Below are 72,089 nucleotides of genomic sequence, written 5' to 3'. Positions count from 1 at the left end.
TCTGACACCTCCGTGACAACCATCACATTCTGCACTCACCTGCAGTAATAAGCAGTTTCTGTGGGTTCAGTGTGTTTCATTATCCCTCTGCTCAACGACACAAAGCATAATCACCACTTTACCACACTGTCCTGTTGGAAATTGAGGCTGATGACCTCCATATTGGAGCTAATTTAAAACTTCAAGCAGGTGAAAACTGTATCGAAATTCACTCTTGTGATCAGCCTAAATCTGAAAGTCGGTCTGCAATGGAGAAGAGCATCCAATTCCCCCTTAAAGAAGATCTATTTTGCTTATTTTCAGGTGCATACTTGTATTTTGGGTTTCTACTAGAACATGTTTACATGCTTTAATGTTCAAAAACGCTTTATTTTATTTTCATAGCGGCTGTGCTGTAGCACCTCCTTTCACCCGCTTTCTGAAACGCTCTGTTTGAGCTCCGCCCCTTCCCGAAAAGCCCAGTCTGCTCTGATTGGTCAGCTGGCCCACTCTGTTGTGATTGGTTAACCATACCAGGCTCTTTGGACTCCGTACCAGCTCCACTCTAACCAGCTTTGTTTGAGGGTGTGCCAAACTAGCTGCTAGACAGGTATTATGCAAATGTGTTCCTCGGTGACATCACCACGTTACGGAAGAAAAGGCGGGACTTCAAGTGAGGCGTTTCAGGCACTGTAACTCCCTTTGGCGTTGACGTTGGGCTTTGTAACTTTGCAGACTTTTTACATGCACAAAAAACTATACAACACACTAAAGGAACGTGAAAAAGCACAAAAGCATAATGAAAAGCCAAATGAAATTCTGACACGAGAGTATTGTGAGTGAGTGAAATACAAACTGCAAATACAACAACAGATCTGTTGCCTCTCATTTCTTTTGAATCCTGTAATGAAAAGTGCTCACAGCCAGGCTCTTAAACATGAGTTTAAACCTCCCTCCAGCCTCCACTCACAAAAGTGTTCTGCTTATTACTATGTCACTTGGATGTTTGAGGTGTAGAATGATGCATGTGCAGAGTTTGACACTCAGGCTGTTCGCTCATTTGTCTGCTGAAAGAGAAAAATGACTCTGTGCTCACCTTAAATCTGGGTTTAACACAAGCAGGTACAAACAGGACTTTGCAGTGTTGGAAAGTAACAAATTACATTTACTCAAGTACTTAAGTACAATTTTAAGGTACTTGTACTTTACTTGAGTATATATATTTTATGCTAGTTTATACTTCTACTCCTATACATCTCAGAGGTTAATATTGGGCTTTTCACTCCGCTACATTTATTAGTTACTTTGCTGATTCAGGTTCTTAATACAAAATATAATTGACAAATTAATTATGATGTATTATTATAGAATAAGCTACCAGAAGTAGATACATTTGTTGAAATGAGCTCCACCTTTACCAGCTGCAACATTAAAGTGCACATTAATGCATCAATAATTATACTCCATTAATATAAATAAATTATTCTGAAATGGACCACTCGGCATAATGAGTACTTTTACTTTTGGTAGTATATTTTGATACTTTTGTACCCTTACTTCAGATGTGATTGCAGGACTTTTACTTGTAACAGTATTTTTACACTGTGGTATTACTACTATTACTTAAGCAATAGTAAATCATTGTACAGTTGCCTCTCAGAGCTAATCACATAGGATATGTGTCTATAATGCCTCCACAGTAAGAGTAAATCCCATACCTGTTACATATTAAGGAGTAAACCCTACATATAGGAGAGATTGTTTCCTGGGAAACAGGCGATAAATGCATAATGTTTACATTTTTATTCCCGACAACCGCACCTCTTCCTGCTGAACAATCCCATATGAAGCAACTTCCATGGAAACCACACACGCCTACATGTACGCACAGTATCTGTCTGTCTCACGCTGATGACACCATACATAGCACTCTGTGTACAGTTGTATTACACATCAAGCGTCCACGCTGTACAGAAACCTGCGGGGCTAAACACAGTAGTTCTTGTTGGTTAATGTTACACAACCCAGTGTCCTAATAGCCTGAGTCAGCCCAAATGGTGTAATAGTGGAGAGCATGGCATGCATCATGTCTCCAACAGGAAGAGGGTGTTGGCCTGCATTTACAGGTAGATGATAAGTCCCCTCCCTCCCGGAGAGCTGCCTGGGTTCAAAGGTCAACATGTAAATGCACAATGTAATCTGCAGACAAACAGCCCAGCCCTCTCTGTACAGTCATCAAGGTAAATATTACGGAGCGTCTGACGGCCGGCGCTGTTTGAACGCACACATTTCATAAATGCTGATGACCTGCCAGTCGATGACTAACTACACCAGCAGTTATTGCTGCGTTTCATGTCTGGGCCTATTGTTTGCGATGGGAACACCCGTGATTAATTCAGCCACACATCGGGCTACTTGGAAACACCACGCGGGGGGGGGATTACAGTCAAGGTTGTCGGCCCGGTGGCTGGAGGCCAGGAGTGGGAGACAGATAGAGAAATGCAGGGGGAAAAGGGTAAAAAAAAGCGAGAGAGAGAGAGATGTATAAGACCCCCGTAGTGAATGAGACTGCCTACTTATCAGCCGTGAGCGTGATGTGCAAACAGAGGCCTTTCAGGGCTGCCAGGCACACAATAGCTTTGTTTGCTATGCAATAGAAACCAGTTGTTCGCTGCTGAGTCAATATTTACTGCCTAATGGAATGTGTGCTCTGCTACTAGCCCTGCTCGACAACACCAGATTGGAAGAGGGACTTATTACCTCCCCTCTTCTGTCTTTCACCCTCTGTCCCTCTTCGTCCTTCCCTCCCTCTTCTTTATCTTCCTATTGTCTCATCCTTTACTTCCTTTACTTCCTTTACCCCCCCTTCCCTCCCCTGCGCTCTCACAGTTTTGCTACTCCCTATTCCCCCTCATCATTCCCTCCCCTATCCTGTCGATCCCGTATCATATCTCTTGCATCTGCACCTCCCCGTATGGCAAACAGAGTAGTGGAAACTCCATATAAGGCAATGGGAGAAATCAGTGTTAAAACAAAACAGATAAAAGTCTGCAAGTTGGACGAATTAAATTGGCAGTAGGCAGAATGTTATTGGCATCATTGGGCAAAAAATGCCATAATACCCTTTCAGCATATTGTAATTCATGTGTTCTGAGAGAAAACTAGATTACTGCACTTCCTCATGGCTCTGTTTTCAGGCTTTCAAAAATCTAAACATCAATCACAGGTCATGTCAGGGAGAGAGCGTTCCTATTGGCTGTGCTCCAGCTGGTGGGCGGTGCTTGGTATTTCCTCAACTGATCTCAACATGGCTGTATACAGTACACTACAAGATGTTTCTGACAACATTTTATGCAAGAAATAGGCATTAACGTAACAGAACATTGATTCATATTTGATCAGCGCTGCCTAGTTTGACTGTTTGATCGGAGTTTATAAGTGATTGACAGCTGCTCAGAGACGGCAAGGCTCCAGCTCGGCTCTGATTGGTTGTTTTCCTTCGGTCAGTGTAATCTTGTAGATGCCATTATAGGAGCACCGGAGGACACAGGACACACATGATTTTTATTCAGATGACCTGTCTCATGCACTACTGTCAGGATATAGTGACCGTTTTATAAAAATAACTTCTTTTATTTACTGCTGCTTTAACTCCAAAATCCTGAGCATTCTTATTGAAGTAGTAAAAAAAAAACAAGAGTTGGAAAAAAAAATAGTAGGAGTGGACAATCTTCTGTTTATAGAGGCCAATATCCTACCAAGGCCGTGGCTCTAACAGAGAGAGAGAGAGAGAGAGATAGCTCAGCGATGAGATCACTCTGCTGACAGAATGATCCCTTTGTGCTCCGGCCCGATGGTAGGCACTGAATGCATTACATGTGGTATTTACACCATGGCTGCTGATAAACTGCAGCTGATCACAATTTTCTTAAAGGTGCACACAGGCAGGCAATCATGCGCAAAAAAACACCAGGGTGCTTCCCCCCCCCCCCCACCCACCCACCCACCCACCTGGTTGACAGTATTTCTGCTCACGCTGAGTATTGATCCTAACACACACACACACACACCTTTTGCCCAGGTGTGGAGGGATAACTGGAGGCATGACACACTTGTCCGAGTCCTTCTAAAGGTTTTTTTTTTTTTTTTCCACCAGCCGCCCCGACAATCCATTCCTTTCAGTCATGCTTCAGTATCGTTTCCTTACAGCCCAGAGGATTACTGAGGAGAGGACAGTTGTGGGAGTGATGGTGCCGGTGTGTGTGTGTGTGTGTGTGTAGGAGGGGAGGGTTGGGGAGGGGGGGTTTCCATAGTGACACCAAGGCAATGAAAAGATTGGACCAGTGGAGTGTGCAGTGGGTGCCAGTGTGTGTGTGTGTGTGTGTGTGTGTGTGTGAGTCCAGCTCTAGGTTGAGACACAGTGGAACCATTCATGATCTACTATCTGGCCTCCAATGGCCTTCACTCTTAAATCAGAGCCAGCTTGCAGAGCTCAGATCCCTGCAGGTTTTTCTTTGCACCCAAATCCATGTGGTATAAAAAGAAAAAAAAATATTATTCTAATGATGCTTTCTGTCATCTTTCCCCTCCCTCTCATTATAGGCTTTTCATTTGTGTCCAACAACTTTCCCAAAGCGACGGGGTCGCATTTAATATCCCTGTCATGCTGAAGAGGAATTGATGGCTCTGAGTTGTGTTTGTTAATGGTTTCATGCTGGCCGATGGGATAAACAATTAGTCGGAGACGTATTCATTGTCTCTAATTATCCTTTCTGAGCGCAGATTAAATGTTTTAATAAGTTTGGCTCCTAACAAGCCAAATCCTCTCCATATACGGGCATTACATCTGTCCACATCCCCCAAACTAAACTGTTACCAACTCGCAATGCACTGCTGTGAGCGGGATTCATCAATATTATTTAACCGGGGCAGTTAGTCCCTCGCCTAATCGCCTTTTACAGCTATTTTCCAGTGAACCTGACCTTCCGCTCTGTCCATTGACGGGGCGCTGATTGTGGTTCGGTGCGGTCAAAGTGCATTTAACGGTAATTTGTCAGTGAAATGGCTCAAAACGTGTGCAGTTTGTGTAAAGATCCCCTCCCGTCTGCCCTGAGCATACATTACAAGGGGAATAATTTTCAAAGGGGCCTTGATTGTGCGGAGCCTATGTTAATGAAATCGGCGGTCTTTCATAGAATTGACAGTTAATGAAGACTATAATGTGGGCGCAGACGGCTTGAAAGAACCGCCTTCAAATTAGAGCTGGAATTCCAAATCTGGTATAATACCTTGAAGAGTAATTTAAAGATAAGACAATTTCTCATTTGGCATATGAAATAATTAATTATCTCTTTGGTGGAAATATCTTAACAAGGCTACTTAGTATGCATATAAAATTTAAAATCAAATTAGCATTATTAACTTATAGTGCGTTAGATTGCATCTATTCTCTTTCAAAAAGGTCCCGCAGAGTTGGATTGATAATTAAGTAATGAAATGAAAATGTATGATCCAATCAATGGCAGTCCATATTAGCGCAGCAGCAGTCGTTCTAAGGAGGGGCTCGAACCCCTGGAAATGACACAAGCCCTGAAGAATTGAGTTACAATGGTGATTTATTCGCATGGAGTCCCGTAGTAATGAGCTCAAAGCAGCTCAAAGAAAGCTGGTCTGAACCTCACGGCTTCTTTTGATGGTCAGTTTTCATTATAGTGGACGTCAATACATAGGGAACTTACTCAGGCACTGCGGTGCTCTGAGCTAAATGCAAACACCTGCATGCTCACAATGACGATTCTAACATGCTGATGCTAAGCTGGTATAATGTTTACCATCTTACTTTAGCGTCTTAGCATGCTATCATTTGTAAATTACAGGGTTCCTACGCAGTATGGAATATGATTTTAGTCAGGTCTGGATAAGTAAGGAAAAAAGAAAAGAGAGCATGGAAAAAAGATTTGTGTTTCCAGACTATTGCCCCAGCAAACATTTGAACCACTGTGTGTGAGAGAGTGCACACCAGACATGATAAAGAGAACTGGAGCCAAAGTGAGCTTGATGACGTCGAAAGCAAGGCAAGAAGTTTGGCATGCGACTGAACACACACTCCTACACAGAGCTGTGTCTTCAGCTGTAATGTCTGTTACAGCCTGCAAAACAGCTCTGCACCGAGTGCAAGATGTTTGACCGTGGAACGGCCACAGTTGGTAAATGCAAGTTTTCCGAGGGGCTGGCTTGACAATCCTACGAGGCCTAGTTGGCTAAGGATTACGATAAGAAAGCTAAACATCTCGACATCTCCAACATGGGGGAGGCAGCAATTGTAAGCCATATGCAAGAGCAAAAGCAGTCGTCACAGCATCCTCTGCCCCCCCGAGTCGCAAAGTCACTAAGTCAAATATGGTCTGAAAACTCTACTGAGAAGAAATTTGAGTCAGGAAAAGTATGGAATTTTGGAATGGAAAATATTTAGGAACTAGGGTTGTCAAAGTTAACATGTTAATGCAAATTATTTTGAACGCAACTAATTTCTTTAAGGTATTAAGGCAATCAGTTTTTCAGAGGTTGTAGTGGGCTCAGATTTAAATCTAGAGTGAAGATACTGGTATCGTATGAAACTAAAAAAGGTAATCGATAAGGAATCAATTGGTACCAACCATGTCATACTACTTGTCAAAAAATAAACTAAATAACGCTCCAAAGTTCTGCCAAATTTTGCAGAGAAAAAACTGTCATGGTCATTTTTCAAAGGGGTCCCTTGACTTCTGACCTCAAGATATGTGAATGAAAATGGGTTCTATGGGTACCCACGAGTCTCCCCTTTACAGACATGCCCACTTTATGATGAACTCATGCAGTTTTGGGCAAGTCATAGTCAAGTCAGCACACTGACACACTGACAGCTGTTGTTGCCTGTTGGGCTGCAGTTTGCCATGTTATGATTTGAGCATATTTTTTATACTAAATGCAGTACCTGTGAGGGTTTCTGGACAATAATTGTCATTGTTTTGTGTTGTTAATTGATTTCCAATAATAAATATATTCATACATTTGCACAAAGCAAGCATATTTGAGTATTAAATACTGGACAAAATGTCCCTTTAAGATACATTTTGAACAGATAAAAAATGTGTGATTCATTTGTGATTAATTGCAATTCAATATTTGAATCGATTGACAGCCCTAGTAGGAACCCTTTCATTAGCATTAAACCCAAAGTACAGCTGAGGCTGATGGCAATGTCATAATCCAAAGTAGAGGCCAGAACGAATTTTTGACCTGATGGTGGCACCAGATGGAAAGTCAGGGGCTCACCAAAGTCAGTAGGATTCATCCTCTGGGAACCATGAATGTCTGTGCAAAATGAGGGGCCTATACATCTAGTAGATCTTGAGATATTTCACTGGACAAGGGAGAACTTTGACTGCTGGTGGCGCTAGAGGAAAAAGTCAGGGCATCACCAAAGTCAACAGGATTCATCCTCTAGGCACCACAGATATGTGTACCAAATTTCATGGCAATCCATCCAATAGTTGTTGGGATATTTCAGTCTGGTGCACTGACAGATGCCATCCATTCAGCTGTTGGTATGGCTAAAAACAACTTGACCATCATAAACAAAAGATTTGTAATGCAAAGATTATTTATAAGCGTTTGTTTTATTGTAAAACAAAGATGAATTGCTTCCCGCAGGTAGTTTCGGTCTTAATGGTTTTGTCCATATATTTTAATATTTGGCCTGATGCAAGCGGACACAATGACATAAAAAAAAAGCGGCGCTTCGGCTCCGCTGCCTCATAGCGGGTTAAATGGAGCGGAGGGCAATGAGCAATTCTCCAGCAATCCCTCTCCTCGGTGCTGCAGGTTGTTCTCCCCCCACCCCCCTCTAAACCCATCGCTTCCTGGTGTTCCGGCTTAAAGCTTTACCCTGTGGGGTCCCAACAGGCTGGAATAAAACACAAGTGGATGCGGCAAGTTGCCATGGAAACTTAATAAGCCGGCAGTCGTAGTGAGAGAGGGAGTCAACTACAGTACCCAGTGAAGCGTGCGTCTGAAGGCAATAAATTGAATGCTTTGGAGGGGAAGAAGACAGAGGAAAAAGAGGCAAGGGGGACCGTGTGTTATTGTGAAATAACCTTTTAAGGCGGAATTAAATATTTTGTCAGGAGGCTCTGAGCCGCCAACCCCTCTCCGGCGTGCCTGCCGGGGGGGCTAGAGGTTAAACGGCTGTCTGCATTGTCACAAGGATGCTCTCGGGCCGCCTGGGCCGCCTTCTGCTGCGTGTCACAACTGGTGACCGAGAGACGCCTGGCTGATTTTTTTTCTTTTTTTACATTTTTTCCTTCAACCTCACCTACAACTGTCATTGCTTTGACTGCCGGGCCGTTACGCGCCCTCGTCTCCAGGGCGCAATTGATGTGCGGTTGGCTGTCAGAGCCCCAAAAGCCTCCAACACGCCGCCTGATTGCCGAGCATCCTTTACGCCGCGTAAATCTTTCATTAACCGGCAATCTATCATTAATTATCGGCTCCTGGCGCTTATGGATAGGTGGGGAGATTGATAGCGGGGGGGTGGCGTGGGGGGGGAGGATGGGTTCGGAGGCGGTGTTGACTGTTTAGGGAGCCAATCTATAATGACTCACAACAAGGAGGAGCCCTCTTAACTTTTATTTATAAGGGGGGGACCCTGCTCGCCACTCGCCAGAGGTGTTGTTCATCTGTCTAGCTAACCCGATAACATTAGTCCTCACGGCGGCTGGAAAACAGCTTTATCTTCATTCTGCGTGTCTCTCAGGGTCCGTCTCCATATGGTTTTGGACAGCTCGATGATCATCTCTCTTTAACTCCATGGGCTCTTCGTTTTTTTTCCCCCAGCAGCCCCCTTAAAAGAAACAAATTAATTCCCCTCTGAGGCTTAAGCCCTGTACCAACCAATATGTGCCTGGATGTGTGTGTGTCGGTGTGTGTGTGTGTGTGTGTGTGTGTGTGTGTGTTCGCCGTCGACTTAAAGGTTGAGGCATCTGCTTTTGACTCAGGAGCAGTTGACAGCTCTGTGGCCCAGAAAGCCTTCTGTTATCTGGCTTTGCATAGGATTAGCTGTCAGCTACCTGCTGCAGTAAACAAACAAATAGAATGAGCCCAATTATAAGGGCAGCGTCCGCGACATCCCTACGTCGCCGCAGCGCTCAATAAAACTAGGCCCCGCGTGGGTCTATAAATCATCAGGAAGCCTTGGCCTAAATGTGCCAGCAAAAGCACTGAAACATCTTCTTTCTCCCTTTACACCCTAATTCTCTTTCCCCCTCCCCGGACCTAACACTATTTACAGCTTCTCAGATGCTTAAGCCACCAAAATATAGCGTTGTTTTATCTTTAGACAAGTCGATAAGGCAGCATATTGGTTTTCTGCTAAAAGCTACGGATTGTGCTGCATGTATTGACTCATCAGTTGGGCAGTTCAGACTACAGCCCAGGGAGGCATATCCACACACACAGACACACACACACACACACAGACAGAGTCCTTGGTTTGCACACAGTGTTTCATTTTCTGACATTCACCTGCTGGAGAGAAAGATATTAAAACTAAGAACAGGGATCAGACCTTGGATAACACAATGTAACAGGGAAGGGAGAGGGAACTGAGACATGGAAAGAGAGAGAGAGAGAGGGTAAGACAGGGGAACAGGAATAGACATGGAATGAACACCCCTCCAGAGTGCTTTATCCTGCATTGTCACGCTCTGTTATCCCGGCAGTCTACTTGATATTTAGTGACAAAGACTAGATTAGGGCCGCCTCCCTATCGCTGCTGCAACCCTGCAATGCACAAGCAGTCACACAGAAATCCTCCGTCTTCCGCTACGGGCTGATGAAAGTGAGCCGCGTCAGGTGAAATTTGCATCGCTTGGGGTTTCAAAGTCGAGCCGAGGTCAAAGTCAAGGCCAGACGAGGAGGAAGGGAACCGATTGGTTCAAGGGCCCGCAGACAGAGCGACTCGTTACACTGGTCATTATTCCAGCTCATGTCACAGTGGAATGGGAGAACTCAGCAGGTTCCATTAAAACCCCCACAGTCGGCCGCTCCGCCGCGCGGTTAGTTGTTCAGTCTGCTGGTTGCTCTGTGGATTGTGGGAAGAGCTGAATGGAGGGTTATTGGAGGTGGTTGACAGAAAATGCCCTCTGTGTGTTTTGGCCCATAGAGGTTATTATGTGTTGTTGTTGTTGCATAGAGGGCTCATGAAGGGCCAGTCTGGACTGCTGCTCAGTCTATCCGTTTATTATGAACTGGGCTGATGTAAACAGAGCCACTGGTCGGGGGGGCGGGTGGGGGGGTGACCACCCCCCTTGGTGACCCCATGGTCAAAAGAAACACAGCAAAAGTGCCTTGTTGGATGCCCCTGTGATAGATAATACATGATAAAGTGCCCTCTAGAGTGCCCCTCCAGTGGAGAATACAAGATAAAGTGCCCTCTAGGGGTGCCCTTCCAATAGGGAGAAATGGTATAAAGTGTCCTCTTTGTTGCCCCTGTGGTACATACAAAACAAATGCTGGGTTAAAAAATAACCCCTTAACCCAACTGCTGATAATCTATGGGACAGAACAAGCGCTGGGTTGGTTTGACCCGAGTGATGAGTTCTTTCCATATAACCCAAATGCTGGTTTATTTAATTTGACACAATCTGGTGATTGAAATTAACTCTATTGCTTGGTTAAATATTACCTATACACTGGGTTATTTCATTCGACCCAACCTAGTGAGTGAAATTAACTTTATCCCAAAGAGGATCAGAAAAATATATATATTTTTTTTAATCTATAGATAAAACATGATAAAATGCCCTCTTGGGTGCCCTTCCAATGGAGAAAACAATATAAAGTGCCTTCTTGGATGCCACTATATGGTAGATAAAACATGATAAAGTGCCCTTTTGGATGCCCTTCCAGTGGAGAAAGTGGTATAAAGTGCCCTCTTCGATGCCTCTATATATAGAATATGATAAAGTTGCCTCTAGGGTGTCCTTCCATTGGAAAAAAAACAAGATAAAGTGCCCTCTATGGTTCCTTTCCAGTGGAGAAAACAAGATAAAGTCTCCTCTTTGATGCCCCTATGGTAGATAAAACATGATAAAGTGCCCTCTAGGGTGTCGTTCCAGTGGAGAAAACAAGATAAAGTCCCCTCTTTGATACCCCTATGGTAGATAAAACAAGATAAAGTTCCCTCTAGGGTGTCCTTCCAGTAGAGAAATGGTAGAAGGTGTCGTCTTCGATGCCCCTATGGTAGATAAAACATGATAAAGTGCCCTCTTGGTTGCCTTTCCAGTGGAGAAAACAAGATCTAATGCACTAATTGGTTCCCTTAAATAGAGAAAACATGATAAATTGATCTCTAGGGTGGCCTTAAAATGGTCCTGGTGCCCCACCACTTGCAGCTGGTGCCCTTTTTTATTTATTTTTTTTACCCTGCCCCTCAGACAGTCTGAGTCCACCACTAAACAGAGCCATCCAGACACTCATGAAACCAGTGGACAACTGCCAGTCTAAATAATAATGCTTGTCAGTGACTGTCATTGGAAACAATACTATGGAACAAGTGGATGCTTTGCTTCTGGGTCTTGATTTTAGTTACTAACTCATTCCGAATGTCTTACAAAAGATGATCAGCCTCCAAAGACTTTTCTCCGTGTCACTCTGCAGGCAGCACACCCCCGTGGAGAGCTCCTGTGTTAACCGAGGGGAGACAAGTATTGAGCTTTCAGCAGAAAGACACAATAGCAGAATTAGGATTCATGTAGCGTGGCTTTACAGGTACTCTTCCAAATGACTCCATGGAGCCCTTCAGGCTACTGTCAGCTGAAACCCTCACTGGAGACATACAGCTAATATGCCCTTGGTGTTTCACAGCACTGGAGCAGATGGTTATGATATGGATTACACTGACAGTAAGTCAATAAGACCCAGATCCTGGGTTTGCACCGGATTAGTCAATTGTCTCTGGGCTCCCTTTTATGATTTTGTTTTGTGATTGCTCATGCTTCTCTGCTCTTCAGCTCAGTTTGATGCTGCATTGCATTCTCCTCTTTGGTGTAGAGGTAGTGAAACAGAACTTTGGAAATAATAAAAAGAGACAGTGAAATGGTGCTCTGAGGCTTTTGCCTCATGGTGGCTGCAGTTGTCAAGTCCGGGTAAACAGAGGATGCTCATTCTGATGCTGGAACCCAGTGGCCGTGCACGCTGCAGCGCCCCTGCACAAATCTTGTTTATTGCTCCCATGCCATATGCTGCACGTCCACATGCTTTTACTCTGATATATGATATATGCGCCCAGCCCGCAGACCAGCTTTGGTTACAATTAACCAATGCACCATCCAACCAGAGTGCAGCAATTAAACACCATCCAATCAAATTTGTGTGACAAGCAGACGCCTTTCATCCCAGCAGGGATCCAGACGGCTCCTTACAGCCCACCTGCCCCGAGCGCTGTCTCAGAGATGGTCTTGAATAGCTAATTAGGCAGCGCCCGCTGCAGCGCATCCAGCATGGGACACTCACGCCAAACCAAATACAGTAAAAATTCCACTTGATCTCGTCATCAAGCCCTCGCTGTTTTTTTATGTGTCAGCATTCTCGCTTTTGATCCCTCGTCAGCGTAGACAGAGGAGCATTTTTGGTTTGTTTAACAGAGTTTCAGTGGAGTTTGGAGGCACCTGCTGTGCACATCGCACGGCATGCTTTTCAACTGCAGTCCCACTCAGGGAGCAGGGGGGGGGGGGTACATCAAAATGTTTTTTTTTTGTAAACGGTGGACTCGTCTGCGCTCATCTGTTGTCATGTCGTTGAGAGAATATTCAGGAGGTGATCGGCTGAGCAGCTACACGGCTTTGAGCTGCAGGAAGTACACTTCAAAGAATGTGTCTCAGCTGCAAGGCTCTTTGGTTACACTTTTGTTAAAAGCAATCCATTTTTAGCTATTATTCCAGCTTTTGTTCATGCAAAAACAGCGCGGGGGGGTCGTTATTTTACAACAGCAATGATGGAAATATATAAATAAATAAAACAAAAGCAGCGAGTTAAGTTGCCCCTCACCAAGCTGCAAAACAGCCAAAACTCCTCTCCGTCCTGATGTGAGAGGAGAGGAGAAGTGTTGAGTACTCTCACAGCTGGAAAACAATACCACAACAAATAATGTATGAGGGGCCAGCAGAGGGGGAGCACACCGCAGCCAACACAAATAGGAATTATTCATTATACATGCTCTGCTCAACGAGTATGTGTGAGCAAGCGAGCGAGCTCAAGCCGGTTAATATGCATTGTTTTCCATAAGTCAGGCAGGGCACCTCACCTTTGGTGCCTAAGAAACCCGTCCACCTCTCTTTAGGTTTCCTTTTCTGTCTTTCTTTCACCCCCCCCCTACGTTCCATTCTCACAATAAATAGATAGAAACAATATTTTACTATGAGGCCCATGATATATTGAGGAATGTGCTCTCAGTCGGCAAGGTGAAACTCTCTTGAATTAAAAACTAAAATCTGGTCCTCTCTCTAGGTTCCATGGTGGAGAGGAGGTTGTGTTGCTCTGGCTCTATCTATTTGGCGTGGAGAGGAGGTTGTGTTGCTCTGGCTCTATCTATTTGGCGTGGAGAGGAGGTTGCGTTGCTCTGGCTCTATCTATTTGGCGTGGAGAGGACGTTGTGTTGCTCTGGCTCTATCTATTTGGCGTGGAGAGGAGGTTGTGTTGCTCTAGCTCTATCTATTTGGCATGGAGAGGAGGTGGTGTTGCTCTAACTCTATCTATTTGGCGTGGAGAGGAGGTTGTGTTGCTCTAACTATCCATTTGGCATGGAGAGGAGGTTGTGTTGCTCTGGCTCTATCTATTTGGCGTGGATAGGAGGTTGTGTTGCTCTGGCTTTATCTATTTGGCGTGGAGAGGAGGTTGTGTTGCTCTGGCTCTATCTGTTTCGGGACGCCGGGAAGCTGCTTAACATGACATCCTCCTGGATCCACCTTCTCACATACGTTCACATTATATATAATAATTTTTGTCATATGGATCATGTATGTTGTATTTTCATTATGTTGTTACTCTGAACACACATCTATTGCACGTCCGTCCATCCTGGAAGGGGGATCCCTCCTCTGTTGCTCTTCCTGAGGTTCCTTCCATGTTTTCTTTTTTCCCTGTTAAAAGGGGGTTTTTTTGGGTAGAGTTTTTCCATCATCCAATGAGGCACATTTGTGATTTGTGATTTTGGGCTATACAAATAAAATTGACTTGACTTGACTCTTTCCCTGTCTTCTTTCTTTAATGTCTTGCCTTGATGGGCAAAAAGCATACGTTGGGCCTCAAACTGAAGAGCTCATCAGTCATGACATACCATTAGTGTTCAAAAGGCCAATTACAAAAACCTACAAGGCACTCAGAGTCACTAAACGGCAGACTTCGATTAGAGCTTGACCTCACTGCGATTTGCGTGCACAGCTAAGCACCAAATAATAGATAGAAGATCTTTAACATAATTACGCCTTAATGGACGGCGAAGCCACGTTGTCAAAAATTGATATGCAGGCCTCGGCAGCGTTTAAGGGGAGATGGCAGAGCACATTTATCTCCCCGTCAAAGAGAGACAGAGAGAGACTGATGGAGGAGTGACATGCTGGGATGGCACCACCCTCTCTGTAAGATCATCTCCCATCAAGCAATTCTGTGCTATCTAGTCTAATTGCAGTGACTACCCCTACCCCTCCACCCCCAGACCCTTTTATATTTAATCATACCCCTGCTACTCTGTTGACAAAGCCAGATGAAGTTCTACCAGCCATATTAGCAGCAATATTGACCAACTCCTCCAAGGTGACCGCCAATAACCGTGGTCAGCTCCAGTCCGCTGCATTTAGCAAAGACTTTTTTCTTTTTTTGTGAAGTCAGCCCCATTAAGTCAGGGATAATTGTGTGTGTGTTCTCCATGGTGAATATTTGATCCGCTGTTTGCCCTTTGCCGGCCACACACTGCAGAATAATGGCTCTCTTTGAGCGGCGCGAGGCAAAACCTTGGGCTCCTTCGGCCCAGTAAGAGGCCAACCCAATTACTCTATCAATTATTAATTCATCATAAAGGTCGACCCTTTGCTCCATTATCCACACCAGTCTGAGCATGCCAATGTCATGAGTGTTAACGGGGCCTTCAGGTCAAGAACCGCCCAGACACAGACGAACACTATAGTACACACTGCAGAGGACTCAGTAGACTCCTCTTATTCTGTCAGAAACGTAAGGAATCATATATGTGTATAATTAATGAGGGCTGTGAAATTTTAATATTTCAGAATGGGGTAGTATTGTATTATAAGTGGTAAAAAATTAGCATTTCATTGACCTTATTCTTCCGGCTATTTTGAAACCTCATCGCACTCTTTAGAGAGAGCAATTACCGAATTCGCTAGCAATCGTAGAGCTATAGAGCAGTGAGCTAGCTTAGACCTATTACTTAGCGAGTCACTAGCAATAGTGGACAAAATATTCAACATTAAATGTGAACCAACGTCTCTCTGAATTCTCAACATATTTGTTTCTAATACTGTATTTGGGAGATGGAGCTGTGAAGTCATAAATATGAGTATTTGTGATGTTTGTATGATATGTATGTTAGCTGCATACGTTAGCTGCATTCACGAAATGTTGGCAGAATGGTAAAAAAACAGAAAACCTCTTGTTATTCCAACAATAAGTTATTCTTGTTCACTCATTATTCCAAGATGGTTAGCCCCACTGCTGGCCTTGTAGCAGTGGCTAGACTACTGCTAGCCCTGTCATAGTGGCTAGCGTACTGCTAGCCTTGGACTTGGTTAAGCGCCTTGTAGTGACTACTTTGTTATGTTACGTATTTGCGCTGGTTTGTTAAGTCAAACCAAAACAAACTGTGTATAGCTCACAATTTTATTTAGATGAAACTCCCAGTGATGATTAAATTGCAGCCATTTTGTCACAGGTTTGTTGACACGTCTGCAGTTTTTTTCACTAATTAGCAGATGTCGAAGCTGTTAGAAATTCCTATGGATGTATTAAGAGAACTGGACACAGTGTTGGAGGCGGGGCCCCGTTCATTCCTATGAGAGTTGCTCATTGGCGCATGAAGCCAAAATGGCTCGACTTCTGACTGGAAAAGTACCCGGATCTTCCGTCGATCTTCCGCATCCATTAGGCCCACGGAGAAGGCGCAGTAGCGTCCGCTCAGTCACATGGCTCGGTCACGGGGTCACAGCCATCACGTTGTCGTCACGGCTCGCTAACTCCGCCTCCCAGCCCTCGCTCCAGCTTCGGTCTGGGTCCATTCACATGAACAGAGGAAGGGAAATAACTCAATTTGGCTACTAGTGCATTTTACAACTTTTAGGACCTAATGATTTAAATAAGGGCTATTCAAGTGTTCATACTGGGAAGTTGATTCACCTCAAAAAGAATTATCCGCTGAGTTTGGGACATTTTCCCTATGTAAGTCTATGGGAAAAAGTCTTTTTGGGCCCAATGGCATCATGTGACGGACACGGAAGTTGTAGTGCCGCCGTTAGGCAACTACGAAAATTGGCATCAACGACCGGCGCTCTTCCTGGGGGCTTGGAAATTCCCAGTATCTCCAAAACAGAAATACAACTAAGCTAACATGAAGTTTCTCCTACTTGGCGGTTGCTTTTGATAACCGTCTGAATGACGAACGCTGCACAAGGTCAAACCAAGAGAGTACAGTCATGAGTTCAACAGCCACAACAGGCTTTCATAATAGATTCCTATTCACTATAGTTCTATGACTATATGCCTCTCATGTAATACATGCACAGAGGAAACAGTCCATCATTGTCAGCGTCCCGTATCGAAGTGAACTACATGGGCTCCAAAAGCAGATCAATCCACTTGAACCATGACCGGCGGTGGGTTTGCGGTCCTGTGTGGTTACATGTCACTGCCGGCGGAGAGGTGGCTAATGTTGAATCTGTCGTCTGGTTTGACCTTTTAGCTAATGGTGCTGGTACTCCTTAGCAAAGGTCACACTCTACATTCCAACCAATCACTGCTCACCGCATTCACTGTCAGCGTACTGGTGACTGAACGAAACAAACCACAGAGGATGAAAATACACTCTGTAGTATTTGGGCCATTCCACAAAATAATAATGTGGTCAGTGATGGTGATAATCAGTTTCATGCTGGATTTGATAGCATGGCGTGACATGACCTTTATAGGCCCTGAAAATGTACGAGCGCTAGGTCTAGGTTATATTACAACATCAATATTTATGATAATAACATCTAAGTATGTTATTACCCTCTCCATTTGAAACACCACCTGTATTTTTAATGGGCTGTCAACAACTACACTGGTGCATTTTGGGGATTTTGGACGGCGTGAAAGATTAAACCGACAGTTTTTCACACATTTAGTGCAAAAGCCGATTTTCAATTACGATGCAAAGCAGTCTACTTTGCTGAATTATAAATCGTCGAGGCTGTCTTCATTAAATTGCATTATTTGTCATATTAGCATTAAGTGCATAATTGAATATGATTATCTGTAATTATTCCCATAAATTACATTTAGGCCACTGATCACCGAGGACATAAATACAAGGAAGTGTCTGGTGTATTTTTTCCTGCTTTCCAAATTGACTGTCCCGTTTAGAAATACATCCCCCGAACACAGCGAGCATTAATATTCTATTCCCACAAATCCCATCTGTTGAAGAGTTCACAAAAACTCTTCACAAACTTTATTTTTTTTTTTCATCTATTGACAATGCATTATTATGTTGCTGCAGAAAATGTGGAGCTTGGGCAATTATGAGGAAGTGTGAGCACAAAGCTGTTAGGATTTGACAGCTTAAGAACCAAATGTTATTTTTATTATTATTCCTTCTCATGCGATGTAAAAACGAGGATGTAAGTAGCATTAATGGTATCATAATTCAACAACGAGCGCACTTGTGCGTCGTATTGATGGTGAAGATAGTGCCGGTAACAAGGGGTGGCAAGGATATGTAGAATAATAACGGCTTTTACAACAGAAACGGAGACCTAAACATCTCTTTCAAGTCGTGTCTGCTCATTTGGAAACAGGCGATGGGGCATTTTCACGCAGTGTGTCAGATCGTCATGGCAACATGGGAAAAGAAAAAGGCAACATGTTTCGAATAAAAAAAATGTGCCAAATCTTTTTGTGGACTTGGTGAGGTAGTGGAAGAGCCTGCCAGCCACCGATGGAGGAAACAAAGTGTGAGCGTGAGTGCGAGCGTGAGCGTGATTGTGCATGTGAGCGTGCACGTGCGTTTGCATGCACTAGTGTGTGAGTGTGTGCTTGAAACTGCTGACTGGAAAAATGTGGGTTCCTTCAAGAGCTCACAAAGCCATGAAAGCATGTGATGACAGAGTCTGGTGAACACACTCAATCACTCATGTGGGCACACATGCCCGCACACACACACACACACACACACACACACACACACACAGAGAGACACATTCACATTCACAAATGCATACTCACTGAAGGCTGTCACAGCAGATGGAGCCACTTAAATTTTGTTACAAGTACCTGCCTGGAATATGAGAACATTTTGAAATCTGTGATACGATCTTGTAGCCAACGTAGGTGTTCTGTAGCGTAACTGATTCTCTGATTATATTGCAGTTAATATAAAAACGGATGTATTGCTTTTTACAGGAATACAAAAGCTATAAAAAGTATACAGACGTGTTTCTGTACAACGTATCCTCATACCACGGTTCATACAAATTCTTAGGAAAAGTTATTCCTTATTTTTCGTGTGATGCACGTGTCAATTTCCGCCCCAGTCTTTTCAAAATAAACTAGAAAACCTAAGAAATCTAATCATGCCATACTAGCTTGTCGCGAAGGAGGCTATATAACGCTCCAAACTCCAAATGCAAAATTTTGTTGACGAAAAACTGCCATGGCCATTTTCAAAGGGGTCCCTTGACCTCTGACCTCCAGATATGTGAATGAAAATGTGTTCTATGGGTACCCACGAGTCTCCCCTTTACAGACATGCCAACTTTATGATAATCACATGCAGTTTGTCAGCGAACTGACACACTGACAGCGGTTGTTGCTTGTTGGGCTTGAGTTTGCCATGTTATGATTTGAGCATATATCGTTATGCTAAATGTAGTACCTGTGAGGGTTTCTGGACAATATTTGTCATTGTGTTGTGTTGTTTATTGATTTCCAGTAATAAATATATACATACATTTGCATAAAGCAGCATATTTGCCCACTTCCATGTTGATAAGAGTATTAAATACTTGACAAATCTCCCTTTAAGGTACATTTTGAACAGATAAAAAGTGTGCGATTAATTTTCGATTAATCACGATTAACTATTTTAATGTATTGACAGCTATAGTTAGTATATGAACAGTGTATGAGAACAGCCTGTTCTGTACATGTCATTAATTACTCGGTTTCTCTCGTCTATATATATATTCATCAGCACCTTTTGTAGCTATTACTTTAATTTAGACCCCTCCAAAAAAATAAAAGTACCATCTTGTGTTTATATTTAGACACCCTGGGCTGTCGACTGCATATTCCTCTGTGATGGGTGGGCTGAGAGAACCACTTTACATAAAAGCCCTGAGAATCCAGTGACTGGCATGTTGCTGCACAAGAACCATTTTTAATAATCAAATTCCCCCGTGGCTTGAGGAAGAAATATGTGTGCCTCTATGTGTGTGTCTGTTGGTTCCCGTTCTCATTAGGATCTACACTACAGGGCCCTGCTTCAATGTTGTTTCCTGTATAGCCCATTACTGCTACCTGCCCCGGGGTTGGAAGTCGGAGCCCGAGACAAACAGCGAGCCGTGTGCAGTAAAATGCACCCGGGAGATTAGCGTGGCGAGGAAATCGGGGCGTGTAAGAGGGGTGAACTTAAGGTTGAGTCAACCTGAGGCCACAATGGGCTGTTGTGGAAAGACGATTTCCAGCCGGGCTTTTAGTGTGGAGGGCAGGGGACAAAAAGGAAGAGGAGGAAGAGGAGGAGGAGGAGGAGGAGGAGGGGGGACACAGAACATTTCATGTAATTTAATTCAGAAAGTATAGAAATACATTATTTTTAACAAATCATATAACTTACTCCAGAGGACAGCACAGCATGGCGTCTTATTTGTACTCTTGTCACACATGAAGGATCCCAAAGTGCAAACACAGCACCGTTTCTTTAATAGTGCCAGATCAATATTGTACCTTTTTAACAAGAAAGGGACAATAATTGAAGGTGTGTAATCAGGCTGAATACAAAGTCACTTTTCACCTTGTGTTTTATTCATTCAAATGTGACCTTGTGTTCGGCACCAAATGTACAGATGTTAGCTGCAGCTGGCTGGTAACTTACTGCACACAATGATCATGTGTAGGCGGTAGGGGTGTTGCAATATACCAGGATTGATGCTAACCGTGATATTTAAAAAATGAAATCTTTATATCTTGTTAATACACATTATGATAATATTATGTTAATAAATAATCCAGCACCCCTTTAATCCGGCTTTTGTACAGTCATGGTTACAGACTCTCTCTCCTTCTCCCTACATTTAATTAATTTGCCAATTAGGAGACAAAATACACAATAAACTAATTTAAAGATGAATTTGACTGATCAGCATTATTATATATTTTTTTTATTTTTTATAGATAATATAGCAATAATATCATTAACATGAATTCTTTTGGCCACAATAATGGTGTGAAAATCTGATATTGTGACAATCCTGTGCGGAGTGAGTCTGTGTGTTTATATTTATATCTTACAATTACCAATAAGTCTACTTCTTCCTGTTGTTTTTATCCAATTTCTCTCATTCTCAGGTTACGTGTCTTTGCGTCTACTAGTGTCTTTGCATTGACTTTATATGCGATTACACCTCCTGTAAAATTCAGCTCACACAGGTTTCTGTAGGGGGACTTTCATTCTCTGACCTGCCTGACCCTTTAAGGAGGAGTTCGCTTCCCCTTTAAATTGTCTTTGTGGGTCATTTTTCCTTCTGTAATGTTAGTCAGTTCCAAAGAAGGGAACTTGTTTTTCTGCCTCACTAACACTATTTCTGTTTTGCTGATGCTTCTTGAGGGTACATTTGATAAATATATTTTGTCAAAGTGCATTTGACTCCCATTTGGCTCCAAACGAGAGGAAATTGTTCCCACCTGGGTTACTAATTCCAGAGCTCAGGTGACAGGGTAGAAAAGGTCACAGAAGACAGCAAACTGGTTGGTCTGTGTTTCACTCTCCAGGAAAATGGAGGAAGGCCATTTTTTTTGTGTACCAGAAGTTTTTTTTCCTTATTAGTTGTGTGCAGAGGAGCCAGTGATAAACCTAATGAACTGGTTTATGTTTCTCCTTTTTTTTTGTGGCCAGTCTGAAAACATTTAGTTTTTCTGGAAAATCAACGCCTGCATGCTGGTCCATTCTTTCCTCTCACACTACCAACTATCCTCAAGTAAATCACAGTTTTAGGTAAAAAAACAAAACAATATCTCCTGGTATCTTTCATTCACTTAAGAAATTCAGAATGTAGTGGTGATTGCTGATACCACACGCCAACATGTGAATAAGGAGAGTACTGGCTCTTACTTTTTTCCACTTCAAGGACTTGTCCCATGAAGACGAAAATGCAGAAACGTAAAAAAATAACAGTTTTGTAAAAAGTAGCTGTTGCAATGTGTTATACTGGTTGGAATGGCTTTGTTCCGAACATGATTGTGCACTTGTTACAGCCAACTTGGTCAGACAGCAGCGGTTCACAAGGTGTTGCAAAATGACTTCATACCACTGTGTGAAACCTCAGAGTGGGCAAAACTTTAAAGAGCTTTATTAAAGGAATGAAGCCAGGTTTAGCTCCCAGTTAAAACTCTGCTATGACAAGTATCTGCTCTGTCCTATTCTTCTATGGTCATTATGAGTTCCCCGTGGGTGCTCACAATTCCCTGTGTGTGCCGGAGCACCCGCGGAATCTGCACCTATGTCAGTCCAACACAGTCTCACGGCAGTTCGAGCAACACGTGACGCACATATCAATTTATGCTCCAGTCTTTTAAAAATAAAACTACTTTGTTGGGTTTAGATATAGATCAACTTGGTTAGGCTTAGGCAACAAACTACTTAGTTAGGTTTAGGAAACGATCGCGGTTTGGGTTAAAATAACACCGGAAGTTACGTGACAAATAAATCAACATTGACTTCTGGTTTCACACGGAACATGAACACCAGTCCCCTTACCAAAAGGAGTTTATTGAAGTGTACTATTAGTATACTTCTTTTAAACTTACAATAAGAGAGTATACTTTCAGTGTACTTTTTATGTACTTATCAGAGATATACTTAACAAAAGTAAACATAAGTATACTTGGCTCAAACTGACAAGTATGCAGAAAAGTCTAAGTAAACTTGGCTAATTCTGACAAGTATAAAAGTCTAAGCATACTTGGTTCATACTGACAAGTATACAGAAAAGTCTAAGTATTCTTGCCTTATAGGCCTACAGAACTGTATACTTGGCTTGTAGTTGTGCTTACTTTTTGATTGAGTAGCCTATTAAAGTGTGTGAGGGCGCAAGTCCTGTGTTTTTTTGACCCACCCATCCACCCCGACCTCCTTCCTATGTGGCATTCGGCGCTTTTTATACTTCTTAGTTCACAATTATGTGTATTACATACGAATTGATTTCGTGCTGACCATCACGAAAAAAATGTGAAATTCGTACATGAAACAATACATTCAATTTCGGGACTATATTACGAACTGCTGTGTGACTGGGCTGGTCTGTCAGACAACTTAGATTTGCAGGGAAGAGAAGGCTAATTTAGAAATACAGAAAATCAGCATGTGTCTGAACTGACCAATCTGCCCCACGTTTTTTTTTTTTCCCTGTCCACACTCAGTACTTTCCATCCATGTGATTATGAAAAGGCCGGTCTGTCTGCCTCGCGTGACTCGACTCGCACCACGTCTGTGTTGTGCCAATTGCAATGTAGCAGGTGTTGGTGGGGACGGCTCACACTGATACTGTCAGTCACCATGTTTTCCAATTACCATAGCCTGCACACCAACATGATTGCCTGATTGGCAGCGTTATTTCCGTGGCAATTATTATGATTCTGATTATGTCAATCATTTCACTCTCTGCTCCATGTGGCATCACATAGCAGCAGCTCGAGCCGCTCGCTTTTTTATTTCCCCTCATGTGTCTGATGGCTGTTTGAGGTATATTCTCTCTTCTTACAGTAGAAAAACTTTTTAAAAATTCATGTTCTGCTCGCCTCTAGCGCTATTACCTTTGAGCTTGGTAGCTCATTCTAAATTACTAACGGCCTGTATATGGTCCCCATAATGATCATTTTCGCTCTCTGTCAGTAATAATTGCAAGGTTAGTTCTATTTTAGTGCAAGCTCAGGGCTTCTAGTTTTATCTTGCTACTTCTTGTATTATTCATGTCATCCTCGTGTCTTTGACTTTTCCTACAGCGCCCTCCATTTAAACCACAATTACTACTATTACCACCTCTACACTCCTCCGGTAAAAAAAAAAAGGCCATTTTCTTCATTATCATCGTCATCGCCACCGTCGCCATCATCATCTATTTACTACATGATTCAATTAGTGAGCCATCAGATAAAAGGTCACGGCTGTAATCAGTCCTTTGAGAACCTGTTTTCCCCCCGTCTCTCTCTCTCTCTTTCTTTGCACCTTTCCACTGTGCACGACGTTACATCTAAGGCTGGCTAATGACCTTGCACTTTTGAACTAGCGCAGTATCCACAGCAACAAATGTGTTTGGCTGCGAGGCCTTGGAGCGACGAGCAGTTCGTACAGAATTAGTGGGAATGCAGGGATTGCCAAGGCTTCATTTACTTCTGATTTATCAGAACCGTGTTTTACAATAAAATAGATTGGACTGACTCAAATGATGCGCAATATTCCAGCTCGCATCAGGACTCCAGACTGCAGTGGATCCAGGTGTACATGCTAATGTGCTCACTGACGGCTGTTTTATCTGCTGAACTGCATTGTGGTTTAATATTTGCTGTGCACAGGTACTGTATGTTCAGATTGCTTTTAAACCATAAGTATTCCAATCCTGGCCACATCATTCACCTCCAAATACAGTAGCATGCTGCATTGTAGCTTAAGCCTATAGGACAGACGACACTACACAAACTATTTGCGTGATTCGCCTGCCCCCCCGCATACATTTTGGTAGACAATTGGAATCTGCGCTTATGTTGTTGACTTTGAGCAGAACAGTTTTCCAACAAATTTGAATTTCATAGAGCTCAACAATGAGGTTCTGGAAGTGAAAATCCCATTCATATTCTGAATCAGGATTTTGATTATTAGCCATAATATGGTAACCATCCAAGGCAGACTTACCACGAGCTATGAGATCGTGAAACGATGGAATATGCTCCAAACAAAAAATAAAACAAACAAACAAAGACATAAACGAAGAATATGTTCCTGTAGAATTTGCTCCACAAGTTTGTATATCAACCTTGTTTTAATAAAACACGTTTTACACTACCCACAATTCTATATGTAACCGCGACTTCTCCATGAAGTTGCTGAATCTGTCTTCATTTTAGATCATCAACGCTTAGTTTAAACGTTTTTCGTGAGTTTCCAGAGGCGGCGAGTCACCGTTTGCAATGGTTTATGGGATGAGTAGTTCCTTTTCTCTTAAAATAATAATGTACACAGTCTTGCTTTGACTCTTTTTTCTGTTTTCCAATGTTTTTTTTGCTCCGAATCAAATGTTTTATGGCCATAATTCATCTCATAGCTGGTTGGCTTGGTTCCATGCTTAAAACTCTTTATAGAAGGATTTTCTGAAACGTCACTCCACTTTTTGAATGGGAATTTCACTCCCGGAACCGGAGACGCTCAAAAACTTGGCGGTCACTGTTTGAGCTCTATTGTAGACTAATTACATTTTAGCCATTACCAGCAACGTGGCTGCATGGATGGCTACCACTTTGGTCTAGACTGAAATATCTCAACAACTATTGAATGGATTTCCTTGGAACATTTTGTTTAGAAGTTTGTGTTCCCCAGAAGATGAAGCCAAAAGACTTTGGAGAGACCTGACTTTTTCCTTTAAAGCGTCACAATGAGTTTGATATGTTTGATTTTTTAGTGAAATGTCTCGACATCTCTTGGATGAATATGGTGTCTGGTGGATGAATCCTAACATCTGTGATGCTCTGGCTTTCATCTATAGTGTCGTCGGCGGGTCAAACGTTTTTATTTATCCAGTAAAATGTCTCAACATCTACAAGATGGATTGGCCCAACATTTTGTACAGACATTCGCTGTTTCCCTGATGGTGTATCCTAATGACTCTGGTGATCCCCTGTGGTTCTGAGTGAAATGTCATGTCACAACTATTGGATGAATGTCCATAACATTTGGCACAGACGGCCACGTCTGGCAATAGATACGAGCTTCAGTACACGGACGATAAATATACTTCTAATTAGCTATTTATACGACGCATTTGACTCCGAGACTTTCTCACACATTAAAAACACAACCTTAGGTAAAGTTTTGAGGCTAACACGCTGATTTGAAGTGTAATGCATCTGACGCACTCGCCAACAATGACCTATATGTGAATGAAAGCAGACAGACTGACAGACCTCACACACACGCCCACATGGGCACACACACACTCGTAATCACCTTAAACATCAACGTCTTATCTTTCCTGAACTCGCATCCCGTACGCCTGGCTGATCAAAGAGGAAAACAGCAGACATCAGTGTGCGTGTGTGTGTGTGTGTGTGTGTGTGTGTGTGTGAGTCCATCTCAGCAGCTGCTCTGTCAGCATACTCTCAGTCCGAGGGGTGGTGGTGGTGATGGTGGGTGGGGGGGTCCACACAGCATGGCTAAAGAACTCATCAACAACCCCAGGCGCTGTGCTTGGTGTGTGGGATGATGTGTTGCAGACTCAGCCTCTCAGCCCAGCATACCCCCCCCCCCCCCTCCGACACACACACACACACACATCATCCTCATCATGGATCCGACTGTACACACATTAACATGCTTACTGTCTGCATTCATCCAGCAAATACGCCTGTTACCCACGAGGACGGGGGTGTTTTCTAACGGAGGGTTAAGATTCGGGAGCTCGTTATGAGAAACTAGAATTTGATTTGTTATGAATGCAAAGCACACAGCTCTGAAAAGCTCTCGGGGTATTTAGTCTCTGGCTATAGGCTTAATGAGTTACGTGCCGCATTAATGTGTGCGCCAGAAATCCGCGCGAGTGTGTGTTTGTTTTGCACTTGTCAAAGAGGAGAGCCCTCTCGAAAGGGCGATACGCTCGTGTGATGGCTAGTGGCTGGAGGCAGTCGGGGCTAATTCACTGTGCGGAGGCTAATTCCATGCTAACAAGTCGGCGGTGCCACATGCTCGTCCTTGCTCACAGCACCGTTGGGCCGATCTCAAAGCAAACCAATTAGCCGGGCTCGCTCTGGGTCTGTCAACCCCCCCAATCCAAAAGTCATTCTAAACTTTTTTTTTCTCTCCCCTTGGAGGCTTTTGAATGAAGGAGGTCCGTGAGGAGTGTAAAGGGGGCTCCGCGCATTAATAAGCCCGTATCGCTGACATGAAAGACGTCCAGCCAGAAACATGAAATACACAAGGCTAAGCTGCCGTGCCAATTAGCTAAAATAGCTATTTAGTGACAAATCTGCTCAAATGAAACCATGTCGAATGGGCAAAGTGAGGGGATGTAAAACATGCCTTGGCACGCGAAAGGGATTCTTTGTGAAAACTCTCTTGGAGTTTTGAAGGAAGCGGCGAAACACGGAGGTGTCAGGACTCGCTAAGTGAGCCGACTTGACACTGTGCAAGTATTGCAGCAGTTCCACTGCGGGAGTAGCTAATTGGATGGTAATTAATGGAATGGAGGCCGATAAATACCTTTGTGAGCAGGCTTGTCAAGGACATGGAGGTGATGGGAGGGAGTTTGAGAGCAGAGCAGAGCGCGCTAGAGAGAGAGAGAGAGAGAGACAGAGAGAAAGAGAGAGCTACAGGACAGACACCTTTTCTTCATGGTGACAGCTAATCCTCATCCCTTCATCCCTCTCCTCAATTCCTAAATGAAACTTCCCCTCCCTCGCCGCTCCTCCCCTTCCACTCCTCTCCTCTTCCTCCCCTTATCAGCCCCCCTGCCTATTCCTCCCCCCCCCCCCCCCCTCCCCTCCCCCCCTCCCCTCCTGCCCTAACTTCACTTGTTTCCATGGAAACACAGGATAAAAAAGAGTTACTTCCAGATTAAATCAAAGATTTTTGAAGTGCCGAAAATATTACGAGCTCTTTTGAATCCTCGAGTTCAGGATGATACTTTCCAGATAGCGCGTGTGTGTGTGTGTGTGTGTGTGTGTGTGTGTGTGTGTGTGTGTGTGTGTGTGTGTGTGTGTCCCTTTTCTTCACTCAGAGCAGCAGCACAGCTTATTCACTCACTGAAGCAAACTAGAAGACCTGTCTGTCTCTACGGGACCAATGAAAGGCGCCTGAGTTCACAGTTTTTCTTTCTTCCTGTTTCTCTTTTCTCTGTATTTCAGGGCTTTTTGTAGGTGTCCCACAAATCTGCTTAACTAATCTGTCAGCCGCCATCGTGGAGGTCCAGAGGAGAGGTTTTGTGCATAAATGAATATCCAGGCTAGAAAACAAAACAAAACCTGAAAAGGATTCTTGTGATGTTGCTGTAGGATACTGCAGCCAACAGTCTGATAAGGTTGTCTTTGAATATATTGTAGGTTCCTGTAAATTGTGTTGTCTCTAGCCGCCGTCTCTTTGATCCTGATTACCACTTCAGTGCACTACAATGCGTAGCTGGAAGCGTCACTTATCTTAAACAAACAGTGGCTTTCTGCTTTGGTGCCGAGCTTACTAGCCAGCAGGCGAATGGGAAAAGCAAAATGACTTGGTACTAACACCAATGCAAATCTGATACAAAGACTATGACAGGACATAATCATACTAGGGCTGTCAAAGTTAGGGCATTAATGCAAATTCCTTTTAACGCCACTAATTTCTTCTACGAATTAACGCAACTTGCAATTTTTAGGTTGCAGTTTTAAGGCTATAGTGAAGATACTGGTATCAACTAGAAAACTGGTATCAACTACAAAAACCTAAGGAATCTATCGGTACCAACCATGTCATAGTAGCTTGTCAGAAAGGAGGCGAAATAACGCTCCAAACTTACGCTTAATTTTGGCGAGGAAAAACTGGCATGGCCATTTTCAAAGGAGTCCTTTGACCTCTGACCTCAAGATATGTGAATGAAAATGGGTTCTATGGGTACCCACGAGTCTCCCCTTTACAGACATGCCCACTTTATGATAATCACAGGCAGTTTGGGGCAAGTCATAGTCAAGTCAGCACACTGACACACTGACAGCTGTTGTTGCCTGTTGGGCTGCAGTTTGCCATGTTATGATTGGAACATATTTTTTATGCTAAATGCAGTACCTGTGAGGGTTTATGGACAATATCTGTCATTGTTTTGTGTTGTTAATTAATTTCCAATAATAAATATGTACATACTTTTACATAAGGCAAGCATATTTGCCCACTCCCATGTCGATAAGAGTGTTAAATACTTGACAAATCTCCCTTTAAGGTACATTTTGAACAGATAAATGTGCCATTAATCACGATTAAATATTTGTATTTATTTATTTTTTAAAAAGTCTTTTTAAAAGACAATTTTGACCAAATCAGTACACAAGTCAAAACAAACACCAACAATAAACATACTTATTTATATAAAAAATTATTTTTTATTTCAGTTTGACCTCAACAGTCAGAAACAGCATTGAAATGAATCGTATATTCCATGTTGTACATTTAGACCCCCAATCAGCTGATCACAGCTGTTGTTACCAGGAGCTGACCTCCAACATGGCTGCATGGAGCACTCTAACACGTCACCTCCAACCCTCTCCGTGGAGACGACTGTCGGTTGTCCCCTCTGCTCGGTGCAGATGAGTGACAAGAGATCCATAGTGACACCGGTAGCACGTAAAGCTTTTACCGGCAGCAGACTGAGTGTGTCCCTCCTTCACACATGGCCGAGTCCTGAAGGAGATGAAAGTGCCAGTTATACCTGACTGGGGGGCAGGCATGTACAAGGGCACATGCGTGTATGTATGCACGCAAACACACAAACACACACACACAAGAAAGTGGTGGCTTAATCCCGGGAGAGAAGTTGTAGTCTGGATATCGGTCTTTACAACAGAAAGCACGCTCCATCAGTCCACTAGGGGACCGTTTGAGTAGGAGCAGTCCACCTTACTCTCCGTCAAACTTGTCAGACTGCTCTGGTGGAATTCCCCCCCGCCCCCAAACGATAAGTTTAATGGCGGACCGTATCCCCTTTCCAAGTGCAGAAATCATAGCTGGGTGCGATTAAATGCTGCAGGACTTTATACATTTTTTAATGCATACATTTCTTATGCATGTTAACAGGGTTGTATAACTTACGTCCTCTCTCTTTGTGGCTCTATTGTACTCCGGGTGCTGAGAGCAATAGCATGCTTCAGGGAGAAAGGATTTTGCAGATTGGGTTACATTATTCTGCCTATGCTCCCCCCCAACACAACCACCCTCATACAGTACAGTGGTGCACTGCTACCACCCAGCAGAGTATGATTTATGAGGTACACACCAACCAAATTGCACCTAATGAATTGTATTGCTACCGACTGAATTTAACACCCTCCTTCATTTTACTGCCTTTGTTAAACATGGGTTAACTGTCACTGCAATACAATCAATGCTGGAATGGTTAATGAGTAAACAGTGTGAAATGGAGAATATGAAAGATTGGTCTTGCCCCTAAGTGGGATTTATAGTGTGTGTAGGCCTAAAGATTAACCCCCGTGCTCTGTACTACTGTGTTGGTGGCGGTCCAGATCTGTGTTACTGTATCCATATGTTCAGTCTGCGTATAAACACATCCCACACATCTGTCCGCATGTCTCAGATGTGCCTCGACCTCCTCCCTGGGACTGATAGAGGGGAATAAATTTTAACTTTAGCACACACCTGGCATCAAACCGCCGAGTCTGGCCGCTCCAGAGGTCAGCGCAGCGTAAATACCCTATCGCTCTTGTTAACGTGTCACGGCTTTTAAATAGATCGACAAACAGCCCACCTGGGACTCATGGGAAAGAAGAAAAAAAAGGGGGGAGTGGGTGCGGGGGGGGTGTTAAAAAACAGAACATCCGCGCCCGTCGTTATTTTTACAAGTCTTTACGACTCAATTTAGCGGATGGGAAATAAAACAAGCGGGGTGTCAGAGCTCCGGGGGCTGGGATGAGTTAGTGGGGCTCCCTGAGCTGTCAGAGAGCTCGGCGTGGCGGCATGGGGGCTAGGGATCACAGGGAGGGATGAGGGGGGGGGGCAAAGCCGCCCTAATCAAGCAAGTTTATTCAGACGTCAGTCTCTAACTTCACTTCACATGTCAGCAACTTGAAGTGTGAGTGGTTAGCTGAGGAAACCAGGGAAATGGGTTCGGATTTTCCATCTAATACTTTTAAATTTTCTTGTACAATAAAGCAGGCATTGGTCCTTTAATGAAATGATTAACACATTTTTTTCCTTATTGCATTCAGGTGGCTGAATTGCTCCGCGTGCTGTTAATATTGCGCGCCGATATTGGCTTTTTCCAGCACGCTCTGATAGCGCCGTGTTAATGGCACCGTCTACCTTCCTCCTCTTCTTCCATTCGCCTCTCTCTCTCCTTCTTTTTTTTTTTCTCTTTTGCTGTTATTTCAGACCAATTGGGAGCGCACACGCGCGGAAGGGAGGAGAGGGTCGGTAATTAAAATTCTGTTCAGCATGACAACGCTGTTTCATGCCTCATTTTTTTTGTCACACGTGGGATGAATACGGGATAAGTGCATCAGAGACTTTAATGGGTTAGTAGACACCGGCGGGCGTGTGCGGTTGCACAGGTGGAAACAGACCCCGCCAAGCTTATCAGCAACACCGGTGCATATGTTGTGGTCGGTAATAGCGGGGGCTTTAATGTTTAGTGTAAAAAAAAAAAAAAAAAAAGGGGGCTGCATGGAGCTTTGTATTCACTGACAACTTGTGTTTGTGTGTTGTACACACTTGCACAGCGTGCTTGCATGTGCTGATTCTGTGATGTGTTTACTCGTTGGAAAGGGGGGGGCAACGCAGGGCCTCATGGGATGCCGTCCACAGGGCTTGTCAACTACTGTCACTCAGTCATCATCCGCCCCCGTATCCCATACTCCCCTGCTCCGACTCCCCCCTGCAAAACAAAGACAGCGGCAGCCACAGCAGCTGCATCCAGCGGGACCATCACTCCACCAGTATTTAACCTCTGCTACAGCTTCTTTCTGTCTCCTTCGCCGCGCTACGTCTCTCTCTCTCCCCTCCCTCCCGCTCCTCTCCTGCTCTCCTTCATCAAAGCTTTTCTGGCTATTTTGTTTCGCAGCTCTACAGAGAGTTATTGCTCATGACAACGATCACGGTCGTTTATTTTCTCTCCGAGAGCCCGGCCTCTGTATGCACGCCGGGGCTAGTATTACCCTATGATATTCAAGCGCTCTCTATTAAATATGCATGAACCCTGGAGATGAAAATTAATTTTGGGAATGTTCTCTCCCCTTCTTTCTCCCCTCGCTCTTCTCTTTGAATGTTCAAATGTGCCTTCATCTGCCTTCGTGTCAAGCCGTGAATTCATTATTTCATTTACCGGTGATGGTGTAACACACAACACAATAATGTGGGGGTACGTACGGCGATGAAGGGGGCGATGAAAACAACTCCGGCCAAAACACACAGCGCAGGGAGCAAGTTTCACGGATTCGCCAAGTTTCGAGCAAGTTTGCCCTGAGCCCTTATCATTCATGAATATTTAGAGCCGTAAAATGGGAAAATAATAAATTGAATTATGCATGTATGAAGCGATGGAAATCTGCAGTAGGACACTGCAGTTTTTCTGTTTCTGCAACATGATCCTCGTTTCTGTTCATGATGCGTGGCCCGGCGACCCTCTCAGACTGCATGTGGGTGCTGCCGTTCCACTGCCTTACATCTCCCTTTGCACAGTAAATTACAGCATTCCTCGGTAAAAGACTGCTCCGAAAGAGTGAAAACATCAAACGCGTGGCAGACACAAACGGGCTGGTTGAGCAGGTTGGGTAGGAGGTGAAGCCAACACAAGTTGGAGGATAAAACAAGAAATAAAACACAGCAGTGAAAAGATGTTCTCTGAATTGCCTTTCCGAGATGTTGTTGACTTACACATGTACTGCCACAGTGGCAGCATCTTGTACTATTAGTTTGGTCAGCCATTTTTAGATTCAGTCTCAGTCCTGAGATCAAAAGTCTGTGGGAGTGTTAGTCATATTTCACCATCTTTAGTTGACTTTAGTCTCATTTTAATCAAAGAAAACAATGAACATTTTAGTCTAGTTGTAGTCAACACCAAGAACAAGCATTGATTTTAGGCTAAAACAGCTGACATTGAAAATTGGCCACAAAATAACTGGTTGACTGGTTGTTTGATTAAAGATTGCAGCTTTGCAAAGAGGGTGTCTATTCTGATGTTATCAGGCTATTAAATAGGCGTTATCAGTTGCTATAAGCACCATAGATGTGGGTCAGTAGGTGCCTACTATGCCTACTACGCTGTGAAAGTGAAACTAAAAAGCAACACGTTCTAACATGTTGTAAAACTGCATGAAACGTCATGTTTTGAACACAAACAAAAAGGCTTCTTTAGGTTTAGGTAACATAACTACTACTTCTTTAGGTTTAGCCAAAAAAAACAAAAAACGTTAGGTTTAGGCAAAAAAACAAAACTTTAAGTTAAGGGAAAAAACCCTGTGTTTTGTGACCCATCAATCGTCCCCATCCGCTACCCCCATATACCTTCTTTCGGTGATCTACCATGTGAATAGATGATAAAACCTACTAGTGGGTGTAGTAGGCCCCTACTGATCCACATCTATGGGGCTTATAAGGAATGATAATGCCAATTTAATAGCCTGAAAAAAGTGTAATCAGCTACTTCTTCTTCTTGCTGAGATTTAGATGAGAAGATTGCTACCACATACTTCATGTTTGTATGGTGAATGTGTAGCTGGAGCCAGTAGCCGGCGTTGTTAGCTTAGCATAAAGACTGGACACAAGGGGAAAGCTCGGTTCTGCCCAAAGGTAACAAAATCCGCCTAGCAGCACCTCTAAAGCTCACTAATTAGCACGTTTAATCTAGTTGGTTTAATCCGTACAAAAACATAAGGCATGAAAACAACAATTGGCCGTTTTCGGGGAGTTATGTGCCGGGCTATTTCGGGGCCTGGTTCTATCAAAGAATTATGACATTTTGTCTATTCTTTTGTCAACGAAAATATAGAGAGATTACGTTGAACTGATTTTTATTTTGCCCTGTTGGGGCAACGGAATCATAGCTGTGAACACGATAGTGACTACTTTTACACGCACAAAATATTTCGTAGTTATAGCAAACACCAACCTATTTACACATAAAGTAGATACAGAGCAACGTAAGCATTGCTTCAGTCGTGTTTCTAGCCACCAGGCAAATGTAAGTCCAATTTTCACTCTCCTTTTAGCTCTGTTTTTGGTCTCCACCAACTCCTGAGGGAAATATTAGGCTATTTAAAAGCCAAAAGCTCCACCAGCTAGTTGCTAAACTGGTCTGTCTGCTGTTTGGTGATGGTTATGTAGTGTACATACCCAGTAGTGTCAGTTTTAAGAGTTGTTTTTTTCTTTTTAAATGAAAAACAGCTGCCGTCTGCGGTCAAAAACAATGCTACGAGACCGGTGAGAGTCAACCACAATAGTAAAGTCGAAGTCTGTAAGACGAAAACAATCAGCTGAAGTTGCTATACTTTCACACACATTTTCTATTTCAACTCCTCTTTTTTTGGTCAATGAAATCATATGGAGATTTAATCAGCTCTTCTCTTCGTTATGGAGAAAAAAACTGCTGGTTAAGAATATTCCAAAATTGTCGCTCACGAAACTAAACACTATGCACTATTGTATTTTAGTGATTCAGTGTGACACCAGAAGGTTTCTGTCGCCTGGAAGAGCTGACCGTTCAGCAGAGGGTGGGGGGGAAGCTTTCGGCCGCTCCACACCAGCCCCCCTATGGCCTGCATTCACTCACGCTGACTCCATCTGCATAACTGCATCTTTCATGAGGTTTGGTCAATGCCCAATCCATACTGTATAGGCCTCTGTGTGTGTGTGTGTGTGTGTGTGTGTGTGTGTGTGTGTGTGTAACACTGCATGTTATTTTCTGTTCTTGCACTACTGTGTCTTGCATTCATGTTTTTTGTGTCTATCCATGTGAGGCCATGTTTTGTATATGTTGTGTAATTGCCTGTTCGGGACCCAATCTGTCATCGACTAATCATCCAGGTCAGCGATTGAGAGGTCGCTCCTTCGCTTTGCTACGAATTAGCACGCTCACCCGGATCTCTTCATCACCTTCATGGTCCCTACCGGTGGCACCTTGTTTAAGCCCGGTCAATATTAGCGAAGAGGGATGTGGGTGAGTGTAGTTGGTAAGATGGCCACTGCAGTTCTTATCAGGTAAAGTGTTTTTTGATTAGTGTTAATGGCTGCAACTAAATAGCCTTCAGCTTTTCCACTGGCTACACCTGTTATGTGTGTGTGTGTGTGTGTGTGTGTGCTGCTCTGCTCAAGGGCATGCAAGCAATTCATCAAGTTGAAAAAGCTGCTGTGCAGTGACGAACAGGTTTTATGTCTAATCCCGCTCCCTAAACTACAACCTGTGCACCACTCGGTTGCCTTTAGCTATTTGGAGAATGCAGCTGCGTCTCCCCGCTGCCACGGCGGAGGAGTTTCGGCCAGCACATCGCCAGGATGCACAGACGGTTAAGAATGAGGCTTTTCTTGTTGTGCATATACTCTCTAGCCACCTCCATCCACACTCGTGGCCCAGAAAGACAGCAGCACCCGCTCTGAGAAAAACGCTCGGCATCTGGCGCACCAGACAGCCTTGCATGTTAATGCCGAGTTAATATTGTTATTATGAACCGCGAGTGACTTCGCATGTTAGTGAGCGCTCTGTCAAATTAATGTCAGTCCCATTAATGCCGCCGTCTATTTCGTGTCACAAGTATGCGCTCGGCTTCAGACTCCCGCTTTGCTCGGGCACACTGGGGCTGAAACACACACACACACACACATGCACACGACCTGAAAAGATTCACACCCCTGCATCTCAACAGTAGATACATATTTACACACACACATCTTGTCTCTGCAGAGGCGAGGGGAGGAAAATGAATGTCCTGACTCATTTATCACACAGCCCCCAAAAGTACAGATGAATCCAGTGATGAAAATCTGTCCTGAGAAATGTCAGGAAGATATTAACTCCAATACATCAAAGTGGGAGCTGCAGTCTCTAAGCTGACTGCCAGCCGATGCTTGGTTGAAATAGAGGAGGGGTTGGGGGGGGGAGCAGCCGCGGCGTCATTTCAGCCAACTCTGACTGACCATTCCGGCACGCGGAAACGAGTAAATAAAGACACCAGTGGCCTTCCGTACATCCGAAATGATGCAGAGCGAATTGCATTAGTGCGCAAATGCCATTCTTTAGATGTGTTTGATGTCAGTGAAGTGTGAGAGTGAAGGGAGAGGGGGGAATTGCCTTTTCATGTAGATTCCACTAATCGCTTCCCTAACAAAATACAGCACTCGTACTAATAAGTAAGTTAAGGCTCAGTGGACAGATGGGAGTGAAACGGCGCAGAGGCTAATGGAATCCGGAGCTTTCCATGCCTCCATGGGTGTCTTAATTGTCAAAGGAGGGATTCTCAGATGAGCATTTCGCCATTCGCCCAGTGCTGGATTGTGGGGAAATTGGAGTGCGACTCGCTGGGTGCTTGTTTTAAGCCCGAGCTTCTCTCTCGTGTGTGCGAGGTGGATCAAATCCCCTTGTCCGACGTCTGGAAACCGGTCACGTGATTGGCTCTTTCTATTTGGGAACTCAGCTCCAGCTCCAGTATACGTTTCCAATGCAGCCAGCAGGGACTGCAGAAGCAGCAGCACACTTGATTCTAAAATCTATAACTTCTGTGCTTTTTTCATCTCTCCTGGAATGTATTATGTGCTCATTTATTTTTTGCATGGATTTATTTATTCATAAATATTCATTCAGAATGTCATATATGTGATTCATTTGAAAAGAAAAAAAATAAATATTGCTTTTTCAATCTCAGCCAGCCTGGGGATTTATTGGCTCTCGTTGCTATTGTGATCACAATACCTTTATAGTAATCTTATTTTTAGCGCTGCTGCTCTTCACTAGTTATTATAGCACTGGAAACTCCAACCACTGTGGTTCATTAGAAGGGAAATTGGACTGTATGAGAGAGAGAGAGAGAATGTGCTTTTAATCTAAAAAGGTCAATGTGCGCCAGCTATTTTGGAGATTCACTGCGAGCTTATAATTGGGGCCTTGTCTGAAGACAACGTGGAATTAAATGAAGACAAAGTTACTGAGCATGTGGTTGGCCTTTGATGAGAATCGGGGAGTGAGGACCCTTCATTTGCAACCTTTAATCAGACCAATGAGATCAGATTCGCATGTGATTCTGGAGGAGAAATAAGTGGGGGGAGAAATGAAATGGTAATTAGTATTGATTACCTATGGGCATATGGCCCCGCGCTCTCCTCCTGCATTCTTAAATCAACCCAAATTATTGGATTTACTAATTTCATGCTCAGAGAAGAAGTAGCCGGCGACATGAAAATGCCTCACGCAATGAACCGCGTTGCCCGCTGGGGTCCGAGGAAATTACAGTGATGGGGAGGCATCTTTCTGTGCAGATGTGTGCGTGGGAGTGAAGCTGAGTTAACCACACTGGCTTAAAGTTGAGGATGATAATTATTCCAGGAGGGTCTGTGGGGAGTAAAGGTGATTCACGCAGCTTTTTTCTTCAAATTACATTTCACGTCACCGTGCTGTCGCTGAGCGATGGCCTCGGCCCGGACATATGCATGTAATTACTGGCAGTTAAGACAGGAAAAAAGAGATCCATTTAGGCGGGAAAAAAGGAAGCCCAATTACATGTATACACAATTAATACACCCATGGGAAATTGAAATTTTTCTTTCAAATGATAAGATTAATTCCTAATTATGGCCGCAGACACATGTGCACATTCACACAAGGCCTCACGCACGTAATCTGCTTTAGTAATAAGCCACCATATAGTGGGATTGTGGCGAGCAGAAAGTGGACAGCAACTGATGGAGGGAATCCGTGTCATAATGCACCCGGTGAACCCGGGGTACCGGTGGATGTGACGGTGCTCTGCCGCCACCTGCTGGCTGGTAGATAGAACACCGACACCGGTGCAGCCTGGGAGACTTTAAAGAAGCTTGTTTTAAATTATTAGTCAACTCTGTGTCATGGTAGAGGTGCTGCTAGGCTGTTTATTAATCAAATCAAAAGGCCACATTCATCACAAGATGCTTCTGTATATTCCATAGAAGGTATTGGAAATGATTTTTCCTTCAGTATTTCAGTCTTATATAATATTTATGGATTTATTTTCATTTGCTTTGCCTTTATGTATTTCTCTACTGGGTTTAGTTACCAAATTGAATACCAACAGCCCACCATCAAGGAGCATTTTTAAAAAAAACACATTAACGTGCACAGATTATGAGACAACTGGCATGCAAAGGACATCCCAGCCTTCCTAAATAATAGGGGTTTAAGAAAATATCGATACACATGAATATCGCAATATTATGTTTTGTGGAACTGTATCTAATCTCCAAAACGCTGTATCGATTTTTAATTAACCTCTTAAAAATACAACGGCCCGCCAGCAGACCGGGCTGCTTTTCGGAGGTTGTAGTGGGCTCAGTCTTAAAGCTAAAGTGAAGGTACTGGCATTATATTAAATGAGAAAAATTAAGGAATTGAGGTACAATGTCGTACTTGCATGTCATAAACGAGGTTAAATAACGCTCCAAAGTTGTGCTACATTTTGGAGAGGAAAAACTGGCCTGGCCGATTCAAAGGGGTCCCTTGACCTCTGACCTCAAAATATGTGAATGAAAATGGGTTTTATGGGTACCAACGAGTCTCCCCTTTACAGACATGCCCACTTTATGATAATCACATGCAGTTTTGGGCAAAAAAAAACATGCACACGTTTTATGCATACAGTTCAAATGTGTTATCTTCACCTATAAAATGGTGTATTTGAATATTTCTACATGGGGTCCCTAAAGAGTCTTAATTGCATGAATATATTGAATCGTTGTATCATGATACGTATCGTATCGCCAGATTCTTGCCAACACACAGCCCTAAATAACAGTAAGAAACCCAGAGACTGAAAGAGACACAAAATCACCACAAACAATGGCGTCCTTTTGGGTCTCTTTGTGGTCATTTTGTCTCTGTAGCTGTCTGATCGTCTTTCCAACTACAAATGTTAAACAGAGGCTCTGGTCCAGTGGCCCCATGACCCTGTGGGGCCCCTGGGCCTGTGGTGGGGCCTCTGACCCTGTGGAGCAACTGGGCCTGTGGGGCCCCTGGGCCTGTGGGGCCTCTGACCCTGTGGGGCCCCTGGGCCTGTGCTTGGTAGGCCTGTAATGTAATCCTTCCATGGCCACTATAACCTGCTGCTGGTTAGTCATTACAAACCTATTTTTGTTCTCAAAGCTCAGGTGAAACCTCAATAATTTAGGAATTTATTCAAATTCTAGTGAAGATCAAAACCTTTCCACGGATACCAAATATCTCAGGCACCACATCTAGAATATCGCTATGAAAAACATCTTGAGTCTTGTGTTTGAATATTTCACTCAGTGTTAACATAGCTTAAGTGAAGAGCTAGATAAAGAATATATATGATACTGTTAGAGTGGAATACAATGATTTTTCCAACATTTAAGGGAAATAAAAGGCGGAAACTAGACATTCAGGGGTTACATAAATAAATCCAGCGACACTAATCAATAGGGTATACGTCTCAAGTCAGATTTTTATTCCGTGGGAAACATTAGTCTCTTACACATCTACAGTAACTTGGTGCAATATGACAGACAGCTACTCAGTACAGCAGCGCCTACAGTTAATGGCGTATCCATGTTTACGAGAAAAATAATAAACAATGTTAAAAAGATAAATATTAGTTTCAGTGTAAAGCACAGCATGCAGTTCAGCAGTAGAACTGTATTGCATCAGTCTCACATAAATATGCTGAACCTCACACTGGAGTCTAGGCAGATATACACACACACACAGCGGGTACAGTGTCTATTCTGTCGTCGTGCAGCTCTGGGATCAGAGCCCGCCTACGCAACTGGAGACAGAGAAAAGTGCAATTTTAAAACGGTGGTGACACTAAAAACATCCAGGGCAACAAGGACACACGGATGCATGGCAGGACAGCTTTGTGGATGTGTGCGAGAGCGTGTGTGTGAGTTTTGATATTAGGAACACTGCAGAGGCTAGGTTACAGTTCATGAGGTTGTCAAGACAAAACAGAGGTGGAGTGACATTGAAGGAAAATGAACATTAACAGAGACGCTGGGTTGACGTTGTTACTGGAGCTCTTTTTACGACACACGCACTGACGCCTCACAGACCTTCAGTCTTACACACAGACTTGGACTTCACAGGGCCACCGTTAATGCGCCGACCTTCACATGGCTACTGAAGCGTCCGACTCTTTGGGCCGGTTGCGTATGACGTGCTCCAGCTGCCCGGAGTCCGACACGTCGTAGCTCGTCTTGTACTTGGCCAGGATCTTCATCAGAGGACGCAACTTCAGCCACCACTGCTCCTTAGGGATCCTGTGACTGCAGACAGACGAGCACATCTCAGCACTGTGGTTACGGGGTTATTTTTACACTATAAAATGACACTACAAAAATGTTCTAATGTTCACTTCTGATGGTCACATGTGGCACAAATTTTTTAATTAGGGCTGTCAATCCATTAAAATATTTAATCACGATTAATTGCACATTTTTTTATCTGTTCAAAATGTACCTTAAAGAGAGATTTGGCATGTATTTAATACTGTTATCAACATGGGAGTGGGCAGATATGCTTGCTTTATGCAAATGTATGTATATATTTATTATTGGAAGTCAATTAACAACACAAAACAATGACAAATATTGTCCAGAAACCCTCACAGGTACTGCATTTAGCATAAAAAATATGATCAAATCATAACATGGCAAACTGCAGCCCAACAGACAACAACAGCTGTCAGTGTGTCAGTGTGCTGACTTGACTATGACTTGCCCCAAAACTGCATGTGATTATCATAAAGTGGGCATGTCTATAAAGAGGAGACTCGTGGGTACCCAGAGAACTCATTTTCATTCACATATCTGGAGGTCAGAGGTCAAGGGACCCCTTTGAAAATGGCCATGACAGTTTTTCCTCTCAAAAATTTAGCGTAAGTTTGGAGCGTTATTTAACCTCCCTCTCGATAAGCTAGTATAAAGATACTGGTATCATATGAAACTAGAAAACATAAAGAATCAATTTGGATCCAACCATGTCACTCTAGCTTTAAAACTGAGCCCGCTACAACCTAAGAATTGCAAGTAGCGTTAAAACTCATCTGCGTTAACGCGTTATTATTGACAGCCCTACTTCTAATGAACGGGAAGCAGCGAAAAGATCAATTCCCATCTGGACAACATGTGATACAAGAGTGGCTTTAAATGTTAAAACTGGCATTTAGCATCATTCATTTTGGCACAGTCATCTTAGCACCACAGCAGGTTGGTGTGCCAACATTAACATGCACCACAACTAGAAAGAAGAATGTGAAAATGCCAGTGAAAAGAAAATGGTTTAGTTTTCCCCTTCAAGTTCATGTAGTGTGATTACGTACACAAAGTCAGTCTCTCCCTTGAGTTGTACGACGGGCTGGAAGACCAGAGCCCTGCGACGCATCCCCAGCAGACAGCAGGTGTCCTCGGTGTTAGCGAACACTCGGCCTGCAGCGAAAACACCGCAGCAGTCAGAGGTGGAAACACGGGAACGGACTTTAAATAAGACATTTGGCAGTGGGTGTGAGAGGATGTATAGAGTGATGATGACTTTTCATCTAGCTAGTAGCTAATCCTTAACTAAAACAGTTCTGTGTGGGTCTACAAGTGGATCTACAATGGGGTACAACTGAAAGTCTAAACACAAAAAGCAACTGAGGCAACATAAAGTATCATAGATAGACAAGAAAATGTGGGGCAAAGCAGGAAAATGTGTCTATTAGTTTCCAGTCTTTCAATTGCAGACTGGAAATAGTGTAGCATGGTGGCTACTGCTAAATTTGTGAGACACAGACTGGTTCCAGCTGTGCCCCACATGTGCCTAAGCCTGCCTGTGTGGATCTATAAGAATAAAGGAAAAGACAGACAGGGATGTGGAGCTAAATATAAAGATGGAGATAGCCATGGAGCCAGCAGAAAAAAAAGATTTACCTTCATCTTATGTCATCCATGTGTATGGGAAATAGACATAAAAAACAAAGAGGAGTTTTAACTTTAGCCCTTTAAACACATGCAGTGTGCTTTTAAGACAAACTGTTGTTAAGAATGATCACACATCGCTCACAGCTGTTAGTGTTATCCGTCTGTAAAGTACACTCAAGTCAATTTCTCATTAAATAGTTACACTGATGGATGTAAATGATCAATAAATAATTTCCTCTGAGAGGACTGAAATATATCAGGACAGTGACTCCATGACAGATCTGCTTCACAACGGTCACGCCTCTGTAGGGAGGGAGGATCAGCTACCACAGGTCCTTTCACTAACGCTGGAGCGGAACATTAACCTTACCCTGTCTGAACGTCTCAGTCAGCTTTTTGGTGACCCACTGCATCGCCTTGGCCGAGATCTTGGTCCCAAAGTTGCGGTCGAATGGAGACGGTGCTCCTCCCTTTCAGAAGAAACACAGAACAACATGACGATGTTTGTTTTCCATACATGTTGTGTATTGAATTTGGCAGTTTCTCTCAGTTTTGCTGTGGCCTGACTCAATCTCATTAGTTTCAGACTGTACAGTTTGTCTTAATATTTTAGTGTTGTCCATATTGCTTGCATTAACAATTTGTTCATGTGTGTTCGTAACAATCATAATAACTAAGGGTGGGGGGGAAAAACGATACAGCACAGTATCTATTGCCATATTTTGCATGGCTATTAACTTCTTAACAATCCGATGGCTCTTCCGCGGGCTCAGCTCGGCCGTTTCAGAGGTTGTAGCGGGCTCAGTCTTAAAAGCTAGAGTGATACTAGTATCACATGAAACTAGAAAGTCGAGGAATCGATTGGCACCAACCATGTCATGGTATCCTGTCGGGAAGGAGGCTAAATAACGCTCCAAAGTTATGCAAAATTTTGGTGAGGAAAAACTGGCATGGCCGGTTTCAAAGAGGTCGCTTGAAGATATATTTGTCCACTCCCATGTTAAAGGGAGATTTGTCAAGTATTTAATACTCTTATTAAGGTACATTTTGAATAGATAATAAATGTGCAATTAATTTGCAATTAATCGCAATTAAATATTTTAATCGACTGACAGCTCTAAATAAGATACAGTTTTCACTCTGTTCATCTCAGAGTTTTTATTCTTGCTTTATGCAAATGTATGTATATATTTATTATTTGGAAATCAATTAACAACATAAAACAATAATCTTAATAATAACCCTAATCTTATTAGATAAAACAGATGTTGACAAACTGCATAATTTGCAGTTGATAAAGGTAATAAATCTCAATATATCACAATATCACAAATAGCAATGTTTAAAATCGCTATAAGATCTTATAATGACTTAAGTATCGTGATAATATCGTATCGTGGGGCCTCTGGTGATTTCCAGCCATATAAATTACATTTATTTTTCTGTTGTTTTGTACACCATAGCCTGTAGTCTCAATCTGCTGTAAGTATGTACATTTCTTTGAACTTGTCATGTTAAAGATGTCACATCTACAGTCAAGAAATGATGATAGAAAGATGAATCAAGAGAATGAGACCAGATTCAAACCCAGAGCCACCAAACGTCTTCTATTTTTTAATATTTAAAGATTGTTAGTTGTGCTATGTTTAAAACCAAATCTTTCATTTCTTCTGTATCCCATTAGTTGCTGCAGGCACAACCCACACCACCCCCTTGGGGATCATCAAAGTTTTGTTTGCTCCAGTTTTATCTGCGCTAATCTCAAGACACACAGAGCCAAAATACAACAAAGCCCATCCATGTAAAACGGGGATATGCATATTCATGATACAAATATAGAAAATTGTTTATTAAATCTTGCTTAGCCTGGATCAATTGTTACCCCTGACGCTGCTACGGGAGGGAATACTCCCAGTCTCATTTAGTCGGTATGAAGTCGGAACCAGTGTGGCTGTGCTTTACCTGCTGCATGTGTCCCAGCACATTCTTCCTGGAGTCAAACACTCCCCTCCCTTCTTCAGAGTACAGCTGGTAAATAAAGTCTGTGGTGTAGTTTTCGTTGCAGTTCTCATTTCTGCACACACACACACGCACACGCACACACACACACACACACACACACACACACACACACACACACACACACACACACACACACACAGAGTGAAAGAATTAGACATCTGAGTCTACATAGTACAACTAGAGACATCTGCTGCATTCTCAGTTTCTTTCCTCGCTGATTTCAACTTCTAGTGACATCAACATTCATTTCAATTTATTGTTATATAGCGTCAAATCACAACAGAAGTTATCTCAAGACACTTTTCATAAAGAGCAGGTCTACACTGTACTCTTTAATTTAGAGATCCAACAAGAAAAGTGTAAAGTGGCGAGAGAAAACGTCCCTTTAGCGGGTGGAAACCTCGGGCAGAAGCAGGCTCTGGGTGGGCGGCCATCTGCCTCCAGTGAGAGCAACACTGCTAAATGTCAGCTGTTAAACTGATGACATCAACACTGGATCTGTTTACTATACAAGCAGCTTAAAACCAAGTAGTGAGGGCTGGAAATACTGGATCATAAGCGCCCCTTCAAACATGCAGCAGCAGTGCACCAGAATGTGGACTAATTTTTCCCACTGCTTTAATTACACCAGTCCAGACAGTCAGTCATTCAGGTTACCTGAGAACGAGTCCTCTTTGAATGCTGGTCTTCATTTTCTCTGTCAAATGCTCAACGTTGGCCTGTTGGGAATAAAGAGGAAATGTGAGTGATGTTGACCAGCAGATGGCGTTGTACTGTAGAGGCCGTCTGAATGCCCTCTTGTGGATGAAGTGAGTGGTAGGGGCTTCAATCCCACAATGTCCACTCTCTTTAGACTTTGAGACGCGTTTCTGCAATGTCTGCGAGAGGTTAAAGGCTGTCCCACTGTCAAACCGTCAAGTCCTTGAGGGCTCTCTCGCAGACATTTTGAGCCCTTTATGAACACTTTCTATAAGTCTGCATTTCTGCAGACTTTGCCTGAGGGAATTACCCACAATTCATAGCGTTGTTGAAGGCACATGGGTGTTCAGCGTGGCATATTTAAATTTACCCAGAAACATTAACATTAAGGACTTAAGATGGTCCATAAAAAACACATGAAATCAGAGGAATGCAGCATTACACTACACACCTGGTTCATTCATCAACCAGTTCTTTTAATTTTGCTTAAGGAAGTTAAACAAAAACAAGTAAATCGATTTTTTAACAGTTACTTCTCATCTCGTAAGGCAAGAGCCTGGAAAACGTTCAAATAACGCAGTAAAAAAACATAAAACAAAAACCTACAATTGGCATCGTCAGATAACGTGATATGTCGCCAAAGTGCCGTCACATTCATATATTTTTACCATTTCAAGCCCTTGCAGCGTCTCACGCTCACTCAACCATTTACCAGGTGACGTCAGTCAAGTCCCTGAGGGTTCAGGGCTTAAGGCCTTATTGGGGACTGAATGCCTTGACAGAGAGTTGAGGAATCAAAGAGGAGACACACACACAGCAGAGGCAGTCCATATGTTCCTAACAGATGATGAGTTACCTGCAGGTCTCTGATGTCAAACGGCTCCTCGTATATGTAGGCAGCATCAGCTCCGGCAGCCAGGCCTCCTACGCTGGCCAGGTAGCCGCAGTAGCCTCCCATGGTCTCAATGATGAACACGCGTCTCTTGGTCCCGCTGGCCGACTGCTTGATGCGGTCGCAAGTCTGACACACGCACATAAGCTCACAAAGTCAGTATACATTAAGAGATTATTACAAACTAAGCTATTATGAAACGGTATAAATGTGAGATACCTCCAGTTAAATGTCATGTTTAACATATCAAAGTGTCAAAACGATCAAACCAGCAAGGTTAGACGTGTGATGATTAGAGGTCATGTACTGTTACAGTAATGCATTCCACATAACAGCAAGACACTAGTTTCAAGGCCAGCATGCTTATTTCTCAAACTGCACAAGAGTGCTACACTTAAAACAATTCAGGCAGGTTCAGGCTAAAATGCTGCTTTCACCAGTTAGACTGGAGTCCTGCATACATAACACAAGGATGAGAGAGCACATCAACTGGTAAACTTCACATGTCAAATGTTAAACACTTGGTCAGGATTATATTTAGAAAGGAAAACTATCTTTTCTACCTGATCTACCTAGTCCAATGCTGATAATCAGTTTGATATCAGGTGACTGTGATGTCATTAATAAGTGCAGAGTTACAACAGTGTTAAAAGGGCATTCCAGTGATCTAGTACTGCACGTCGTCCATCAAGTTGGGGGACTCACAAGAGACAGATTAAAGAAAGAATGGTCAAATTTGAGGCAGCAGTCCAAGATATTCGGATTTGTAATCCCTAGTATGGGTCAAGCTCCAAAAACTCTGGATCCTACATTTCCCATAATGCAACTTGATAGCATCTTGCCGTCTAAATTGCCACATCTCTAAAAACCTCACCCCTGTAGGTGGTAGAGCCGTCTTTCCGTTAAAAGAAAATCACAGGCTGAGTAGTAGTCCTCATGACGAGTACAACTGAACCTAATGTGTAAAATCAGTGGAGTGCCCCTTCAAAGGATTTATTCAAGTGTTTGGGTTAAAGTTAATCTTACACCTGAGGTTAATGTTAGAACTACTAAACTTTGAGTTGGGATTAAAATAAGGTTAAGATTAGGGATGTCACAAGAACCGTCACTACGGTACCAAGTCAATGCCGAAATTCTGAAAACGTGATGGTGCTTGTTTTTCTACAGTACCGCAGGTACCGGGGATCAGGGCTCGAGACTAACTGCGTCCCGGCGTCCCGGGGACAATAGAAAATGTCCATGATAATGCTACATTGGGAAAAACAAATCCATGTGAACACTATGTAGAACAGACTTAGTTAACATTAGCAGCCGGTGAGCAGTACAGTGCAGCTCGGCTAAATAAGGAGCTAACCGCTAATGTTAACAGAGGTTGTATTATGATGTGTTCAAGCTCCATTAAGTAAAAATGAGTAGTGGGTGAAGGTTAAATTATAATATTATCATGATGTGTTCCAGTGTAATCTTGTAAAATTTTGTTTTTGGCAAGAAACGTGAGGCAGATCATCGGGGATTAATAATACATTTGCAAAAACCAGAATGCAAATGGAAATAAAGGTGTTGTATGTTGAAGTAAATGTGTATGAGTATTTAGATTAGATCCTGATGGGCCATCTGGGCCTCTGCTATCAGTGTATGAATGAATGTGTGTGACATGACATGTAGTGTAAAGCGCTTTGAGTGGTTGGAAGACTAGAAAAGCACTATATAAATGCAAGTCCATTTACCATTTCTTGTTTTGTTTTTTACTGTTGTATCGAGAATCATGGAATTTGGCTGGTATTGGTATCGGCTACTAAATTTCTGGCATCGTGACATCCCTATTTAAGATCATGTTAATGACTAGAGAAATCTATTGAGCTGCAGCAAATACTCATGCAACACTTTACTGCACATCTGCTTTAGGAACCTGACAGTTTGTCGAGTATAAGCACTGGACCATTAACTCCACTGACACTTGATATCATTTTCATCCTCTGACCACTTTGTTCAAGATGCTAAAGATGCACAAAGTTATGCCGGCGGCGGTTCGACTGCCTTACCTCCACGATGGCATTGAGGGCCGTGTCTGCCCCGATACTTAGATCTGTGCCCGGTACATTGTTACTTATGGTGGCGGGCAGCATACACATCGGGATGCAAAACTCCTCATAGGTAGCGCGAGCATCATACAGCTGCAGCAGACTCTCAAAGGCCTGAAGCGGCAGTAATATGAAAACGCGTTAGAGCCACAGAATGACAGCCACTGAGAGAGGTGAATATCTCTCAGGTTGCTGGAGTGTATCCTGCCATTCCGGCTATTGCCGTGTGATAGCGGCAGTGGCTTCCCTTTGGCAGAGAGGACGGAAGTGTGAATAAAGAGGTGGAGAGGACAGTAAAGAAGGGAAAATGAAGAGAATGAAGGGAGGAAAGGACATTGAAAAAGTGGCAGAGTAGAGCCACGAAAGGTAGGGGAACACACAAGATGTGAAAGGAAAGGTGGTGGAACAGATAGAAAAGTGGGAAGAAAGACTGCAGGAAAAGATGGGAGAGGTCTGTGTGTTTGTGAGCCTCAGCAGCTCACTGCAGAGAGACGCTGCATAGGACAACCATATCTGCTGTGGAAGGTTATATTCAGGCAAGACAAGCACCGGTCGAGTCTGCACACACGGGAGGAGGATGAAGAATGAAGAAGATGGTGGCAAAGATTCAGGCTCGGAGATGTTACTGTTTAAATCTGTGCTTTAGTCGTACATAGGGTTACGTTCACTTGAGTTATCATGATGCTTTAAACAAAACAACAATATTATATGTATTATTTATATTGAGTGCTGCGGGAATGAGTCCTACAACCCAGAAATGAGTTAGCATTCGGTTCCCTCGTCTGGAAGTCAATGTTTTTTTAGTTAGATGCCTGAAATAAGGTCTGTGGTTAACACAAGCTGAAGAGAGTTTAACATTTTCTTCTACGACATAAAATACATCAATAAATACCCCACTCCTGAATTTTGAAGCCTTCATGTGACTTAAAGGCAGTTGCTAAGAAGTGGCTAAATGACACTACTATAGGTCATCGTGCTGACTCGTCCGCCTTTACAGCCTCGTTGTGTATACTCACACTCATGCAACCGTGGTGTAGTTTAGCCTAACGTTAGCGTTTTACTTCTGGCGACTGCATTTACGCTACAAAAATCATAAAAGCAGTGTTCATTGGTGAAGATCATCTTGCTGAACAAAACGTGAAAGTATCATAAACGTGTGTTTGCTACAGAGCTTATTTTCTGCAATAACCCAAAACCTGATGGAAAAATCCAATTTGCTTTTTGTCGAGGGAACCCAGGGCGATGCTAACTTCCTGGTTGGCCAACAAAAATACGCCATCCCCGGAGCACTCTATTCTTCACATAGTTACTGAATAAAGTTAAAGTAAAGGCTTCATTATCAATTCAAGCAGATACACGCAATACGTGCATGTTGACTGCACTACGAGGTGTTAGTTTGTGCTCTGTAGCCGTTATGTGTGAGCTAACTAGACAACAACATCATACCTGCGTGCTGTTAGCCACTCATCTCGATTGTTAATGATGTGGGAGGATGCAAACACACAGACGGGGAGAAGGCTGGCAGAGCAAACATGGCGGCCGGTCACGACACTCGGGCACACTCACAGCATGCCTCCATGTTGTCACTCAGTTACTCACCTGATGGGGAAGGGAGAGACACTACTCTGGAACTTAGTTAATTACCTTTACCAGTCATACCTCGCAGTGCAGACGTGACTCAATTTGTCTGTCTGGCTGAGATGTTTTTGGTTTTATTCCAGATGTGGATTACAAATCACAAAATTTCCTGGTAAAAAAATGACTGAGTGAGCGATTTCTCCCTTCTTTAAACATGATAAACTGGCTGGCATAAAGTGTGTGTGCATGCGTGTGTGTGTGTTTTATATGTCTGTGTGTCACTGAGATGAACTATTCTGGTCGCCAGCTCCCCATCACTTACAGTAGTGATGGCGTTCAGAGCCGTGTCAGCGCCGATGCTGAGGTCTGAGCCCGGCACATTGTTGGAGACAGTGGCTGGGACCATGACCATGGGCACGCAGAACTCGTCATATTTCCCGCGCGCCGTTAACAATTCCAGCAGTGACAGGAAGGCCTGCAGGGCAGAGCCAAGGGCTTTTAGTGTGTGTGAAGGGTTGGAAGCTTTAGCAGGTTGGTTGGGTTGAGAGGTTGCTACTTGCCACAAGGGAGGGGAAAGACAAAAGTGGAGGGTGCCAAGGGGAGGAGCCAGGTCTATCACAACGGACAGCAGCGAAACAGACAGGTTCCACTCCACTTACAATAAACAGTATCTCTCTCACACACACATCCATACTCTACATACACACGAAACTCATTTACTTTCATATATCACAGGAAAATAAAGCTGGTGAGCATCTACATGGGAGTGCGTGAAATGGCTGGAGAAAAAGCAGGTGTTCTCTGTTTCCGATTAAAACCAAATCATCATATCATTTAGACTTCAGTTACAGTGTTGCTTCACTTTTCATTTACTACTTTCTCTCTAATCACATATTAACTGAAAATCAACAGTGAACCAGCTTTATGCTACAATTCATAATGTTCTGGATTTTGACAGAGAAATGATTTGAAGCATGATACATAGATATGGAAGGAGCCATATGGTGGTGTGCTGACATAAAGTGGGATAAGACTGATAGAAAGGATCAACATGTACATATGGACATCTGACAATATCATTAGTAATGCTTCAACAGTTACTACACTTTGAGTGTATGAGCTCTTCTCATAATGTTTCTGAATATGAAATATAGCATTAGCGCTACTGTCATGAATTTTCAAAAGTCAAGAGCTAAAAAAGCTCATGGAAAATATACACGAGAATGTAGCGTCATTAGCACAATTAGCTAGCAGAGACCCAAAAATAAAGTTTTAAACGTACCTCAAATCCACCGACAATTAGCAGCGCATTAATGTTGTTCATTCGCATCTGCTCAGCAATTTTGTCAACATGCTTTGCAGGAAGTGTTCTGAGGAAAGGGAAAGAACAAGATTGTTATTTATTTATGAGATATGAAGAGTTTCAGTGCATGTAAAAAACATTAGTAGAGAGCTGTGAATGTGAAGCTGAAACCTGTATCTGAGTCCAGATTCTACAGCAGTAATTATCATATATGTTCATATAGCGTCTTTTTCAGCACATCTCAGGCGCAGAAAAGCGCCTGAATAGCTTTGTTATGATAGTGTCTATCTGATATATAAAGCTCAGGATAGACAGATATTGCCAAAACAAGCTTCTCCTCCATTTTCTACAGTGACGTCACAGGCATTTTTCTGAAAAGTTCCAAGATTTTCAACTAGAAGTGCTCTGAGACACTGGGTGCCAATTACAATCTCTCCTCATTGGGAACAACTGAAAAAAGACAACAAAAAAACCCTGCTATATGGACACAGGCCCTAAGGGATGGATCCCATTTTTAATGCTGAACAGTTGCTGTTCAATCAGAGATAACAGATCAAGACTTTACCTTTTGGTTCCCAACAGAGATCCACCTTGTCCCGTCCATCCTCCGACATCAGCCCATTTAATCTCCTTAATCTGAGGAACAGCAACACACGCAATCTTACTCCATCACATTTGAAATACTCCCTTCCTTCAGCATTCAAATGTATGAATCCTATGCTTAAGATAATATCTTCTATAATGTTGTTGGTCCATTTACCACACACCATAATACACCCAGAACTTCCTGCGTTAGATACAGTTCTGTATTATCTGACACATCTTCCTGGGGGTCTCAATGCAGAGATTGTTAGGAGGAGAGTTAATTTTTTTTCTGGCCAAACTCTCTTCTATAAAACAGAGGAAGTGGACCGGTGAAAACACAGAGGTGTGTAGCAGAGAGTCCCAGAGCACTGAAGTATTGAAATCCATTACTCCCGCTGCTCTAATCTTCTCAGGGTCAGTTGGCGCGGTCTGATTTCAGCTGGCCAGGGCACACACAGGATGTTTAACTAACCGCTGATATTGGGGACATTTTGATGAAGATAAATGATCCGATCGTTTGTTAAGTGCAGTCATTTGAATGAGCCAACTATGGACTGAAGGGATTTAAGTTGTTTTTCACTGGATAAAAGGTCAAAGGAGGATAATAGGAAAGGAGAGTGAAACCAGTTCTACCAGTAACGGAGTGGGTTAAATGGCAGTGTGTCAAATTACAGCTCAGTCTCACTCAGAACAGGTTCCACTTAAAGACTCAGATTATCTACTGTCTGTTTTTACCTTTCATTCAAAAGTTTCTCTATAGTTAGATCAGATGAGAATCATCCCATTGACTGATTATTCCGAAGCTGTGTTTTGCAGTCTGTGTATTATGTTGCCCTCTATCGGTTTAATGCGGTACTGCATCAACTTTGGTTGAGCAGGGCAGAGGAGGGAGAAATTGGTTTACATTAATCTGGACAGATTATATTCCCTGAGTCTCTCTGATTATTCTCCAGTCAGGGACCTAACTGTGATTGTGTGCTTCGCCCATATCTCTTTGAGTTATTGATTAAAATATGAAAGTAGTACACACAATATTCTATTAAACTGCTAGGGTAGATTATTTGATGAATGCATTTTGATTATAACATTAAATTTCCTTAGTGTGATGACTTCCCTCCAAGTATTTTAATTTAAAAGGAGTGAGATTACAAAGTGATGTATACATGCAACAGTACAATACATGCACCAGTAGGGATGTAATGATACATCAATCTGGATCAATATATATCGACTCAATGATCAATGATCCAATATCATCAATGTAAAGTGAAAACATCGATACATATTGTCATCTTTAAGATACGCCTTTATTTTGAAATTCTTAACTGATAGAAAACATTTGCACTTAAACATGAGAGATTTGGCACTTTAATTTCGAAAAAACAGGAGGTCTATTTTTATTAAAAAAGTATAGATTGTTTTTCATTTAAATGTCTGGAAGACCCCAGTAATAAAATTGTCAAATCATAATTGAGTTGCTTTTTGTGATTAATATAAATGTAACTGTGTTAAATATACATGAAATATGATATCGCCTCATATTGATCACAGTCCCTTGAATTGATTGGAATCGATATATCGTACCGTGATGAAACTCGTGATTTACATCCCTTTATTGCACGGCTTCGTTGAATACTCTGTTCTGATTGGTCAATCACAGCGTTTTACGGTCTGTTATTTCTTTATAGCAGACCGTTGCTATGGGCGCAGTTCTGATCTTTTGACTCCGGCGGACCATTTTTGTGTCAAATTATTGATTTCTTAAGTAAGTAGCCGTGAAATAAGTGGGATAATGTTCAGCTAGCGGGTCATTTTTGGACCCCAAACGCCCTTGTACGCCCTGTCGGGGTTTATTTCACAACAATGACCAGCTCGCTGTTCATTATCCCTTACATGTACCAGTATATCAGTGATATTACTGTACCCACCTGTCCATGGGCGAATCCCTCGAACCCATCACTGACAGCAAACATCTTGTGCCCCTCAGAGATGCCCACTCTGACGGCTGAACGGACGGCAGCATTCATGCCCGCTGCAGGGGCGCCAACGTTCAACACCGCCACGTTGAAGTTGCTCTGAGGGCAAAAAATATCAAATGTGACTTAAAATGTTATATCATCATAGTGAATAAAGAGAGTACTGTATGTTGCAGTTGTTGTTGGAGGACAGTTGATGAAGCTCTGCACAGCGAATCAATAACTGGTTTCTGCTCTGCTCTCAGCCACACGCTGGGCCTACAGTGGTCATTATCACAGAGTACAGGGGGGGAGCCAAACCCTGAGGCGAGCTCCACAGCGTGGAGTCTGCCATGCTGCCTCTACACTTCACTGATCTTCAGTCTGAGCTGCCTCCTTTGGAGCCGCAGCAGCAGGCTGCCACAGCTCCTGGCAGGGTTGAACAAGTCATCCCTTAGCGGGGAGCCAGGTGTCATCTGATATCGCTGCATGGCAGGCCAACACTGAGCCACCTGGGGCCCCATGTGAAGCATCTCTTTACAGCTATAGGCTACACAGCAAGACACAGTTTATTATTAACTAGGCCATTATTACAGGTCACCTTATTTTCTACTTAACAGCAGGAAACAACTGACATCATATATGAGAGATGCCAGCTAGGGGTGTAAGAAAATATTGAAAATATTGACTATTGCGATATTATGTTTTATGATACTGTATCAATTCTCAACAAACACTGTATTGATTGTATTTATATGGTGATGTGATCTTTATACTGTGACAGTTTTCCTAAAATTAGATTTTAAAAAATCACAATATATCGCCTTACTTACAGTATCGCAATATATTGAATCGTTACCCCTGTATCATGATACAGTGAGTATCATGAGTATGCCAGCAAAACTAGCATGCTTTAATGCACCTGTTTTCAGAGAAATACTCACATTACTCTATATGGCCAACAGAAATACTTTGCTCAGTACTTTGCTCGGCCTTGTTTTGCCAAGGATACCTCTGAAAATAGCTGCAGCACAGTGCGTCAGCAGCAGTAGCTGAGTCATTATTTGCAGGCAGATCCTTAGGACAGAGTAATAAAATATTAAACATCTTAGTGGTTTGGGGAGGCCAATTCAATTCTCTAAAAGCAACCTGCACTCCAGGCATGCTGGGAAATGCTACTGTATGTGTGAAAACAACAACTCCTGCTTGGTGTGTGTCTGTGTGTGAGTGTGTATATTTCCGGCTTGACAACAGTGTCACTGTCAAGGAAATGTCCAGATGTTGTGAGGTGACTTACAATGGGCAGTTCGGACTCTGGTTTGCGATGAGCCAGCAGTTTGTACGTCCTCAGGTTGTTTTCAAAACTCCTGCAGTAAAACAAAGCACGTGCATTACTTTTTAAAATAACAGAGTCGGGCATTTTCAGTGCTATTTAAATGAAAAGCCACATACGTAATAGAGTCAAAACTGAGGGGTTGTAATTTAAATTATCTGCATCATTATTATTTCCGACTGACTGTATCCTGTAGACAACACACTGGTGGTGTTCTAAATAGCACTGTGATCCACTTTCCGTACCACATCTGTCTACAGTAAGCAACATCAAACTGATGTCTTGATCTGGAGTGAAGTGTTAAGTTTGGTATATCGGATTGGTTTCCAGCGGGCCGTCAGTCATACCTGCCCCGAAGCTTAACGGCCTCCTCAAAACGTTTCCCGTCCATGGCCCTCTGGACCTCTTGAGTCTGAGGAAAAGAGAGGAGTATTTTTTCACTGTTTGAATTCAGCCTTATTTCACACACACACACACACACACACACACACACTGTACTTCCTGTATGCACAAAAATAGAGGCACTTTGTTTAACTTATATCAGCTCTGTGGGCATTCATACTGTGACTTTGAAGCGTCTATTATGACTGTAACAATCGCTGAATGTATAGTTGGACTAATCACCGCTTTTCAAGTTTAAAGAGACAGAACAATGCGTCTGTTCCAGCTCCAAACAGAGCTAACATGTAACCTTGTTTTGACCTGTAATAGAACTGCATTCTCCTTCTTCTAGGGCAGTCAAAGTTAACGAAATCGATAACGCAAATTCGTTGTTAACCCCACTAACTTCTTTAACGCTACTTCTGATTTTTAGGTTGTAGCGGGCTCAGTTTTAAAGCTACGTCATACTAGCTTGTCAGGAAGGAAGCTAAATAACGCTCCAAATTTGGGTGAGGAAAAACTGGCATTGGCATTTTTAAAGGGGTCCCTTGACATCTGACCTCAATATATGTGAATGGAAATGGGTTCTATGGATACTAGCGAGTCCCCCTTTACAGACATGCCCACTTTATGATAATCACATGCAGTTTGGGGCAAGTCATAGTCAAGTCAGCACACTGACACACTGACAGCTGTTGTTGCCTGTTGGGCTGCAGTTTGCCATGTTATGATTTGAGCATATCTTTTATGCTAAATTCAGTACCTGTGAGGGTTTCTGGACAATATTTGTCATTGTTTTGTGTTGTTAATTGATTTCCAATAATGAATATATACATACATTTGCATAAAGCAGTATATTTGTCCACTTCCATGTTGATAAGAGTATTTAATACTTGACAAATCTCCCTTTAAGGTACATTTGAACAGATAAAGAATATGTGATTAATTGCTATTAACTATGGACAATCATGCAATTCATAGTGGTTCATTATTTTAATTGATTGACAGCCCTAAATTCTTCACAAAATTTCTAAATAATAGAAAACTGTGGCCTAGATTTCTGTCAAATCTGAACATGGTGTGCTAGTACAACAATAAAGCCTCTTTGTGCGTTTCTATGGAGATGGGTTGCGATTACATCACCATCCAGCAGGCAGTCGTTGCCAATGCTGCCAAATGCTTCAGATAATCATTAACCAGACGTAACTGCCTCTCAAACAATACAACTCTCGTGTGAACATTAGCGCCACTTAAGGCCCAATGGGCTGTCATCATTATTTAATACTCCTCCAACCCCGTCCCCATTGACACTGCCTCTCTGAGTCGAGCTGAGTCATTTCCTAGTGTTTGTGTTTGCAGTTTCTCCTCTACTCAGCTTCTGTAATTTTGTAAATACATGTTTGTGTGTGTGAATGCGTGGCCTGTTTCCAGCCCAGTCCGGTGCCTACCATCTGCACACACTCCATCAGAGGCAGCCGCACCGACTGGTTACCGCACAGAGAGACCACGCAGGCCGGCGTGTTAGCTGTGGTCTCCAGAAGAGCGAGAACGGCTTCCACACCCATACGACTGGCCTGTGTGAGCAAACACAGATAAAAACTGCATCATCCTCACTATCACAACCTCCTTTTGTTTCACCTGTACACATGTCATGTTTTCTTTTTTAACACATTCTTCCCCCAAATCCAGACACAAGAATTTGAGAAAAAAAATATATTTTTCTCGGCCTCAATTTTGAGTTGGTTTGTGGTAAACATGAAGAGATTTGTCAATTGCCGTTTGTGATGCTGTGCTTCATGTGCTGAGCCATAAGTCTGTTAATGTGCTTAACTTAAAACCTGGAGCCCTTTCTCCTCAGACACACACAGGATTAAACAGGAAATGCTCTGGACAACTGGACCATTCCTACCAAAATACCCCAAATAGAACACACAGCTAATGTTTACAATGGGTTAAAAGTGTGCACATTTATATAGAGAATTTCTATTATAAAATGCTACAACTTGTAAAAGGTCAAGCATGTAAATTGTAGATAAATCACATCTGACAATTTTGTGGCTCTAAAATCGGAATATAATCAAGTTTCTATTCGGGTTGGAATTAATGATTATTTTCTCAATTAATTGATTAGTTTATAAAATATCAGAAAATAGTGAGAAATGCTCATTAAAACTTCCCAAAGCCCTAGGTGATCGATTTAGATAGCATGTTTTTATCCCACCAACAGTCCAAAACCCAAAGTTTGCGATCATAAATGACAAAGAAAAGCATCAATTCCTGATTTTTCAGAAGCTGCAACCAGCAAGTGTTTGGTATTTTGCTTGAAAGATGAATAATTTCTAGGGCTGTGCCAAATAGTTTGAAGCTTCGAAGCTTCATTCATAACGTTGACATTCGCGTTCTAAATCAACATTCAAATGCTTCGCAGATTTTTAAATTTTTTTGCATGTCTATTCATTCTGTTTAAACCTGGTATTTCTGCACAGTTGCAGATAAATATCAGGCTATACCAATATTATCAGTACTGTACTATTTGTAGAATTAGATTCCAGTAGGATTGTTTCCATATTCATATTTGTTGGCGTTTAGCCTTTCAAAACAACATGCAGTCAAAAAACTGTTTGCTCTCCTGCATGCACCTGTATTAACGAGGCGGTCTACCAGCAAGCTAACTGCACCATAAATTACATTTATATAACCACAAAAACAAAAAAATCTATTTTTTTCTCCTTTTTTTAAGGGTGATGACCTCATAAAATATAACGACAAACATTCAAAGCTGTATTTGAAAACCTCAATAGAAGCGTCAAATGTAAAAAAAAAAAAAAGACATTCGGTACAGCCCTACTAAAATGATTAATTAATCGATTATCAAAAAGTAGTGGACCTACCAGGATGCGGTCAAAAGCAGAAGGGGTCCCTCCTCTCTGCACATGCCCCAGGATAGTCACTCGTGTGTCGAAACCCAAGCATTTCACAACAAGCTAGGAGGATAAAATGTGCAGCTCTTAGCAAATCTTGTTATTCCTCTAATGAGAATATACCACTGTAAATCGAATTAATGGATCCTTCATGTGAAATGATACACATTTATCTCATGCGTATTAGTAATATAGCTAAATGTGAAATTCTGCCTGAATTACAACTGTACTGTGAAACAAATGTGAAACATACATACGTACATAAACGAACAGGCACATCACACAATGAAACACAGTAGAAAAGCTGAAGAGAAGGGGAAACAGCAAAGCACAAGCAAGCCATTCTAATTTTTCAGTCATTTTTCAGCTCTCATACTGGACATCACAGAGGATCCCACAAGCGGGAAGGGCTAAATGAAATGATGAGACTCTCGAGTACTGTACTAGAAAACAAAATGCTTGAAATGTTTGCCTTCAAATGTGACACAGTTAGTGCAGGGTTGTGGCAAAAACATATTCAATACAACTATGTGTGAGGCTAGTTGGAAATAAATGACATTTTGGGTGTGTGAGGTTTAGTGAGGGTGTCTGCTCAGAGTGTTGCTGCAGCAGCAGTAGTAGTAGTATCGTGACAGCCATCTTACCAAAACTAGAGAGTGTGTCTGATAGAGCAACTCCAGAAACACAGCAACAGAGTCAAAGCCACACCAGGGCAGCAGTACAGTAGTAGAGGTCATACAGGAGGCAGTCCACTTGCCAACACGTTTACACCAAAGCTCTGTACTTACATTCTTGATATAGTCAGTGGTAATGGGCGTGTTGCTACGATCAATCGCGCCTTCGGCTACAATTATGATATTCAGCCTTTTCATCCCTGCTCGGTTCTACAAGGAGGGGTGGTGGAGAGACGACATGACAGAAAAACTGAGACTGTGGCTGCGACGTGGGCTTTCAGAAGCACGGGCGACCAGACGAGGCTCACAGCCGGGGAGGGAGCTGACAATATATTCTTTCAGGTCATTGCAGCTTGTGTTTGCACTTTGTAATCAGCAATATCCTGCCAACCTTATTGCTCGTCATCGCTGCATTATTGTGGACTTAGCATGCGGCGTCATGGTTTTCTTATCAGGAGGCAGGATGGATCTTTTTTTTTTTCCCCACTCACATTAGCATCCTGTTAGATATTCTGGTGCCAATTATCATAGCAAGAAAAACTGTAATACAGAGCATTTTGTGGCTCAGAAGACTGATTTCCATCAGTCGGGTCTCCATGCTTCTGGCTTCCCCTTTCTTTGCACTCAGGTACTCACATCCTTGACTAAACCAGAGGTTATAGGATTCCCGTGCCTGTCAATGGCTCCCTCTGCAACTATGATTATGTTCAGCCTTGTGCCCCTGGAACGGGTCTGAATCACAGAACAATGGCATGTTTCCAAAGCAGAAAAAAAAGATAATAAGACTCCAGATGACTGAGACTAAACACTTTCAGTCTTCTCTGATAAAAAAAAGTCAGGATCCTTGTAGAAAAACAGAAAAGTTGTGCAGATTAATAACAGCATTGTCATTTTAAACGAGACAGCATAGGGCGCATTATATAGCATCGACACTGGTACGATATTGTTCACTGTGGGGAACAAATAGGATCGTGTTACCGCAGACAGTTTCTGACACATCTTGTCCTCCCAGCCGTCCTCTGGGGGCATCTCGGGGATCAACACCCAGTCGGCTCCGCAAGCCAGGGCGCTCACCAAGGCCAGGTAGCTGGGATAGAACACACAGACACAGCACTGTGTATATAAACAGATAACAGTCTGTCTCTGCCACAGGAATTATGTTTTTGGATCTGCTATTGGGTTTATCAAATGCATTCTTACCCACAATGTCTGCCCATGACCTCTAACACAAATGTTCTCTGGTGACTGAAAGATCAGAACAGAAAAATATGACTTAGCAGCGCTTTTGAGTAATACAGCATCAGACTGAAGAACAGACATTTGAAAGGTGATGCTGAACGGAGCTGAAATCAGCTTAAACATATGTGTTGCTGCTGTTCTATCTCCACCTCTGTGCAGTTGTCATAATTGCGTCCACCACTTCGATGATTCTGTGCAGAGCCGAGTCGGTGCCGATTGTCATGTCGGTTCCGCAGAAGTCGTTGTCGATGGAGCCGACCATCCCTACGATGTGAAGGGCCGAATACTTCTGGACGGCATCAGCTTCGATCAGGCCTGAAAGGGATCAGGAGGTTTGGGTTGAACCGGTGCCCCCCTTCTGTGTTTTACAGTGTATTTCTACAGTGATTCAGGCAGGTTACTCTCACAGCTTGTTGTCAAAATAGAACAGCACAAGCAGCAATGGAAACTGCTGAGCTCAGGGAAAAACCTAAACAGTCATTTACTGTAAGAAACAAACCCCTTCAGATTATGAGCTCATGTTTTGAGTGACTATTTGACTTCATCCTGTTTTTGCGTGCTGGAGATTATTTCCACCGTCAAGAATTTAAACTGGTATAAAAGGGTTGTTTATAGCAACTCCACTTTAAGCAAAAGTGAGCGTCTTTTATTAAATAGTAATGTTAATGAGGAGGAGAAAAAAGCATCACATATTTCGACTTATAGCAGAGCACGACCTAAAGTTTATTAACAGTGAAACTTCTTAGAAGATGACATGACATGCACCTATGTTTGTGTGCAAACAAAATGAAGAGGAAGGGTTTCATATAGAAAGCAGCTAGTTTTAAGCCAGAATAACAATGGAGAGAAAAAACAGCACAGCAGTGATAGGAAAGCTTATAGACGGTGACCTAATAGAGAGAGTATGGGAGGATGTGGGCTGTATGAAATATCTAACCTACAAAACAAAAATGTCTGCTAATATTGGCGGGTGTAGCAGAGAGTCAGTATGAAAACAAAATCTTTATGTGACCAATGTGGTTACTAACAGCCCCATATGCAGTTACTGCAGGGTTTTTTCAGCAGATGGAGGACACCCTAAATTAAAGAGGACCTATTATGCTTATTTTCAGGTGCATACTTGTATTTTGGGTTTCTACTAGAACATGTTGACATGCTTTAATGTTCAAAAAACACTTTACTATTCTCATACGGGCTGTGCTGCAGCATCTCTTTTCACCCTCTGTCTGAAACGCTCTGTTTGAGCTCCTGCCCCCTCGCTCCCGAAAAGCCAAGTCTGTTCTGATTGGTCAGCTGGTCCACTGTTGTGATTGGTCAACCAAAACCAAACTCTTTGGACTCCGCTCCAGCTCCGCTCTAACTAGCTTTGTTTGAGGGCGTGCCAAACTAGCCATTATGCAAATGTGTTCCAGTACTTGGTGACATCACCATGTTACGAACGAAAAAGGCGGGACTTCAAGCAATGCATTTCAGGCAGTTCAGGAGCAGTGTTTCTGTGGGGGAGAGGAACTCCCTGTGGCGTGGACTTTGGGCTTTGTAACTTTGCAGACCTTTTACATGCACAAAAAAACTATATAACACACTAAAAGAAAGGGGAAAAAAACATAATAGGTCCCCTTTAAGAAAATAGCATGAAGGTAAAGCAAAGAGGTGACTCATCTTTCCTACGTACCTTGCTCCTGCAGCTCCGCCAGCAGCCCGCTCCATTCCTCCCTGAAGAGGTTGGCTCCCGTCAGACTGCCGTCTCCACCGATCACGCACAGGTTGGTGATGCCCTGCTGCACCAGGTTGTGAGCTGCCTTCAGGCGTCCCTCGTGGGAGCGAAACTCTTTACAGCGGGCGCTGCCGATAACAGTCCCACCCTGATGGCGACAAGTGTCAACATTTCTTCAGCCTAATACACTCTCTTTTTCCTGTGATTTTAAGTCACTCAACTTCCTTTTTACTACTCAGTTCTGTGTACTTGGTGCAGTATGGTGTTAAGTGTCTTGCTTGAGGACCCTTGACAAGAGTAAACAGCTGATGAACACACGCTGGCTGCTGGGATGACCTCTCTGACTAGAGAGGTCTTTCCTCTTGAATGCCCTGCTCTCTGTGGACTAATACTAACTTTGAAAACAGTTTCATTTGACGTACTGTAATATTAAAAGTTTGAAAGTCATTGTATTTTTATTTTAGAATGTTAAGACCTGGAACAGAAACTCCCAGACGAGGGAGCTGTTTCTAGAGCCCGACTGTACAGTGATTGCATTAGATGCGTGGAATGCTGCCCATGATAATTACTCACCACTTGTAGCATGCTGGAGACACTTTCCCATGTGGCTTCCACTATGTTCTCTCCACCGTCCACCATGCCTTGATATCCCTGATTAAAAAAGAGGGAGCATCTTAGTAAATAAATACAAGAGATTACCAAACAGATAAGACTTAAATACAATATTTGGTGATATCACGAAGTCTGCCACGACACAATTTTGATTTGATTCAATTCAGGGGCCTGCGATCAATGTGAGAGGATATCATATGCCTATTTAACACAATCAGTTACAGGGCTCTGTAGGGAACGAGATGCGCTTGGACAGAAATAGGAATTTCAAAATAAAGGCGTATCTTTAAGATGATGATACGTATCGTTGTTTTCACTTTGCATTTTGATGATCATTGAATTACTATATAAATCCAGATTGATGTATTGCTGCAACCTTATGCAATACCAAAGAAAAATACAAATGTGTAATAGTGAAACTCAAGAATGTAACATGCATGGTTTAAGATTTGTCCATCCTCATACAGTGTTCTGCAGAAGCGTGCAGGAGAACACAGAGTGCTGTGGTACCTGAGTGGGAGGGGAGTTTCATACGAGGCATCTGCTAAAGCCGCAAGTTAGTTATGTAACAACGCTCTGAGCGAAGGAGGTCCATGACATGCACAGATGTGCAGGGATCACACATGATGAGCAAGCAGAGCAGAGCAGAGCAGAGCACGGGCCCTCGCCAAAGCTCCTCTCACATCTGCTACTGTATATGAAAATAAACATCCCTGTATATGTAGACAGGGATACGTGACTGAAGTGCAGCCGTCCCTTCATGAAATGTATTAATCTGAATTCTGAAAGACTTGTCTGCTTCCGGTATCCTTGACATTGAGTTGCTAAAAAATATATTTCTCATTTGTTTTATTTATTTATCCTTTATTAAACCAGAAAGGTCCCATTAAGATACAATATCTCTTCTGCTAGGGAGTCCTGGTCAAGATGGCCAGCAAGTAAAATAGTTTCAGATATGACTACAGTCAGGGACAGATAACTTCATAAATAAAAAAACAAGTACAAACGAGGACAGATAACATTACAGTGAAAAACATAACAAAACACAACAACAGGCAGAAAAAAATACAGGAATCAGAAGCTAAAATAATCAAGACAAATGAATGACATTAAAGCAACTACATTGTTTTGTAAAAGCAGAGGGTAAAGATTTCAACTTTAGTGTGCCTTGCAGCTCGTTCAGCTCTACCTCTGCTGTGTTTAAAAAAAGTTTCATAATTACACGTTTTACCATGTGTGTTATGCATAAAAGGTATGCTAAAATGTATTTTAAAATGGGCAGGTATTGTTATGTAGAGGTGATGTGGCTGCTGCTCACATTTTCCCACTTCTACAGCATAAAATAAACTTTGAGCAGTGGCAAAAAAAGGCCTTAACAATGATCATCACAAAGTATGGGCTCACCTCATGAATGAAATAAACTTTTGCTCCAACATATAACCCCATTCGAACCACGGCACGTACAGCAGCATTCATCCCTGAAAAAAAAAAACAATAAAGAATACCAAAAAGTAGTATTGACAATAAAACAACATTGTGTTTTAATCCAGAGATGAGCAGAGTACATTTTTAAGAGGGAAAACACATGTTTCAACTGTAAAATCATTGTAAAACCCTGATTAGAATGGCTGTTTCACAGTTATTGCATGGATCTTTATTTCATCTCTGTCACAAAGAAGTGCAGCAGTAAAACTTTACATCCCTCTCTCTAATGTGTCTTAAGTGAAAGACAATGTGTCTTTAAGTGCAGCGGCCTATCCGTGTTTACACTGCTATCTGTGGCTTGGGCCGCATTTTTTTCTCACCACGGTATACTGCCATTTTTGGTCAGACTGTTTCTCAGCTCCTCCTACAGCCTTCCAGTTATTTGTGGTTAGTCCAAGTGAACTCAGTAACCAATAAGGTGCCGCTCTGTGACTTGAATGTCAATGACAAGTTAGCTTAAACACTGACAGTGGGGAATAATGGGTAATGCTTTACCCAGAGCGGGCGGACAGAAACTTGGCTGACTGTCGGAGGTATAAACAAGAGAAGAAAGGGCTGAGTTTCCTTTCTCTGCACAAACACTGCAGATCTAATGGCAGCCAAGTAGAGCTGTTACTAAGCAACACAAAGGTTCAGGCCAGTGGGGCAGTGGAGAAGACAGCACTGAAAGTGAAAAGACAGTGAAATGTAAACTATACTGGGAAATAAAAACTCTTCGGAAATGAGTGTTTTTTTCCTACAGCCACAGAACAACAAAGCACCCATAATCATTAGGGACCAACTATTCACCATACTGTCCAGTGTAACGGCCCGTGACCTCCCGTCTCATTACATAACTGTGTTCAAATGAACAGCATGGTGTAATCACAGTAGGAGATGACAGAAAGGTTTAGAGACTGAGAGAACGGACAAAGAAAGAATGTGAATTAGAAAGACAGAGGTCAAATTTAAAGATTATCCCAAAAATGTATCGTTCATGTTTCTTGTGGAGCTTTGAGGTTTTTATCAAAGCTCAAAGTCACCAAGTTTGTCCTTCTCATTCTGCATAACTGACACTTTCTCATGCATAGTGAGTGAACAGACCAAGCCAAGGCCACACAATGCCCTCTGACACTGACATTCAGTTCCTGTCATGCATGCCGCTGCCTCACTGGGTTGCACAGGGGCCAACTCCATGAGTTTTGTTTTTTTTTGCCTGTGTGTATGTGTTCATGTGTGTTTTAAAAGTGAATTCTAATTCCAAAGCCACCCACCAATGATCGATACGTTTGTCCTGAACCAAAGAGAGCCATAATGTCCATATCGTGGCTGGCAAATTACCGTTAAGTGCGGAAAACTGCAGTGCTGCTTCAAGCTACAACGACAACATCTCCAAGTTGACCTCCCCCACATGCCTTTTTCACGAAAGACCTTTAGACACGTCCCAGTAGGCAAAGCACAGGTGTAAACAATAAAATGTATGATGGCTGAATTCCATTCAGCTGCTTCCGTTTGCATGGTGCAAGTTGACTTACTGGGACACTTGAATAGAACAGAGCCATCGTTAAAGTTATTAGCAACACCTGTGCTTTTGCTACAGAAAAGGGAGTGTTATTATGGTGCCTTCGTATGGGGTCGTGTTTACCGTGTTCATGAGAAAAGTCCATATAAACGCCCCTTTCTTGTGGTATTCACGACTGGAAGGTTTCTGAAGGCCCCGTGTTTACGTATTGTGACGCATTTGTTAAAGTTGTCAGAAATGGCGGAGCCCATGGAAGTTAATTTTTTGGTGCATAATAAGTTAATATATTGTAATTTTAGTTGTATATTGTTTTTCTTCATAATTTTATTATATGTCTGAGGAAAATGTTGATATTCCCAGCTGCCTCATCTCTTTCCAACATTATGCCTTTTCATTTACTGCATTATGGTACCCACTTGCTCGCTTGTTAATTTGTTAGCCTATGTGGCTTTTAGACGCCGACAGTAACGTTAATATTGCCGTTGCTTAGCAGCGGTGTTCTCAAGACTTGAACGCCAAGCATATTGTGTACACGACTTTCCACGTTGTAAATACAAGCTCACAAGTTTAATTTGAAGGCACCAATAGACAGTCCAAATGGTCGTACATCAACTATACAACTTGTGATTTCCATAGTTTAACACATATTCTATATACCTGTACCATCAGTACAGGAACATCTGGTTATTAACATATGTATTCTTTTCCATTTTAGACAACCCACTTAGACTGATGTATGCCTATATCTTAGATTGAACGGAGTTTTACTATGTTAGATATTAAAAAAAATTAGTATTATGATGGATTTAATCAAGTTTATTCCATTACATAATAATAGTATAACTGATCAGAATGGCACTGGCTGTCTAGAGGAAACACCGAAATCTGTGAGTGATCACAGAGAGCCAGCAAAACATATGAGGTCACCAATGTGACCCTACTGTACCCATCTTTTCTTTTTCTTTTAGAGTTTTGTTAATAAATCTTTAAATTAAAAATATTAAATCGCATTTAATTTTTTTTACAATTTAGTTTTGTGTGTTTTCTCTGTCACATAGTTGACTCATTTATTATCCAGGACAGGTACAGTGGGGTCACACTGCTGCTGACCTCATGTGTTGATGCTGGCTCTCTGCAGTCACCGGTCACACGGTGTTTGTTTAGAATGCTGTGACATTCACATTTTGACGGAATTAAAACAGAATTGCGTTGCTAGGCAACAGCTTGGGTCCGTGTGTACTTCCTGTCAGCTGATGACATTCACATACACTGCATCCAAGGCCTATGGAAAGAAGGCTAGGTCATGCGTCATCAGCGCGTCATAACGCGGGGGGTATAACGCATGCGCAGTAAAATCTGGTCTGCACTCGCCGAAATTGAGCCAATCGCAACGCACGGCCGCAGTTTCAGTTACACTGCGCATGCGTTATACCCCATACCCCAAGACCAGTGTCCCAGCCTCCTTCCATAGGCCTTGACTGCAACCAGAATAAACTGGGGACACATTTACAATGTTTATGTTTAAAATTGTGTCAAGGGTCTAAATATTGTTATTCGTGACATCACGAACGGACAGAAATCCTGACAGCTTGTTTCAAACGCAGAGTTTCTGAATAGGGTTTGTGTGTGTTTCCCTATGGATTGAGTGTTTCGATACTTTCACAGTATTTATATAGGACTTAATAAAAAAAACATGAAAATCTCACTTTTTTATAATATGAGATCTTTAAGTTGCAGTAGCCATTCTGTGTATATAATAAACTGCTTTTATGCTAAACTAATGACAGTAGTGATTTACATTGTGCTGGTAGGTGTGTATAATAGTGTTTCAATCAAATGAGGAGGCAAGTCGTTGATCACGCGACCAGGGTTTCCTCTGTGACGCACCACTGGGAGAGATGTATGCAGCTCATCACGTACACAGGATACAGACATCATCCCACCATGCACCCTTATGAGAGGCTGCTGACTAACTACAACATCACATCTCATTCACTCAACATAAAGTCCATGTTGTGAAAGCTACTGTGCTTCTCTCCCCTGTTGCCAGCTGCTGCTTGTCGGTACACGTCGAGCAGCTCAACCCGCAGTGCAGTGGCCTCTACGACGGCCACTGCTTAACGACCAACACGCCACCAAATCAATGGAAGTGATGCTGTTAGCGAGTTACCCGGATGTGCCATGTTAGCATGCTTCCTCAATGAATGGTGGTAACCTTGTTATACATTTAACAGCTGTGTTATATGAATTAAAGCCTCGCAGCATCACACAGTGATACAGTTAGTTGTGTTTCCCTCCTCTGCGGCCCTGTCCGCACTGACTCACTGACACATGAAGGAGTCTTTTTACCTTGAGCATCTCCTCCGCTCGTCAGCACCGCGATGGCTTTGCCGGCTCCCGACAGGTTCTCAAAGAAGATCTTCTTGCCGTCTGGCTGCGCCATGTTCACAGCGGGTTAGGTTGTATATATTCCCAGTCCAATTCCAGATAAAACAATAATACACCGGCACCGCAACAGTGTTAAATGGTGCTGTAAAGGATGAAGGGCACCAGTCCGCCCCCTGCCTCTCTACCTCTAGTCCTCTAGTCCTGCCCGCTATGCTGCTCTGCTTCTGCCCGCTCTAGTGATGTGTCGTCAAGAACGAGCCGGTTCAAAGAGCCGGCTCTTTTTCTTTTCAATATTATATTTAACGGTTTTTTGTTCATTTTGAAACAACAGAACAAACATTCACAAACGTCCCCAATAATAACATTCTCGGTACAAAGAAACTTAATAAACCTAATATTAATAAAAATAAGCCAGTATAGATACAGGAAAAGAATATATACAAAAAAGAAATATATAAGTAAAAAGAATATACACAAAAGTAAACGTAAAAGAAATAAAATGTAAAACAATAAAATGAAAGCTATTTATATATACATAAATATACTGTATACATATATACATACATACACATATATGCACACGCAGTATATACACATACAAAAACACATATACATATAATCAGCAGCTGGCTCTTTTAAGTGAACGATAAGAGCCGGCTCCCATCCGAGAGCCGTTTTTTTCGTGTTTTTTTCTTTTTTTATTAATTAATTCAAGGCAGAATGATAGGACGATCTTCTCCGCGCCACGTGCACTCCATGCACTGACTGTGACTGAATGTTGTGTTTTTTAATGTTATAAAACATTTGAGGCGAGAAATAATCCATGCAGTTGATGAATCTGTCTTTATTTTGGATCGACAACGTTTATTTTAAAAGATTCTCGGGAGTTTCGAGAGGCGGCGAGTCGCGTCAGACGCCCGTGATTTGCATAAAGTAGACTAGCCCTCAACTTTATGCAAATGAGGAGCGGGTGTCGTGACGCTCCATTTCTCGAATCGCGCCGCCACGCTACCAGAATGCATTGCGCGGCTGCTTACATAAACAATGAATAGGGAGCGTGGAAAGCACAGAGCCTGTGGACACGTATCATAAGAGCCGGCTACTGTCAGAGAGAATTTTTTTGCATTTTTTTTTTTTTTTTTATTAATTCAAGGCAGAATGATAGGACGATCTTCTCCGCGCCACGGGAACTCCATGCACTGACTGTGACTGAATGTTGTGTTAATGATGTCCGTGCGACCAATCAGGTGATGACAGACAAGGATCATACCATCAAGCAGGGAGGGGCAGGGGTGCGCGGCGCTGACGGTCTACAGGTACAGAGCAGGAGGGAGAGGAGGAGAGAAAGAGAGGGAGGAGTGCTGTGCGCGAATAGCAGACAAGATGAGTGACAGTCGGAAACGAAGCAGCATGAAAAATTATGATATTCTGGAAATTTTAAGGTTTAGTATAATTAAATTGATTAATTTAAGTAATATATGTGCACACATACTAATCATAGGTCAAAACAGCGCTAAATTTGGCTGAATTATAAAAGGCAGAAGTGGTAAAACGAAGAGCCGTTTGGGAGCCGAAAGAGCCGGCTCTTCTTGGTGAGCTGAGCCAAAAGATCTGGCTCACTGAAAAGAGCCGGAATTCCCGTCACTACTCTGTTCCGCATCTATTCGTCGATTTGCATAGAGTGACCTCGGGAAGAGTGATTGACGTGGCCGTGGGCCAATCAGAGCTCGGTTAAAGAAGGCTTCCTTTGATTTTAAACCAATGGGAAGATACGTAAAGTATAAGTGGGCGGAGCAGACAGTAGGAGGATGCCTGCGTGGATCCCAGCTCTCAGGGATGTAGTTGAGGGTAAATCTACCTAAACTAAGATTAGTTTACTAAAAGTCCTTTTAAGTAGTCCGTGATAGGTCTACTGGAAGCATCTGGAAGCAGGCCACATTTTTGCCTAATAAATTCAGCACTCCGTGTTTAAAAGTCGAGAGTTTGGCTCGATTGTTGCACTTTGAAACTCTGATTTTTTATAACTTGAGTCAAAGGCAATCCTACAATATTGTAATAACAACCAAAATATGCTTTCACTGATGATACTTTTTTTGCAAGTTAAATTTATATTTCCCAAAACTCTAAAACTGTTTGCACACTGGCAATATGTGCACTATCTGTTTATATATGTTCATTTTTGTTTATATTACATTGGTAGAATTTCATTTTTTTTTGGTTCTTATTTTATTTTAACGTTTTTATCTATTCTTTTGTTATTATACTGTTTAACTTACACCCACAAAACCAAAGCAAATTCCTAGTTACCTCTTACAGCTGGCAACAAAGACGATTCTGATTCTGATTCTGAATTACTGTCTGTGCATATTTGTGCAATGAAACAACATGTATTGTTGTATTGTAGACTACATACTTGCAAATTTCCCCACTGCGGGACTAATAAAAGAATATCTTATCTCATAACCTTTCATTATTACTGTTGCGTTAACGAGAAGAGATGAGAGGCTATGGGCAGCGGTGGAGGAAGTATTCTGATTGTTTCCTTAAGTAAAAGTACAAATACAACACTGTAACAATACTCTGACTGTAACAAGTAAAAGTCCTGCTTTGAAAATGTTAATTAAGTAAAAGTATGTAAGTATAATCAGGAAAATTTAATTAAATTATTAAAAGTAAAAGTACTATTATATATTATATCGTGAGATTATTATTGCATGCATTAATGTAAAAGTGGGATTTTACTGTTGTAGGTGGTTGAGGTGGAGCTCATTTTGAACTATTAACTAATGATTATTTTCATTATGGATTCTCCATTAATCAATTGATTGTTTGGTTTGTAAACATAGTGAAGGAAAATAGTTAGAAATTATGTCACAATTACGCAGAGACCAAGGTGACCTTCAGAATGTTTGTTTTGTCCAACTAACAGTTCAAACTTCAACATTACTAAAAATATATATATTAAAATTATTACAATAATTGATAGTAAAATCAGCAAATCTTCACATTTGAGAAGTTTGAACCATGAACATTTTTTGTACGAAACAATTATCAAAAAAGATGCTGAGTCAAACTCTTCATACGTTTTCTGTGCAAAAATCTTAATTTGTAGTATAAGTAGCTCTCAAGTAGTCTCCCAAAGGAAATGGAGTTTGATTTTTTGTTTTTTGTTTTAGCTTATAATAAAGCTCTGATTGAGGACACAGTCAGATAGATTCATTGTTAGATATGGACTTGATCTCAGGCTGATTGGATAAAATCTAAGTTTACAGAGGTAAAAATATGAATGAATGAATGAAAATGATATGTTGGCAAAGTCTCTTACATAATTATCTGCAAATATAATATAATTTAAATAATATATAGTTTTAGCCATATTGTGTTCCCATACATCTCAAATATATAGAATAAGTTGATATTATTTGTAAACACATGTTGTGTTGACTCAGTGATCTGTAGTCGGCCTAATAAGCATTGAATCTTGCAGGCTACTAATAAGAGGTGATTGAGGTGATTAGGAATCAGTGGTGAATGGGAGATTTGAATGTTGTGACCACCACAACACACTGCAGCAGGTTACATGGACCAGTTCCACACAGAAACTTTGTTACAGTGTAGCAGTGTTACGTCCTTGAACACAGTGTTGTAATGCAAAAAAATAAGTGCCAACAAAATAAAAAACTATGCACATTGTTATCAATTATTTCCTCTGGCCTTTTAAAAAGTGTGTAAAAAGCACTCTACAAAGAACGATTATTATTATTATTATTATTATTATTATTAGTGCTGTTATAATTATACAATATAATTTACCTTGGGCATATTGAGTAGGAATAGTTGTGTTTGTTTTGCTGTATTCATGTGTTTTGACTGTGTGATGTTTATTCTCTTTTTTTTGTACGCTTGTACAGTTTGCTGATTCAGTTCCCCCATGAGTTTGACACTTTTTTGAAATTAAAATGGACTTTTTGTTGATTTCCTCATTATGATTTTTGCCCGAGGGTCACACTTCACCAACCTCTACTTGTAACTGTATTACTGAAACTACCCACTGTATCCTTCTTCGATGAGTGAAATGGAAGTGGTCTCAGTATAATTAGGCCTAAAAGCCTAGAGCTGAGTATGACCTCCATTTCCCCAAAAGCTAACATATTCAGAGAGCCAGCCTGCTTGTTGGTAGTACATGATAAGACTTGCTGTGGTCTTAGCTTTGGCCTTACTGCCTTATTATACAGTGAATTTGCTCATAATCCCTCCTGACAAACATGAGACATGCAATGCAAACATGCAAACTTGGATATCAGTACTCAGTTTAGATTTTGTTTCTATGTCTCCATCCAGTGGCATGAAGAACAAATTACAGGCACAGATACATTAAACTTCATCAACCAAAGGCAAAATACACTATTGTCTTCTAGAATTAAACTGAGATCGTATGTTCAAGAGCTTTTTACCTTACCAAAGATATTTTATTCAAACACAATATGAGTATGTATTGACAGATATGGAAGCCTATTTGGTAGTTGTCATCCAAAAAGTTAGTCATCATCACCATACCTGTTTCAAACAGGTTTCAATTCCGGTTATTATAAGTCTCTGACAACATTATGGAAAGTGTCCAGACACATCTAGTGCAAGAATTACTCTATTCATTCATATTGAGACTGATCTAAATAGGGTAACTGTGAAGAGGATCTTTGATAATCAGTGAAGGGCAGCAATACACCACTGCAGCATCTAGTCTGCCAAATGGTCGTGTCTATAAGGTAACCCCCAAGTTGCAAAACTCTCGCGAGATGTTTAAGAGTTACGAGGTTGCAAGCTTTCGCCCGTTTTCGCAACTTGGGGGTTACCTTCTAGACACGAACCCTGCCGGATCCAAAGAAGAAGAATGGAAAGAGTCTCCCTCAAGGAGAAGTCTCGTTCTGAAATACCGCGAGGTGATGTGTTACCGGAAGACGGTGAAAACGCGGCGGTGTTCTCCAGTTGAACTGTGTTTTCCTCCTGTTAAAATGACAGCGCCCCTTGGTAGTTAGGGTTATAGGGATAAGGGTTGTTTCAGGGTTAGGTAGGTTCATTTAATAACACCAACCGGGCAGAGTTTGTTGTGTTGGAATAGCCCCCTAGACTGGGAGAAAATGTTTATTAACTCGTTCCCTCAAGTTAGTA

General features: G+C 42.3%; 1 protein-coding gene across 8 annotated transcripts; it reads right to left on the bottom strand.

The window, feature by feature from the left end:
• Positions 1-39,077: 39,077 nt before the first annotated feature.
• pfkpa (phosphofructokinase, platelet a) lies at positions 39,078-67,134 on the bottom strand. Of its 8 annotated transcripts, none has more exons than XM_037756748.1 (23): positions 66,882-67,132; positions 62,951-63,024; positions 61,508-61,585; positions 60,893-61,082; positions 59,370-59,535; positions 59,182-59,226; positions 58,960-59,068; positions 58,618-58,713; positions 57,278-57,370; positions 55,835-55,960; positions 54,353-54,417; positions 53,970-54,039; positions 52,646-52,792; positions 50,698-50,768; positions 50,112-50,199; positions 49,152-49,304; positions 45,135-45,299; positions 44,237-44,298; positions 43,520-43,631; positions 41,928-42,027; positions 41,567-41,572; positions 40,978-41,083; positions 39,078-39,922 (listed from the first exon to the last, which is right to left on the bottom strand). In XM_037756748.1, the coding sequence occupies exons 1-23, from the start codon at positions 66,973-66,975 to the stop codon at positions 39,766-39,768; spliced, it is 2,373 nt and encodes a 790-aa protein (XP_037612676.1). In that variant the 5' UTR covers positions 66,976-67,132; the 3' UTR covers positions 39,078-39,765. The 8 variants fall into 8 exon arrangements, with proteins under 8 accessions (XP_037612676.1, XP_037612674.1, XP_037612678.1 ...); XM_037756746.1 differs by lacking the exon at positions 49,152-49,304 and adding an exon at positions 47,213-47,365; XM_037756750.1 differs by lacking the exon at positions 58,618-58,713 and adding an exon at positions 58,096-58,191.
• Positions 67,135-72,089: the final 4,955 nt, after the last annotated feature.

Source organism: Sebastes umbrosus, chromosome 21 (genome assembly GCF_015220745.1).
Source record: "Sebastes umbrosus isolate fSebUmb1 chromosome 21, fSebUmb1.pri, whole genome shotgun sequence".
Taxonomy (NCBI): Eukaryota; Metazoa; Chordata; class Actinopteri; order Perciformes; family Sebastidae; genus Sebastes; species Sebastes umbrosus.
The sequence above is the reverse complement of the archived record's forward strand: the minus strand, read 5'-3'. Positions and strand labels throughout refer to the sequence as shown.

Bases quoted from the DNA above. Each gene is read 5' to 3' on its own strand.
- pfkpa (XM_037756748.1), bottom strand. From the start codon at position 66,975: ATGGCGCAGCCAGACGGCAAGAAGATCTTCTTTGAGAACCTGTCGGGA. The intron at 49,305-50,111 runs GTACGTTTAAAA...TCTGCCCTGCAG, and splicing joins TAATTGTCGGTGGATTTGAG to GCCTTCCTGTCACTGCTGGA. The intron at 43,632-44,236 runs GTAACCTGAATG...GTGTGTGTGCAG, and splicing joins CAAAGAGGACTCGTTCTCAG to AAATGAGAACTGCAACGAAA.